At 41.4% G+C, this 72,089-nt stretch overlaps 1 protein-coding gene and 1 pseudogene across 3 annotated transcripts in view; one reads left to right on the top strand and one right to left on the bottom strand.

Moving 5' to 3' along the window:
• Positions 1-20,996: 20,996 nt before the first annotated feature.
• LOC130432720 (uncharacterized) lies at positions 20,997-46,746 on the bottom strand (annotated as a pseudogene).
• Positions 46,747-61,277: 14,531 nt separating this feature from the next.
• Positions 61,278-72,089, top strand: part of vegfaa (vascular endothelial growth factor Aa) — a 13,826-nt gene continuing 3,014 nt past the window's right edge. For 2 of the 3 annotated variants that reach the window (XM_056762845.1, XM_056762844.1), the window contains exons 1-5: positions 61,278-61,962; positions 63,863-63,905; positions 65,084-65,280; positions 65,624-65,700; positions 66,107-66,139. In XM_056762845.1, the coding sequence (XP_056618823.1) occupies positions 61,897-61,962; positions 63,863-63,905; positions 65,084-65,280; positions 65,624-65,700; positions 66,107-66,139 (416 nt within the window). In that variant the 5' untranslated portion in view covers positions 61,278-61,896. Of the gene's footprint in view, positions 61,963-63,862; positions 63,906-65,083; positions 65,281-65,623; positions 65,701-66,106; positions 66,140-70,943; positions 71,036-72,089 lie in introns of all 3 variants that reach the window. The other variant, XM_056762846.1, reaches the window with a different exon arrangement.

The raw sequence follows: 72,089 nt of genomic DNA, 5'->3' as shown, positions 1-72,089 counted from the left end.
TATTCATTCACAAGAGCACAAAGGCCCACATTAAATTCATTTACTCCATTAGTCGGGAAAAATACAGCCTAACCGTCCACAAATGCATCAAGTCAGGCCCCTTATATCCACCCATTTTTAATGAATGTCTACAATGGAACCATCAATGTGTTCCGAAGCTCCGCCAACAAAAACCTTAGCTTCAAAACCAACATGCACACTGAGAGTCATTACCATCATTACCAGCAACATCATTACCAATAGCGTTCCAGTCTGATATTGTAATAATGACGAAGTGTATTTCACGAGTTCACCCTCGCAGATAAGCAGCTAAGATGTAGGATGAATTGGTAAGGCATGAATATGAAGGTTATGCGTATATGGCGTGCTGTGCTAGGAGTGGGCTCCGAGCTCACCGGGTCTATCCGAACCCAAAGCACTCTACCCTGCTTAGGGCAAGTGCGCCGTATAATTATAGTCTTCCGTATAATCTGACCTTGAGCTGGTGTGCTGGGGTGCGCATGATGGCGCCGAAGGATCTGGGATATCAGGAACCGTAAAAACAATGGGAGTCTGAAACATTGTGGCGAAACTGGAACGATGTTGAACGTGCAAGAAGCATCAGGTAAGACAGCTTGTTTATTCTATTTATGATGGAGCTTGCTTAAGCTCATAGTATAAATGCTGTGATTGCTGATGTTGTACCAGTCAAGATGATTGAAATGAGGTCACATGCTCGAGCTATATATGATTGCTGCTGATAGACCAGAGGGCTGATTATATGCTTAGGTTCCTCCCGAACTTTGTTAATAAAACATCATGTCTGTGAAATTTCTAAATCTCTTTAACTCCACGATGTAGTACAGGATGTGGACCATCATCTAGATGGTATTGCCTTCGCAATATGGCAGCATGATACCATAAAACATTTTTGTAGTTTATTTCTGTGCTGTTGTTTTAGGGTAAAAATAAATCTCCTTGATATAAAAGCAACATATATACTGTATCCAAATCTTGTCCAAAAAGATATTCTACATTGGGCTCAGATGACAAGGTTCTTTTATAACCATCTACGTTTCGTCATTGTTATACTAAATTACTTTCCAGAGTCTTTGGGGGAATTTCATTGAGAGCACTGTAAACAAAGACTCCCAATCTTTTAATATGTAAAGAGATGTTACTGACAGTTCGCTAAACAATCTGGCAAGATTAGCATGTTTAAACATTTCATAAACAAAAATTACTTTCTTCATTTTTGATAAGAATGTTGATAAATGGACATTAAACTTCAAGATATGAAATAAAAAAATATATTTGTATATAAATGTATACATTTAGATTCTAATTTTCTGCTATTTTTTAAATTACTTGTTTTTTGTGTCTCCAATAATTTTCATGAAAATACTGCTATTGCACAATGCACAATAATAATTGTTATAAAATTGTTGCTCAAGGTAGTTGTAAAGAATTGACAATGAAATGCATAATGTGTAACAAAGTACGCTATATAAAGAACAGAAAATGTAAAAATGTTCTGCTAGTACTGTCACTGCCAATCTTGGTTGATTAATTCTTGGTCTTGAGGCAGAACCAAAACAGAATCCTCTGTTTAATGTGGGGAGAGTTGTTTTTTGACCTTGTGGCCTTCCATACTCTCCCCGAGTCTCGTCTGTGTTCCCGCCCTTTCCGTCTCATTAGCTTTCCCTTAGTGTTTGATCTGTGTCACCTGGTCCCTATTTAATTATCATGTGTTCGCCTCCCTATTTATACCTCTCATGTTTCATTGTCCTGTGCTGGTTCGTTGTTTTGTACTTGTACTTGTGCTTGTATGTTTGTAGCTGCCTGTATATCATACCTTGTCTAATGTTGAGATGTTCCTTGTTCCTGGTTCCTGTTCCCTGTCTTAGTAAGTGTTAGTTTAGTGTTTGTTTCCAGTGTTTGTTTTATAGTCTAGTTAGTCAGTGTTCTTGTTTTGTTAATATTTATTCCAGTCCTGTTTTCCCCCTCGTGGGTTTTGTTTTGCCTCTTTTGTCTTGTTGTAAAATAAATAACTTTGTTACCCCTACCATCTCGTCTCGTGCTTGCCTGCACTTGGGTTCGTCCTCGAGTTTCATGACAGAACGAACCAGCCAGAAAATGAACCCAGCAGGCATGGACGCGAGACGCGCAAATCAGGCACGTTGTCTGTGCGGTGTTCGCCAAGGACACGGCGACGTGCTTGATTATGCGGACCGTTTCTTCGAGACTGCAGGGGAGATGGTCCATGATGAACAGGAACAGATGGTCCTGTTCAATGGCGGCCTCAACCAACCTCTGACGCGGGGGGAGCTGCAGACGCTGAGACCGCTGGGCTTCACCGAACTGATCAGGTATGCCATGAATCTGCCGGAGCCCAGGGTCTCAGTGAAGTCCTTTTCTCCCTCTCCGCTGGCCGCCATCCCCGAGGGTCGTTCCCTGCTAATCTGGGTCATGGCCCTCTCCCCACCATCTGTATCTGCTCACCCATCCACCAGTCTCCAAAGACGGCATCAACGGAGGGAGTCGTGGGACTCCCTGTCCGATTCCTCCGGCACGGAGCTAGCCGTGCCTCCCACCGCCTCTCTTCCGTCGGCCGCACTTCCTGTGGGTCGCCCCAGGAGGAAAAGACCCAAGAGGGGGGTGCAGTTCAGGCATGTTCTGCAGCCCACGGGCCGAGTCCGGTGGCCCCGAGTCCGGTGGCCCCGAGTCCGGTGGCCCCGAGTCCGGTGGTCCCTAGCCCCAAATATTTTTTGGGGGGCGCCGTGAGGATGTGACGGTCCGAGCGGCCAGTCAACCGACTCTCCCCAGCAACCGGCACCAAGCCCGGTCCAGCAACCGGCACCAAGCCCGGTCCAGCAACCGGCACCAAGCCCGGTCCAGCAACCGGCACCAAGCCCGGTCCAGCAACCGGCACCAAGCCCGGTCCAGCAACCGGCACCAAGCCCGGTCCAGCAACCGGCACCAAGCCCGGTCCAGCAACCGGCACCAAGCCCGGTCCAGCAACCGGCACCAAGCCCGGTCCAGCAACCGGCACCAAGCCCGATCCAGCAACCGGCACCAAGCCCGGTCCAGCAACCTGCACCAAGCCCGGTCCAGCATCCAGCACATAACGCTGCCCAGACGCCAGAGAGAGCTGCCTAGCCACTTTTCCAGCCGGAATCCAGTCCGGCGTCATGCCCTGTCCAGCCGGAATCCAGTCCGGCGTCAGGCCCTGTCCAGCCGGAATCCAGTCCGGCGTCAGGCCCTGTCCAGCCTGAAGCCAGTCCGGCGTCAAGCCCTGTCTAGCCATGGTCCAGTCCGGCATTCCAGCCGGCCCTCCAGCCCTTGTCCTGAAAGTACTTGCACACTTGCAAACTTTTTAAATGCGAACAGATAAAACTGAGGATCACACACACAACTGTCAAGTCTTGCTGAACACACCAATCTTTGTAGGTTGTGAAATAAAAAGGGTTTACTCCTCAGTAAAACACTGATTTGTGGGGAAAAGGGCTTTTATTAGACAGCAACTCCCAAGAGCAGCATCAGTCTCTCTTTACCTGGTGTGCTCCATGCAGTCCAGCTCAGATGACATCCTCACACATTATACGTAATCAAACCAGCAGTCCACCACATGTTTAAGAGTGGGGTAAACTGTGCCACATTTACACAATTTACAAAAAAATGAACACATGTTTAAGAGTGGGGTAAACTGTGCCACATTTACACATTTTGGCTTTTAGACTAGGTAAAAAGTGATTGAGCTGCTTAATTATATTTAAGGATGTCTGCATTCAACTGAAATTAGAAAACATAATGTAGGGCTCTAGAAAAATACGGATTTATAGAGACATCTAGTTCCCTCTGTAGCCACATTCATAACACTGTACTGTATATGTAAACGGAGAAATAAATTGTTGGTCAACTTTTCATTCCAGTATTTTTGAAATTGGGATATCATTATATTTATATATAGGCCTATAATTATAAGTATATTATTAACCTACACATAAACCAATGTTCCCAGACATTCAACTATTAACATCTGGTCAGTGATGTGCCTTTTGTATGTTTGTACTTTGACACACAAACACAAAATAAAACCACTATCCAATCCTGATTCACAATACGTACATGATCAACCCTTTCTGAATATGTTGTCAGTTGAGCAGTTTCCTTGACTGAATGGATGACACAGAAAACTCACTGACACATCTTTCCCCACTTTCCCCTTTAAGACAAATTCTGATGCAATAGACATATTAGTCACTTTGGTCAACTATGTAAAACCATTCAGAAAGTTTCGCAAAACCTCAAAAAATTGTCAGGAGTCTTTATTCGTGACAAATGCAGAGTCATGCTCATGAATAACAAAATAATTAAAAATATATATTCTATAATAAAATCAGACATAGTGACTTCATGCATGTTTACATTTTTACTAGCAATATTTGAACATGACCTTTCAGCTTATTTGCCATAGGCGGTTTATGAACCGAGGTCACCATCAAAAAAGTGACACAACTTGAGCGGGGTCCAATTCAAGACAAAATAATGTATTATAAATATCAAACAAATGTCTCTTGGTGTGCATTACGTCAAGTCAAGTGTACACCTGCTCATGTAAAGTTGATGCACATTATTATTCAGATTAATCATTTCAAAGATATGTCTCAAGTGTCTCTTAATAAAAAAAAAGAATAAAAATCATGGAATAATAAGTGGCATAACACCTATTCTGTGCAGTCTTCAAGGATAGTGAACCTTGTCTGTTCTTCATGGTTGATTTCTTATGTGGAAATTCTGCATTGGCAAATCTTTAGTTGAACGGTAAAAAGTCACTTTTACTGTAAAACAGCAGGATCACGATTGATTTCATTGAGGTATAAACTGTTGGAATTGAATGCATTTATTTTGGACGACAATGAGAACCTTTTTGATTTATTGTAGTTGGCCTCTTTATTTAACAGCTATACAGTAAACAGAATAAAACACAGTTTTTCTTCCAAATCTTCTCTTTCAGAGAAGAAAATACTCCCTGTATGTTTTGCTGTTGACATCAAAGGCTGGTTTTGGCTTGGTAGTGATCCAAATTAGCCAGATACTAACATGTTTAAAAAACATAAACAAAACTAAATAAGCTACAACTATAACAGAATAAAACAAAGAAGTTGTTTTGTACATTGTTTAGGTTAATAGTATTAATCAACTGCAATGTTTAATAACCTGTTAAATAACATTTCTATTTACTTTTGTACAAGGTGTAAATTTAAATTTTGGTTCCCCAAGCTGACCAGCTTAGAACGATGATGTAGAGGAGATAGAGGAGATAAATAAAAGAACTAGTGGTGGGCATAGATTAATTTTTTTAATCTAGATTAATCTAGATTAATTCCAAGATTAATCTAGATTAATCTAGATTAAAATGGCTCATTTGAATTCTGCCGAAGGCATTCAGAATATGTGTGCTACCCAAATAATGACTAAAAGTAAGTCTTTGAGAACGGGTTTCTCAAGCCAGGTGGCGCATTAGACCAGGGGCTCATCTCCTGTTTCCAAAATGCATCACAAACTGCTTGAGAAAGCTGTTCTACTATGATAATTGGTGATGAAAATTAAATTATGTTCAATAAGATGAACTTGTGTTTACTTCCGCATTAGCTAAGGGATGATTTCCGTTTAGGTGGTACTTGAGACTGGAAGAGCTCCTACAGTACATTTACATTTAGTCATTTAGCAGACGCTTTTATCCAAAGCGATTTACAAAGAGTGAGGGAGCAACAAGCGATATGTCATACAGGAGCCATAATACATTAGATCTCAATACAAAGTTACTAGTTTCAACTAAAGCTAGACCACTTCCCCTTTGAGAGAAAGTGTTTTTTTTAAACCAATTCCGCATTGCACAATGTGCAAACAACCTTAGTCTTGTCGATGTTTCTATTGGGAAGCTTCTTAAAAATGAATATTCCCTGAAGCAAACCCGGCGGCTTCATAGCATGTTAGCACGTCACGTTTGATGTGGTAATTTCACAGTAACGTTATGTTGTGTTCAGACCAAACGCGAATGGCGCCTCAAGCGCGAGTGATTTATATGTTAATGAAAAGAGCCAATAGACCTACTTGCTGCGCGAATCGCGCGAATGAAGCCTTGGTTATGAGATGATGAGGCGGCGCTAAGGACGCGAATGAAGCCCTGGTCATGAGATGATGAGGCTGCTTCTGCTTCCGCGAATGACGCGAATCACGCGAGTTGAAAAATCTCGTTCTCGCCCGGTACAGTGCAGTTAAGCTGGTATACATCCGCGCTAAAATATCAAGGTGAAAGTCATCATAGCTTGCGTAGTATAGACCCAGCTCCCAACACAACTTTGAGAATAGATTAACGGCGACATTTTTTTTAACGCGCGATAATAGTCTCACTGCGTTAACGGCGTTAACGCCGTTAACGGCCCACCACTAAAAAGAACATATTTTTTGTCAGTGGGATTTGAAAACAAAATATTCAAGGGTTTTCTGTGGAGCCTTATAACATGTAGCAGTCTAAAAATACCTCTGGCTGAAGGAAATGAATATGTTTACGGGTGTTGGAAATTCAGTGGAACATGTGCACAGTCATGCTCCATGTCAGGGACCCATGCCATAAGGCTATAACTAAATGCAGTAATAACATAATTTTCATTCTTTTTTTAGTGTGTTTATGTGTACCAAAATGAATATGTACTTCTTTGTAAGATGAATTGCAGGAGATATGAGATGAATGACAAAGATCTGAAAAGAATGTTAGTAGTTCCAGCTTCTTTCACTTGATAATAATGCAGCAAGGTGTGCTCCTGGGAACCTTAAAGTTTACATCTTAGATCATTCCAGTTGCAATAAATCGAACCTATCTCAGAGGTCCACAGATTTCCTTTAGACAACCCTTCTACAAAAACTAATTTACCACAGGTGCAATACAATCATGTTGTTGCCATTTTTTTAAGGAATACATGAAGAGATTGAGGTTGTGGTTAAACCTAAGTGCTGAAAAACAGGAAGCTTACCGAGCCTTTTTCAAACCTTAAAATGAACAAACAATCATCATGATCTGTGGTCTTTTCCTGACTAATGATACACCAATTTAAAGGGATCCCAATGGACAATTACTGGTTAGCCACTAGTTCAGTCATTAAACTCTGAAGGCTGATAGTCCCTAGCCTTGCAAGTCACTCAGTTGGGGGGCATGTCAGAAAGAAAAATGGTTGAAGCAAGTAAAGCCATGCCGTAGCTGACAGATTTTTGTTTAAATTGAACATTCACTCCTTTTTACTTACAACAAAATAAACTTTGTGCACAAATTACGATAGCATTAAAATATTACAAATAATATTTTACAATACAGTTTGCAGTGGCTTCATGACTTAACTATAAACATACCCCACATGCATTCTTTCTACTTCATTTTCTTTAAGTAGATTTAACAAACATTGCTGTAGTTCTGTGTAAATCATTAAAAGAGGGTAAACCATCCTCACAGATATAAAAAAATGACTTGAACGTACCCCATGTTTTCAGTATGACTTACCAGATTGTGAATAAATACAACCCAGGAGGACCTGAATGCACCCACTACCATTGGGAGGCTTTTGTTATGAGGTTCTTTGGTTTAATAATCATTGTAGGGGCTGGTCAAATTTGAGATTAAAGGTTCACTACCCCCTCTGAGTCTGCCCACTTTTCACCACCTTGTAGTTTTGTACCAGCATTCATCAGAAAGACTATTCCTCGAATTTGAATATGAATGAAACACAGTTGTAGATGAACTCAAGTACATGGGGGAGGGTTTTGAACCTAATCAAACTTCAAAAGACCATTGATTTGTCCTGAAACAAAAAAATGTGTGCCACTCAACCTAACACAGTTCAGCTCTTCATGCATTCACTCTAGACACTCACATACAAAAATACACGCACGCACACATACACACACATGCATACACGTCTTTATTCACACATCATTTTGAATGCCCTCCCTTGGCCTTGATTACTGCTTGCATTCCTGATGGCACTGTTTTTACAGATACAATTATTTTGGTAATTCTCACCAGTACTGTAGGTTGATGAATCAAGACCATGTTCAGATCTTTAATCCACAATAGCTAATGAATATTTATGTATATGCAATCAGTGTCGTTGATTCTCTCTGCCAACCCTTTAAATTCTGTGCAGAGCTCTGTGATGTGCAGTCCCACTGGTGGTCTGCGGTGGATCACCCTTGGCTGGGGAGGATCAGACCCGAGAGAGGTCACCAGGTTGGGGAGGAGTGCCATTATTCATCCAACAGGTGTAGGTCTCAGGGTAGGCCCGGCTAATGTGAACCTCTAATTACTTCATGAGGAGCGATATTGTGTTGGGAGTGCTTACACAACAGGAGGGAACATACCAAATGGAGCAGCTCTGGAGCTGGTTTATGGAGTAAACAGGTTTTTTTGGACTGATCTTTTGACACCCGTGACTTTTATCAGACTTTGATCAGCAGATTGGCTTTTTCTCCCACCATAAATAGCAGGCCTGATCTGAAGTGGAAAGAGTAGCTGGGCCGAAGCTTTCAGTAGTGCTGGGTGCTGTGACAGTGCTTAAACCTTAACCTGACTGTTGTCTAAAAATAGAAACTTATACAAACTGGGTCCAATATAGCATAGTGTGATTGTATGATACATAGACTAGGGTTTCACAGTGAGCATATTTGAAAATATATTTTATTTATGTCTGTGCTGAAATAATCAGTGAATAAATTCAGATGAATCTTGTATTGTATTTAGTAGCCTCTATGTCCAGCCTCTAAAATCTAGGTTGGTGTTTTTTTATCTTAAAGTTATAATAAGAAATTTATAGAAAAACATTCCTTTTACATACTGCCACATTGACATGACTAATGCTTCTCTGATTGAGATGTGTCTCAATCTTACTTCAGAGACTTTTTTTCCAGTCCATGTTTAAAGGAAATAAAGCAGTTTTGGAGTTTCTATTAGTTTCTATTGGTGGTTGTTGTGGCGAGGCGCCCAGATCCTAATCAGCGTCGCCAGGGTAACACGTAATTATACACCCACAGCTGCCGGTCGTCAGCACCTGTAGCTCGTTCCTGGGCCCTATAAAGGCGGGAGGGAAGAATGAGACTACAGACTTCCATTCCACTGGCTAATACCCATGAATGAACACTGTCTCTATTTAGTCTCTAAACAGGCAACAGCGCAAGGCGACCGGCAGAAGGATCAACACACCAGCACTTCCCTTCCACACACAGGACTGCACCTGGAACTCCCAGAGGGATTATTTTGCACTTTGTTTTCCCCATTGCACTATAATAAACTGCCCTCCGGGGGTTTTTTGCACTACCCTGTGTTGTTTCGTTATTAATTTTTTTTTGTTTGGTGTGTTTCACTTACCTCTGAGTTAAAGACTCGCCAACAAAGACTCAGTACCCGGTTACTGATAGGACAGGACAAGATGGCTGCGGACGCTGATCGCATGGCGGACATCACTGCAACGCAAATCTCGTTTTCGGATGACCAGACAGTCACGAACAGCCATCTCGACACACTCGGGTCGTTTTGGTAGCTCTCGGAAGCAAAAGCTCCTGGCGGCAGCCAGAGGACACCTCCGGAAATGTGAACAGACCCGCGGTCCTCTCTCCCTCACACAAGAAGACCTCTAGAGGAGCAATTACTCCCGAACCCCGGACATGGCTAGCCGGTTACGTTAGCCAACCAGCATGACCCACGGACCTACCGAGGAGGATGGTGAAGGTTAACGGACAGCCGGTTGAAGCAATGATGGACTCCGGCAGTACGACGACCCTCGTCAGTCCCACAGTGGTTCGGGCCAGGCCGCGAGGGAAAATGTCGATTCCCCTCGGGTGTGTGTATGGAGATGTCCGCAGGGTTCCAGCCCGAAGAGTCACCATCGCGGCATGGCCCGGCTCCTGGTCGTTAGACATCAGCATTGTATCCGAACTACCAGCGCCGGTACTCCTAGGAAGAGACTGGCCAGCATTCAATCGGCTGTTGACCATGACTACACAGCCAAGTGGGGGGGGGGAGCCGCCAACGGAAACGACGTCTGACGAAGCCCAAGAAAGCCGGCTTCGTAGCAAGTACCACAGGGAGTGCGCGAGAGGGTGAGTATGGTCTCCAAACCTCCGACTCCTCTGATCTGTGTCCCCAGGTAACCAGAGGACTACCCGAGGTGAGAAAACATCTGGAGGACGGTCGGTCAGGAGACCGGTGACGGAGACGCAGAACCAATCAGCGCGGAACGGTGCCAGCGTCCTCCCCATGCGTCCTCTCCCACATCCCGTGGTACCCATCGGCCTGTTTCACGGTGCTGCGCAGAGAAAGGGGAAGTAAAACGGATCGTGGACAGGAAGGACTACGTGGTCGACCGACGCCTAGCCCCGGAGCCGTTATGCAGGAGCCGTCGGCGCAATATAGTGAATCCACGATCGATTTCAGAGGACCTGGCTAGAAGACGTTGTCAGTTTGCTGTCTCACAGTCGTCCAGTTGGCCAACAGACCTTACCCCGCCGACCTCCTCCCTTTTCTTCCATCCCTCAGTACCCCACCGAGGTGTTCTCTGTGCACAAGGGATGGGACCTGGAAGGTTCATGGCTGGAGTCTTCCCGTGGCCACGATCGCGGCGACGCTTAGGGTGGGGAATATGGCGAGGCGCCCAGATCCTAATCAGCGCGCCAGGGTAACACGTAATTATCCACCCCCAGCTGTCTGTCGTCAGCACCTGTAGCTCGTTCCTGGGCCCTATAAAGGCAGGAGAGAGGAACGAGACTACAGACTTCCATTCCACAGGCTAATACCCATGAATGAACACTGTCTCTATTTTGTCTCTAAACAGGCGACAGCGCAAGGCGACCGGCAGAAGGATCAACATACCAGCACTTCCCTTCCACACACAGGCCTGCACCCGGAACTCCCAGAGGGATTATTTTGCACTTTGTTTTCCCCATTGCACTATAATAAACTGCCCTCCGGGGGTTTTTTGCACTACCCTGTGTTGTTTCGTGCTTTGCTCGCCACAGTTGTTTAATCAATCTTACACTAAATTCCAAGAGGGATTGTGTAGGAGCTCTCATACAGCTAACCACGTTGCTTAGTTAATTGCCTTACATCTGTGAAGAGGTTTCATTTTTTATTTAAAAATAGATTTACCATGCAATGTAGAGCTGATATAAATGCAATATTTACACTGTTAGTTTTTTCTAATCTAATATTTTTTTTCTAATCAAATCAAAGTTTTGTCTTTTGCCTTTGTCTCACGTCTGGTACCCCATTTAGGCTCTTAGTGTTGTTGATTTCCCTCACCTGCTCCTCATTTGTGTACCCTCTATTTCAGCTCGTTTTGCCATTCTCTCCGTGTGGCGATGTAAATTGTTTGTACCGTGTTTTGCTGTTTGTACCTGGAGTTTACCTGTTCTTCTATTCCTACATAGGATCGAGGCAGCCTGTGAGCCGGTTTGGACTTGTTTTCCCTTAAGGCTCTCTTTTGGTTCTCGTGTTCCTTATTTGGATTTCAGTTGGATTATTCACTCATGGAGTCTTATATTACGGAGTACCTGTGTTTCGGTTTGGATTTCCCTGCCTGTCTTCTCTCTCACGGAGGTTATTGCCGGCCGTGTCTACTTTGTTCCCGTCAGGAGTGCCCTGCCGATATATTGTTTGAACTTGTTAACGTTGTGCAAATAAACTGGTTTTGACTCGCCTGCATCTGAGTCCTTTTGCGAATCTTGACAGCAGATTGTTCAAGGCGCTGGTAGATTCAGGTACCAGCCAGACGTTAGTCAGACAAGAATGTTTGAATGATGCACAGGGTAGCCTGAAGGTACGATGTTTTCATGGTGATGAAAAAGAGTATCCAACCGTTGATTTAGATGTCAGATTGAGGGCCAATCTTACCTTTTTACACGGTTGGTGTTGTGGATAAAGCTCCTTACTCTCTTATGTAAGGCAGAAATGTACCGGTGATATTTCATTTACTAAAAGATGATAAGGAGGTGGCTATTGCTAGAGTGGTCACAAGGTCACAGTCAAGGCAGCGGCTAGATGCTTTAGTCTCTAAAGAAAGAAGACAAAAAGGGAGAAGTGGCTCCAGAAAGTCAAGGGCACAATGGTCACTGAGTATTTACCTAAACCTAGTGATGACAGTTTTAGACATAATATCACACAATATTGCATAATTGCAAATGCAAGATGTCTCTCTGCAACCTTTATTTGATAAAGTGGGCAGGAGAGATAGGAGTTTTGTGATAGACAGGGAGCAGTTTGTAGTAAAGGACGGAAAGTCGTATCGGTAGTGTAATGCGGCGGAAAAGCGAGGTTGAGGTTGATGATCTTGAAGCTAGGTCATTCCACACTGTGGGCAGGCCATTTAGGTCAGCACAAGACACTTGCTAGAGTGGCTAATCGATTTTATTGGCCAAGGCAATATATGGATATTGTGGAGTTTTGCAACTCATGTCCTGAGTGTCAGTTGTCTGCCCCAATCAAGAAGGGAGACAGCCCCCCCTTGGTAAGCCTTCCTATTATTGATGAGCCATTTGCACGAATAGTTATGAATGTTGTAGCCCCCCTAGCGAGGAGCTGGACAGGGAACCGTTACATACTAGTTGTTTGCGACTATGCTGCACAATACCCTGAGGCCTTTCCCATCAAGAAGGTTAAGACGAGACAAATTTTCAATGCACTGACACAGTTATTCTCACAGGTAGGCATTCCAAGAGAAATATTAACAGATCAAGGCACAAACTTCATGTCTAAGCAGATGAAAGAAGTCTACACCCTGTTAGGCTTACACCCCATCAATACAACCCCATATCACCCTCAGACAGATGGTATGGTGGAAATTTTCAATCACATTTTGAAGTCTATGCTACGCAAGTTTGTGTCACAGACAGGCTCGGATTGGGACCAGTGGCTGCCAAACTTACTTTTTCCTTATATAGATGTTCCCCAGGCCTCCACAGGTTTTGCACCGTTCAAGCTACTCTATGGCCGCCAAGTTCATGGGGCTTTTGATGTGGTCAAAGAGGCTTTTGAAGGAGACAATCCACAAGAACAAACCAGCATACTGAGAGAAAATGAGAGAGAAAATGGACTCATTGGCGGAATTAGTCCATGACAACATAACTAGAGCTCAGCCGAAGCAGAAGGTGTGGTACGACCCGTCTTTACGGAAAAGGGTATTGGAAGCCGGCTAGAAAGTTTTGCTCCTCCTGCCAACTTCGGATAATGGACTGCTTGCAAAGTGGCAAGGACCTTATGAGGTCTTTAGAAAAGGGGGGGAAACCAATTATAAAATCAGCTAACCAGACTGTCGCAAAAAAACTCAGATATTCCATGTGAATCTACTTAGACCATGGAGGGACAGGCAATACGTTGTGGTGCAGCATCTATGGGCACGTTCAGCAGAGGAGGAGACTGATAAGCAAAACAGTTTTCCCAATCGGAGTCATCTTTCATCTGAACACAGGCAGCAGCTTGAGGCCCAGATTCCAGAATGTCTCTTTAGTGACACACTAGGAAGAACAAGCGAGACACAGCATGACATTTGTCTGGACCCATCAGTCAGACAAACTGTAGGGTTCCAGCACACCTTGTTCCTGACTTGAAAAAAAGAGATTCAGGTTATGCTGGTGTAATGAAGTTCAATATAGAGGACGGAAGGAGGCGGGAACAGGAAACATTTAAACATTTAATCAAAATAACAACAAAGTAAAAAGACTGCCGGCAGCCCCTCACGGACGACTGCCAGCGAATAAAACAAACCACAAATAAAATCCAGGCCTGGTCCTCTCTCATCGACGGTCCGGTTGCTCGTTCTCTTATACTCCCGATCTCCTCTGTGATACGAGACCGGTGCGCGCACAGCTGACGCTCATTAACATTCACTCACCGGCCTCGACTCACGGTCTCGCCCCGCCTACTCCACTACAGTTGGACCTTGGGGTAGTTGATCCATCAATGAGCGAATGGTGCTGCCCAGTGGTCCTTGTACCCAAAAAGGATGGGACCCTAAGGTTTTGTGGACTTTTCAAAGCTAAATGCCATTCCTGCTTTTGACCCATACCCCATGCCTAGAGTTGATGAGTTGGTGGAGCGGTTGGGGAATGCCATGTTCCTGACCCCATTAGACATGTGAAAAAGCTATTGGCAGATCCCATTAATGGATGATGCCAAATAGCTGACTGCTTTTCGGGCCCTGTCAGAATTGTATCATCTCAATGTCATGCCTTTTGGGTTGCATGGAGCTGCAGCAACTTTTTAACGCTTAATGGACCATGTGTGTGAACTTTCTTGGACAGACGGTTTTCCTGCATCCTATATTGAAGACGTGGTCATTTACAGAGCCTTTTGGGAGGAACATCTGAGCCGCTTAGCAGAGGTGTTTCACAGGATAAAAGTAACGGGAAAAAAAATGCCAAAAAATGTAGCTTGGCCAAATCAGAAGTTTCTTACCTGGGATATGTGCTGGTGGAGGTGTCATAAAGCCACAGGTCAACAAAATTGATGCAATGCATTCTAATCCGGCCCCAATGACAAAAGGAGGGTGATGTTGTTTCTCGGTTTATTGGGTTGGTTCAGCCGGTTTATACCTAATTTCTCCAGCCGGGCTGCAGTCCTCACGGACCTTACCCGGAAAGACAAGCCATAGAAAGTAGTTAGGACTCCTGAGTGTCTTGAAGCCTTCATGGGCATAAATGACTGTTTTTGCCAGACACCCGTATTGCAAAGCCCAAAGTTTGACCTCCCATTCAGAGTGCAGACCGATGCTTCAGAAGTGGGGGCGGGGGCAGTGTTACTGCAGGGTGAGAAAGTGGTAAACCTGTTCAGTATATAAGTCGCAAGTTGTTTCCTTGGAAGACCAAATAATCTTCTGTGGAGAAAGAAGTGCTGGCCATTAAGTGGGCCTTGGACACATTAAGGTATTACCTGAATAAAAAGGAGTTTGCTTTAGGGACTGTCCACAGAGCTTTGCAATGGCTCTAGCGAATGAAAGACAGTATTGCAAGTATTACACGCTGCACTTTATCTCTCCAGCCATTCAAGCTTGAAGTCAAGTATAGAGCTTAGGCCCAGAACGTTATTGCAGACTTTTTGTCCTGTCGCTCTGAAGAGTGACAGTCTTTGGGCATCATCGCCACCGTGTTTAGGTTTGTAAGCATGTTACAGTAAACAGTAAGGGAAATCATTTTGAACATAATTATCATTAAAACTGAATTATGAGTATCCCTTTGTGTTTGTTAGCGGTTAGGTGCACACAGCCGCTATTGTCACACTGCACTTCAAGGTATTCTCATATATTATTGTTTATAAAATAATGACAATACACATTGAATTCTTTTTACTTGACCATTTATTGAATTTGTTTGAGCAGTCAGGCAGATGTATAGGGAGCTGGTAAACACTTGTGTTCTTCAGTTGTAAGCACCACTGGCGCCTGCTTCGGTGCTCTGGGACACGCATGTTTAAAGTTCCGAGAGGAACCATTATTCCACTGCGGGGGATGCTTTTCTCCTTTTTGTTTAAATGTGTTGAAGGAAAGTTGTCTTAGTAATTAATGGTTCAAGTATATTGATTGATATTTATGGTAGAATTGTATGTTCTAGTGCTTCTGGGACAGTAACGAAGTAAATTTACCAGAGTACTTTACTTAAGTACACTTTTTCAATATCTCTACTTTCCTTGAGTATTACTTTTCTGATTACTTGTGACTTTAACTACATTGGAAAGACAAATATCATACGTTTTATTCAGGCTAGCTTTGAATGGCCATTTGGCTGATTGTTTTTACACAAATCCTTACCCTGGGATCTTCCCCGCTAAACTAATGTTAATGTCAGGGCTACTACACAGCTGAAAGCGCTCTAAAAAGGCAAATAGAACAATAAATGACGAAAAACGCACATTTAAAGTGTGGTGTTGTAATCATATGTGGGTTCAACTATTTGTGATGCATTGCTTAGAACGAGAGCTACGATCAGTCAAAGATTATAGAAAACATTGTCATGAAAATGATCGGCAAAACGGCTAAAGGGTAAATAAACATCACATACACATTTAGCTACGTGAGCGAGAAAATGGAAAAAGTAACGTTTTCATCCGCATAGCCAGAGTTAAAGTGGCCCTGCAACGATGTGTCATGCATTCTGACTTCTTTACAATGACATACATCCTGTGTTCTCACGCTTAACATGGTCACCTTGTCAAAAAACGAGTTGGACGTATTACGTAGTTTTTCTGTGCTCGATACACTCCCCCAGCGATCGTACAGATTTCAGAAAGTTTTTTTCGAACATGTAAAACTGTTTCGCAACACCTTTTCTTAGTCCCTTATTGGACAATTCTCCCGGAAAAGCACGCGGCACGGCCACAGGAGAGCAGGAGATGGAGCATGTGAAGACGTCACTTTCACTTGTAAGTAGGAGAGAGAGAGAGCATATGTTCACGAAGTTCAGGTGTTTGTTTGTTCACTGCATTTGGTTGATGAATGTTATATAAATTGCGCATATAACGCTGGATTTTGGAGATCGTTTGAAACTGATATGGAGATGTCCCAGGGCTAAACGATGGAGGACATGAACCACATGCGGTGAGTGAAACTGAAGTCTGTGTTTTGTTGAAAATGGGTGCGCACTAGCTTTGGTTCAGCCTACCCCTTGCCCAACACGCTTCGTATGTTTTTGGAAACAATCGTAAAGCTGTATCTGTCTCTTATACATGTGATCAAACTAAATACTCTTCAAAGATACGAAGAATGTAATAGTACTATATAGGTACTCAAGATTAATATGAGATTGGCAAAAACCCTGTGTGTAACGTCCGCTTTCAGGAAGTGTGCGTGAAGTTAACATCAGATCTGCTGCTATGTCATTTAAAGCCGTTTGGAAAATGAATTATTGTTTTACTGTAGTAACTGTATTTGAAGTATCACTGCGGAAACTAAAGCAACAGAACCCTTCCCAAAACGCAACAGAAAATGTAATGGATTTAATGGTTATAATGGAAATTCTGTCGTATGGATACTCTACTTGTGTGTGATGGATACTATTGATGGGATGGTAAATTATTTTGGAATATAACCCAAAACACACTACAAAGAGGAATGATCAATATGTCAGTGCACAGTCCACTGGACCACTGGACCACTTGCCGCCATTGAGTACTTTTAAAAGCATTTTCTTCTGTACTTTTCCTCAAGGAAGAATCTGTTTTTAGAACTTTACTTGTAGTGGAGTAATATTTGACCAGTAGTATCTGCACTTTCACTTAACTAAGGAAGTTGTGTACTTCGTCCACCTCTGTGAATACTGTTGTAAACTAGTTCGTTTCGAACTTGAAGAAAGGAGTCGGGGTCGGCGTGGCTGGGAAAGTAGTAAGACTTTATTTCTCTTTACTTCCGGGTTTCATACACTTCCGGTTCTTAAATAAACTGTTTCTATAATTCACAACAAACAGAGATTCTTTCTTGCTTCTCTGGCCACGTCTTGGCTCCTGTGCTGCAACTTTCCCAGCCGCTCTCTCTCGCCTCTCTGCCGATCCGTCGGTTCCTTTTGAAGCGTCTCCTCGCCAATTACTATAACAAGAAGCAGGTGATTTCACTAAGTGGTTGATCTGCCTACTTACCGTCTTTCTCCCAACTCTCTCTCTCCCCGCAGACCGTGCTGAACCACGCCCACCTCTCCACATACCCCCACCGCCCGACTCAGGCCGGGGCTCCATCCGGCCTGCAGCCTCCCCCCCCTCCTGGAGAGGAAGTCGGCCACAACCATCTGGGTCCCCGGTCTGTGGACCACCTGGAATTTGAAGGGTTGTAAAGCGAGATACCAACGGGCGATCCGTGCGTTGGTATCCTTCATCCGGTGGAGCCATTGGAGAGGCGCGTGGTCCGAACAGAGCGTAAACTCCCGTCCCAGGAGGTAATAGCGAAGGGTGAGGACCGCCCACCTGATCGCCAGGCATTCTTTTTCAATGGTGCTGTACTTTGTCTCTCTCTGTGAGAGCTTACGACTAATGTACAGCACCGGACGGTCCTCTCCACCCACCTCCTGGGACAGCACCGCCCCCACGCCTCTGTCCGATGCATCAGTCTGTAAAAGAAAGGGAAGAGAAAAGTCAGGAGAGTGCAATAACGGCCCGCCGCACAGAGCAGCCTTCATCTGGGTAAACCCCTGCTGGCACTGCTCCGACCATTGGACGGTATCTGGTGCCCCTTTTTTAGTGAGGTCAGTCAGCGGGCTGGTGAGGTCCGAATAATTGGGTACAAACCGCCTGTAATATCCCGCCAGCCCCAGGAACTGCCTCACCTCCTTTTTGGTCTTAGGCCTTGGTGCGGTTGCAATTGCTGCTGTCTTATTAATTTGGGGACGCACCACCCCATGACCCAAGTGGAAGCCCAGATACCTTACTTCCACCCGCCCAACCGCACACTTCTTCGGGTTAGCCGTTAGCCCCGCACCTCTCAGCGAAGCCAGGACCGCCCTCAGGTGCTGCATATGTCGCTCCCAGTCATGACTATATATGATTATGTCATCTAGGTATGCGGCGGCATATGCAGCATGCGGTCTGAGTATGCGGTCCATGAGGCGCTGAAAGGTTGCTGGGGCCCCGAATAACCCGAACGGAAGTGTAACGAATTGATGTAACCCGAACGGCGTGGTGAAAGCTGTTTTCTCTTTGGATAAGGGAGATAGAGGGATCTGCCAGTATCCTTTAGTCAAATCCAATGTCGAATAAAAACGAGCAGTACCTAGTCGGTCAAGTAATTAGTCAATTCGTGGCATTGGATAAGCATCGAATTTCGATACTGCGTTCACTTTTCGATAGTCCACACAGAACCGGACGGAGCCGTCGGTTTTCGGCACTAAGACTATCGGGCTCGCCCAATCACTGTTGGACTCTTCTATTACTCCCATCTCGAGCATTGCCTCTAATTCCTTCTGAACCACCATTTTTTTGTGTTCAGGCAATCTATATGGGCCGTGCATAAAAACATAAACGCCGTGCCTTGATCGGTGAGAATTTCCTTTGGGATTCCCACCCGGGAGATTAGGCGAAACAGGGCGTCCGCAACACTGGTTGCTGAGATATTACGTAACGCCACTGCCTCAGGGTATCGTGTTGCATAATCTACGATGACTAATGCAAAGCGATGCCCTCGTGCGGATCGTTCTAACGGCCCGATCAGGTCCATACCAATTCGTTCGAAGGGGACCTGCATAAGTGGGAGTGGGCATAATGGTGCCCGTGGAGTGGCCGGTGGGTTTACCAGCTGGCATTCAGGACAAGACGCGCACCACCTGTGCACGTTCTCATGAATGCCCGGCCAAAAAAAACGGGTCGTTAGACGATTGACAGTTGCAGCTTGACCTAGGTGCCCTGCCATTGGATTACAATGAGCCGCCTGGAAAAGCATTTCCCGACGGCTCTTAGGTACGACCAATTGGGTTATATCTTGTTTTGACTGAGTGTCTTGGGTCACTCGATACAACCGGTCCTTTAAAATAGCAAAATATGGGTAGGATAACGGTTGATCAGGATGGAGAGGTTGTCCGTCGATGGAACGGACCTGATCAAACGCATTTTTGAGCGAATCATCCTGACTTTGTTCCCGAGGAAAATCATCGCCCCGGAAAAGATTTATCTTCTCCCCAGCACTCCTTTCCTCTGAGCCAGACATCAGTGATCCCGGCTCAACCTCCCCAAACTGAGCAACCGCACCCCCCCATTGCTTTTGGTTGCGCCCAGAAACATCCGCGCATAGTTGTCCCAATAATACAGAAAATAATGGCCAATTAGTTTCCAAAATTAGCGGATGTTTGAGGTGCTCATTAACAGCCACCTCTACTCTATGTTTGAACCCCTTAAATTTGATGGTTAACGGCACCAACGGATAGTTCACCACATCCCCATGCACACACCTTACCTTAACCATACGGCCCGTATCCCTTGCCACAAATTGAGTCAGGCTTTGGTGTATTGAGGTTTGGTTACATCCTGAATCCACCAGAGCCTGATATGTACCCCCTCTAATACTCACAGGTATTTAGTACAGCCCGTCTTGACCGAGGGCAGCCGATGGGTTGTCGGGCACCCGGATCATCATACCGACCTCCATCATTGGACATCGGTCGATAAAATGTCCGGGGTCCCCACAACGCCAACAGGCCGGCCCAGAAGTCCCTGCCGCCCTAGCGGCAGGAGGCAGACCCCCGAATTGGCGAGGAGAGGCAGACGGGGGGAAGGAGGTGTTGTGCCCCTGGCCCTGTAGATTCCCGGCTCCCTCAACAGTCCGGGTCAATCCCATCTCTGGCGACATCCGGGTCCGTTGAGCTGGACGGGGAAGGAAACTCCCCCGGGTCCTGGGAAAGGGTACAGGGCGAGGAGAAGAATAATGGGAAGTGGAGAGAGAGAGAGGTGTAGAGTTTTGGGGTACGCCGACCCCGGGGCACGCCATCAACTGGTCCTCCGCCAGCTGGATGGCCTGGGCCAGCGATGATGGTCGGTGACACTGGACCCACTGGGCGGTTTTCCTGGGGAGTCGACCCACGAACTGCTCCAGTGTCACCTTGTCCACTACCTGGTCGATAGTGCTGGCGTCGGCCATCAGCCATTTGCGGCAGGCGTCCCGGAGCTGGTGAGCAAAAGCGAACGGGTGACCACGATCTCCCATCTCCAACGACCGGAACCGCTGGCGATGTTGTTCCGGATTGAGCCCCACCCGCTCAAGGATCGCCTTCTTGAGGTCCGCGTACTGTAGAAGACTCGCCACGGGCAGCTGTTGGGCAGCCATCTGGGCCTCGCCCGTCAACAGGGGGATTAGACGGGCTGACCAGGCGTCTGGCTGCCATCCCGATAGTTCCGCGGACCTCTCGAATAGTTCCAAGAAGGCTTCCGGCTCATCTTGGGGGCCCATCTTGTGGAGTGGGATGTTGGGGGACGCGATCGTTGACCCGGACGCGGCTCCTTCCTGACTCACTCAGCTCCGAAACGACTCGCGGGATTCCTGCTGGGCCTGGATAAGAGCCTGGAAACGGCGCTCTTGGTCCTCTCTCAGACTCAGCAGAGCCTGATGTTGTTGCTGATGAAGTCCCGCGAGCGATGCGATGACGTCCGCAAATGGCGATCCTGGCGGAGTCTGCATGTTGACGGCGGCTGCTCCTTTCTTCCCGGGTTTCGGCACCAATGTAAACTAGTTCGTTTCGAACTTGAAGAAAGGAGTCGGGGTCGGTGTGGCTGGGAAAGTAGTAAGACTTTATTTCTCTTTACTTCCGGGTTTCATACACTTCCGGTTCCTAAATAAACTGTTTCTATAATTCACAACAAACAGAGATTCTTTCTTGCTTCTCTGGCCACGTCTTGGGTCCTGTGCTGCAACTTTCCCAGCCGCTCTCTCTCGCCTCTCTGCCGATCCGTCGGTTCCTTTTGAAGCGTCTCCTCGCCAATTACTATAACAAGAAGCAGGTGATTTCACTAAGTGGTTGATCTGCCTACTTACCGTCTTTCTCCCAACTCTCTCTCTCCCCGCAGACCGTGCTGAACCACGCCCACCTCTCCACAACTGTAATGCATTATGTTCTGGATATAAATAATGAGACTTTTAGCTCTTGAAAGCTTGTTGAAAGCTTTCCAGTGTAAGTTATACTATTACTTTTTAAGGTTATATCTTTAATTTTTCTATGTTTGGCAAAAATGTATTTGTCTTTTGTTTTTGTTTTTTGGGTACAGCTGATTTGATACAATACAAATAAAACATAATAAAAATATAAATCTGACTTGATTTAGTTGAAACATTAAGTGTTACACATTTTATTGGTGAAAACTACATAGTCATGTTATTGTACATGCTTTTTATCACATAATTAATGTAACAGTTCAACGTCTGCACATCCTCATCACCGGACTACACTTCCTCTAATCCCTAGCATCCATCTCAACTGATCCACATCACTGAACATTAGTTGTTAATCCATATCACCTGTATATCACTCATTATCTGTTGTATAAAAGTTCTCCCCTTCCTCGTGTTGTTTGTCCAGTATTGTAAATGTATGTGCTTTCCTGTAGCTCAGTGGTAAGAGCATTGGGACAACAACGTAAGGTTGTGGGTTCGATCCCAGGGGATTGCAAATACCTATGTATAATGTATAGAATAAAGCAATGTAAGTCGCTTTGGATAAAAGCGTCTGCCAAATGCGTAAATGTAATGTATGGTTATGGTTTGGTGCTTACCCCTATTTCTATGTGGATTAAGAAAAATACGTTTTGATTACCTTCTTGTTGTGAGTATTCCCTGCACATCCCGTGACAATTAGAAACACCACATTAATTTTATGTTTGTGTAACCGGATCTACTCGCCCCCTAAAAACAGGTCGGTCTGGTATGGGAGTCGGATGCTCTAACGAGTAAACTAAAGACCGCAGCCTTTAGCGTCTGTTGGTAGAGTGCCTCATGAGGTCGGGGAGTGAGGTTTACACACTGCACAGATCTTCACTAGCTGGCCTCTTTTACATTTGCACTTGTTAAGTGTGCTATGGATTAATGAGAGGTATATAATGAGAGTATATTAATAGCACCATAAAGTTGTAATTACCATTACAAAACTTTTCACAAAGCAAAGCAGTATAAATCATATTTATGTTTTCTTTGTGAATGTTGATTGTAGTGTTTAGTTTGTATAGATTTAGAACACTGATCATCAAAATAGTGATACTGCTTGCCAGAAATACTGCATATAGCCAGTTTATGAGATGACAGGTTTACACTGTAATATCGCATTTCCAAGATGTGATAGTGATAAAACAATAACACATAAATGTAACAACTAATACATATTTTGTCTTTGGTTACATTGCTTGGTCTTCATACTAATTAGGTAATATTTTATTATATATTAAATATCTGTGGTATCTCTTACATCAAACACAGCTTACAAAACTTTCACTATACGATTAAAGGCATACTAAATATTTGTAAGACAATGATGCATGTGCATGCATGCATAGACATATACACATGTCTAAAGTAATATCATGTAACAAGATAAGATGTCAAGAGAAATAAAAGGGGATTATATGTGAGTTCTGACTAAATACAATGTAGTAAAGGAAGAAGGAAAAGATTTACCACAGAAATTCAGCAAAATGAAATATGTCAACATGTAATGACTAATTGCTGTATTATGAAATGTTGGGGTTTCTTTTCATAATGCTACTTTTTCCTTGTCGATAAAAATATACAGATATATATCAATAAAGCGTAAAAAAATCCAGATCTTGTGCAACACATACAAACACTTTCATACTCACCTGGTAATAATTGGCAAAATTCTTTAGAAAAAATCTCTCATGATGTTGCGCAAACTTGTCGGTATCAATTTGATAGCTTTTTATTAAAACCTATTTTCTTCCTGATTTATATTAATCAAATGTTAATTCCTCTTTTTGATTGGTTTTAATGGTAGAATGGTATGTTGTAGTGCTTAACCTGGTGAGCCTGGTCTATTGAAGTCAGTCTCTCTTAGACACTGGGGAGAGAGGAGGGTGCCAGGGTGTTAAACCTAGTGTCTGTTTTGCTGCATCAGAAGATGTTTTGTTTATAGTCAGTGTAAATAAGTGGGTACCTTGAAGCCTGATGTTCATAATTAAATAGTTTTTTTTATTTAATAATTCAGCTTTAAAAATACCAATTGATCAAGGTCTTAGTGCGTTCCCTTTAAACCTTAGGCTGCACCCATGTAACCCCACTTGTGGTCTTTGCCACTTAAGACAAGTGCACGTGACAGGAAGTAAGAGCGCAAGTCTGTCCAATATCTTAAAAACACCAAAGTGCAGTGCCCTTAGCGCACTCTAAAACCACACTGTTTTGAATACCTCTTCCGAGTGGTATTAGTGGACAGTAAAGAAGTAAATTTACCGGAGTAATGTACTTAAGTACACTTTTGATTATCTCTACTTAACTTGAGTATTACTTTTCTGATTACTTGTGACTTTAACTACATTTGACAGACAAATATCATATGTTTTACACCACAACATTGATAAGAAGGTCCAAAACTAGAAAGTTCTTTCTATGTTAGCGGGTTTTCCGGTGTGCGTAATTTTTCTGGCTTGCGTAAATTTTCCAGGCTACCTTTGATTGAACATTTGGCTGATTTTTTTTTACACAAATCTGGCAACCCTGTGATCTTGCCCGCTAAACTAATGTAAACGTCAGTGCAACTACACAGCTGAAAGCGCTCTAAAAAAGCAAATAGAACAATAAAATACGAAAAACACACATGTTAAAGTGTGGTGTTGTAATCATATGTGGGTTCAACTATTTGTGATGCATTGCTTAGAACGAACGCTACGATCAGTCAAAGATTATAGAAAACACTGTCATGAAAATTATCGGCATAACGGCTAAAGGGTAAATAGACATACAATACACATTGAGCTATGTGACTAGGGATGGGTACCGAAACTCGGTACTTTATCGGTCTCGGGGCTAAATTGTGAAAGACCGAAGTATCGATAAGCCCTGACGTTAACGGTCCTGCTATCGGTACTTGCGAAATTAAGAAAAACATTTCCTATTTATTATTGCTAAATAAACGTTACATAGCATTTTAACTGACCAGCCATTTCTAATTTGAGATAATATTTAAGACATTTACCTGCATTTTCGTTATTCGCAATCTCGCACCGCACGTAAAATGTACGTCTGTTCCACACTACACGGAGCTCGCGCGCACACAACACGAAAGCTCGCGCATATAATAGTGACGATGGCGGAGAGAAACAAACGTTCTAAAGTCTGGCTATATTTCAAGCGAGTAGACACAGATAATGCTCGTTGCAATAAGTGCAACAAGACTTTTGCTTGTAAGAGTGGTAACACAAGTATTCTGTCTAAACATATCTCTAAAGTGCATTATGTGCAGACAGAGAGATGCAAAGTTTTCGACTGCCTGCAAACTAATAGTTCGTCATCCACGTCCTCAGGTGCGTATGCTAGCCCAGCAGTCTTTCTAAATAACACAGACAGAATTTAAACATTGCATAAGGTTTCTTTAAATTATTATGTAATAATTGTATAAACACACATCACATAAAAAATAGCCTACATATAAATCTTTAGAGTTTTTTTTTCTGCAGTAGCCTAAATAAATCTTAAACTTAAAAACCGCTTTCACAGTACTGAATTTAAAATGGATGAATAATAATAAATTATGCTTAAGAAATTATAAAGCAGAGCTTACCTAAAAAATTAATTTGTAGCGATGAAATACATAAACTTTTTTGTGTTCATGTAAATTGCAAGAGGTTCCAAACCTGTATAACGTTTAAGCCCAAACAGAGTTAACTACATTGTAATTTATGTGAATGTAAAGCTGCAGTTACAGTGAACCAAGCCACTCCAGCATCTGGTCCAAACAAAAGAGAATTCCAAAGCCCCTTCACACTGAGCAGCATGTGTGTGTGTTTGTGTGTTTATACATATTATGTCCCTATTTATCATAAGTATTAAATGCACAAACACACAAATGAAGGAAATATGTGCTGCACTACACACATCATCACAAAAGAGAAGATCTCCAGCCACAACACATAATTGGAAAACCATTTCTTTATTATTATTCTTAAACAAAAACAACAAAAAACATAAACAAATTTAGGACCACATGCATTTTATCTAAATTCTCTATGAATAATAGGCGGGTATCATTCATCTTTTACCTGCATTAAGATATGTTAGGTCAACGAATGTAAAGAATACGAATGTTTTAAATAGTGAAAAAAAACTCCAGCTTTAGTTTCGTCTTTCATAAAAAAAAAACGCAACAAAAAGTACCGATAAGAGTACCGTTAAAGTACCGGACCGATAAGTGGTACCGATAAAAGTAGTAGTACCGTTAAAACCTTAACCATACCCATCCCTATATGTGACAGAGAAAATGGAAATGCAAAGTTCCGTTTCTGGCGGTCTCTCAACGTTGTGTCGAGCCGACAGATGGGGTTCGCCCTTGAGAACCAATCAACTCTGATTACTATAGAAAAGCCCAATGAAACTTGGCGAATGAAATTTGCATGCCGGTCTCTGCCCCCAGATATCAGGTATAAAATGGCCCTCCCCCCAAGGGGGGTCGAGCTCCGGAGGAAGCAGAGGTTGAGATGTCAGCCATGCTTACCCGGGCAGCCACGAGTATTGGGTTGCAGTGTACGCCACTGCCTCCTCCCCAACGCTCGCGGCTGGATACGTGGTTCCTGGGGTCGGAGGGCTGTGCCAAACCGCGCCCACCCCCGGTGCCATTTTTCCCGGAGGTGCATGAGGAGCTGTGTAAGACTTGGAGCGCTCCACTCACGGCTCGCTCCAGTCAAACCAGCTCCAGCTCCCTCACTTCCCTCGATGGTGGGGCAGCTAAAGGCTACGTCGATATCTCCCAGGTGGAACGTGCGGTTGCGGTGCACCTGTGCCTGCAGACTGCTGCCACCTGGAGAAATCGGCCACGCCTACCATCCAAAGGGTGTAAGACTTTGGCATCACTGGTGTCGAAGGCTTACGCTGCCACGGGCCAAGCTGTCTCCTCTCTTCACACCATGGCCATCCTGCAGATCCAAGCTCCACGAGGTTAATGCCTACCCGGGTATAATGCAGGATCTCCTTGCCGCCACTGACCTGGCTCTACGGCGACCAAGGTGACGGCAAGGGCCCGGGGTCGGACGAAGTATACGCTAGTGGTCCAGCAGAGACACCTCTGGCTGAACCTTGCGCAGATGAGTGACACCAAGAAAGTCCGCTTTCTCGATCCACCCATCTCGCAGGGTGGGCTGCTTGTTGACACCATCATGGACTTTGTTTAGCAGTTCTCGATGGTGAAGAAGCAGACAGTGGCGATTAGCCACATTCTACCGCGCTGCGACTCGGCCGCCCAGAGGCCTGCGAGATCTCGCACGACGTCTGCTTCCCAGCAGCCCAGGACCCCTTCGACATCGGCTCCGGTTCCTGTGCCCCTAGCACAGGTGGCAACCCGGAAGCAGAAGTCGAGGGGGAAACCTCCACCGACCCCAGGGAGAACTTTGCAGCCAATCCCACACTCTACTGGACTGTGCTCGGCAATCCGACCTCACGTCTTGGCGAGGTGTGAGGTCGAACAAACACGACATTAGCCACCACTCTCAAACCGACAGTGCGTGCAGCTGTTCCGCCAGGCAGGTTAGTCGGTGGAGCCAACCTTCCCTCCGGGGTCACCCCGCGAGACGTGGTTAGCTCCGCCAGCCGACGAACCCCCCGTGGGAATGGTAAAGCATACCGTCCCCGCTGCCCACACTGACTCGGTGGCTACTGAGGACGGTCCGTCTTGGCTACTCAATCCAGTTCGCCAAAAACCCTGCCAAGTTTGGGGCATCCTCTCCACCTCTGTCAGAGGCAGGGAAGCCTCCTTACTCCGGGCAGAGGTCGCCACCCTTCGGGCGAATCAGACATCGAGTTCGTCCCTCAAGCCAAGATGTTAAGTGGGTTTAACAGCCTGTACTTCATCATTCCTAAGAGAGACTGCGGTCGCGCCCCATTCTAGATCTGCGTAGCCTGAACAAGCATCTTCAAAAGCTGCCGTTCAGGTCGATCACTCAGAGGAGCATCCTGACATCCAACCTGATGGACGCTTACTTTCATGTCTCGATCCTCCCTCAACACAAGCCGTTCCTACGGTTCGCGTTTGAGGGGCGGGCATATCTCAACTCAACTCAACTCAACTTTATTTATATAGCGCTTTTTACAATTTTCATTGTTACAAAGCAGCTGTACATGAGACACATTGAATACAAGTATGAATTCTAAAGCAGCCCCCCCGGCCAGGCAGATAGTGCAAAACAATATGCAAACGGTGGTGAGGAACCCAAAACTCCCATTGAGAAAAAAAACCTCAGGGGAACCCAGGCCCAACCAGGGGATTCCAGTTCCCCTCTGGCAAAAGCTGCTGCCTCTGCACAAGCTCAACAGTGCTTGCACAACAAGGCTTAATAAAAATATAAAAATTAAGGATTTAAGGTTATCATTAACAATCTAATAGCATTTGAAATGTTGTAGGAAAAACAAAGTTGTCGAGTCCTTTATCTAGCTCTATCCTCTTAGCTCTTGTCAGGTCACCGCTTCCCATTCTCAGCTCTGCCATCAGGTCTGGGCATGAACTGCATCCTGCGGTAACCTTGGAACAAAAAGACAAGACTGGCTGAGAGTAGAGTACTGTTCTGCACTCTTTGATGCAACAAGTACATCATTTTGTTGTTGGATGTGTTCCTGGTTCCGGTTGATCTAAATAATGCAGCCTAAATCCTTTGAGGATTAATATTATGGAAGTGTAGTGTATGCAAGATTAAAAAGATGAGTCTTTAGTCTAGATTTAAACTGACAGAGTGTGTCTGCTTCCCGGACCGTGCACGGAAGAATATTCCAAAGTTTAGGCGCTAGATAAGAAAAGGATCTACCACCTGCACTTGATTTTGAAATTCTAGGTATTACTAACTGACAGGACGCCTGAGAGCGTAATGTATGTGGAGGTCTGTATTACAATAGAAGTTCATTCAAATACTGCGGCGCTAGACCATGTAGGGCTTTATAGGTAATAAGCAAGATCTTAAAGTTAATGCGATGCTTTATAGGTAACCAGTGCAAGGTTGACAGAACCGGGGTTATATGCTCATACTTTTTTGTACGTGTAAGAACTCGAGCTGCCGCGTTTTGAACCAGTTGAAGTTTTTGTAATAGGCCCGCAGGGCAACCACCTAGAAGTGCATTACAGTAATCTAGTCTTGATGTCATGAATGCATGAATTAATTTCTCTGCATCTGACAGTGACAGCATATGACGTAATTTGGATATATTCTTAAAATGGAAAAATGCAATTTTACAGGTGTTGGCGACATGGCTTTCAAATTACAGAGTACTATCGAATACAACGCCAAGATTCTTAGCTGATGATGAGGATTTTATGGGGCATCCGTCAATCGTTAAGCAGTATTCTTGTTTGTTACGCATAGCAGTTTTCAGTCCAGTAAGTAACACTTCTGTTTTGTCTGAGTTTAGTATTAAAAAATTGTTACTCATCCACATTTTTAAGTCAACTATGCAATCCTTTATTCGATGGAACTGCTGGGTTTCATGAGGCTTCGAGGAAATATAAAGTTGAGTATCATCAGCATAACAGTGAAAGCTAAATCCGTGTCGCTTTATTATATCTCCTAGAGGTAGCATGTATAATGCGAAGAGCAGAAGCCCCAAGACTGAGCCCTGTGGTACACCGTACTGGACTTGTGATTTGCGGGACACCTCATTGTTTATTGCTACAAATTGAAAACGGTCGGATAAATAAGACTCAAACCATTTCAATGCTATTCCGTTAATGCCGACGTAATTTTCGAGTCTATGTAGAAGTATGCTGTGTTCAATGGTGTCAAATGCAGCACTGAGGTCTAGCAGCACCAATAATGAAATACAGCCACGGTCAGACGTTAAAAGCAGATCATTTGTAACTCTGATCAAAGCAGTCTCTGTACTGTGACATGCTCGAAATCCAGACTGGAATTCATCATTAATGTCATTCCTTTGGAGGAAGGAGCATAATTAAGTTGAAACTACTTTTTCCAGAACTTTAGATATAAAAGGTAAATTCGATATAGGCCTGTAATTCCCTAGTTCTTTAGGGTTGAGTTTGGTTTTTTTGAAAAGAGGCCTTATAACAGCCAACTTAAATGCTTTAGGCACATGCCCTAATGTCAGAGATGAGTTAATAATACTGAGAAGAGGATCTATAATTTCTGGGAGCATTTCTTTCAGTAGTTTTGTAGGTATAGGGTCTAGCATGCATGTTGTTGATTAAGATGATCTAATGATTTTAGACAGTTCATCGTGATCTACTGTAGAAAATAATTGCAATTTCTCGTTAGGGGTGCTGTAGTTTGTTCAGCGGATTTCACTACAGGTTGCATTGTTATAATTTTTTCTCTTATATCTTGGATTTTACTCGAGAAGTAGTTCATAAATTCATCACTGTTATGCTGATAATCAGAATCTGACGTCGATGACGACTTATTATTTGTTAATTTAGCCACGGTGTTAAATAAAAACCTAGGGTTGTGATGGTTTTCCTCTATTAGTGTTGAAAAGTAGGCGGATCTAGACGTTTTTATGGCATTCCTGTAATTTCGAGTACTATCCTTCCATGCTATACGAAATACCTCTAAATTAGTTTTCTTAAAGTTGCGCTCCATTTTCCGGGACGCTTTTTTTAGAGTCTGAGTGTGGTCATTATACCACGGTGTTGGGCTGCTATTTTTAATTTTCTTTAAACGCAGAGGAGCAACTGTGTCTAATATTTCCGAGAAAGTAGAGTTAAAATTTTCAATAGTAGTGTCAAAATCGTCAACGTTTTTAATCATGCTAGATATTTTAGACAATTCAGGCAGATTATCGAGAAACGCATCTTTGGTAGTTGAAGTAATCGTTCTACCATATTTGTAACAAGGAGTTTGATTTGCAGCCTTAGGCCAGTGAAGCAAACATAATATCAGATAATGATCCGAAATATCTTCACTCTGCTGAACAATTTTAACATCGTCCACATTTATACCATAAGAAAGTATTAAATCTAAAGTATGATTACGAAGGTGAGTGGGTCCTGACACATGTTGACTAACGCCCATGGAGTTAAGAGTGTCTTTGAAAGCTAGTCCCAAGGCATCTGTATCATTGTCTACATGGATATTAAAGTCACCGACGACAAGGACTCTATCTGCGGCCAGTACTAGTTCTGATAAGAACCCACCAAAATCTTTAATAAAATCTGTGTGGTGCCCTGGAGGCCTATATACAATAGCTAGAATAAATTTTAAAAATGTTTTGTCCTTAGTATTAGGTGTCGATACGTGAAGTACCATGACTTCAAAAGAATTGTATTTAAAATTAGACTTCTGAGAGGTGATAATAATTATTGTAAAGTGCAGCGACACCTCCCCCTCTACCTTTTAGACGAGGCTCGTGTTTATAGTAATAATCCTGGGGAACGGATTCATTTAGAGTAATATAATCATCTGGCTTTAGCCATGTTTCTGTCAAACAAAGCATGTCTATTATATGATCGGTTATCAAATCGTTAACAAAAAGTGCTTTATTTGAGAGAGATCTCATATTAAGCAAACCGAGTCGTAACAGTTGATTATCTGTATTTTGTTCATGTTTGATTTGTTTAACGTTTATTAAATTACTTTCAAGAGGTTTACGCAATATCTTATGTTTGCTAATCCGGGGGACAGACACAGTCTCTATTTTATGTTGTTTGTAAAAAGGGATTATTACATGTTGTAAATTTTGTGTGTTCTGTAACGTGAGACGGCAAGCAGACAGTTGGTTAAGCCATTCTGGGCCCTAGGTAGTCAGACTTTAGCATTATTAAGACTGTGTGCCAAATTTCTAGAGAGGAGGGAAACCCCATCCCAGGAGGGATGGAGACCATCTTGTTTCAAAAGGTCAGGTCTGCCCTCAAAACTCTTCCAGTTATTTATAAAATCTATATTATTCTGCAGGCACCACTAAAACAACCAACCATTTAGTGGTGATAATCTGCTATAAATCTCATCACCACGGTAAGCAGTAAGGGGGCCAGAGAATATTACAGTGTCTGACATCGTCTTTGCGAGCTCAAACACCTCTTTAATATTATCTTTAGTGATCTCCGATTGACGGAGTCTAACATCATTTGTGCCGACATGAATAACAATCTTACTGTATTTACGATTAGACTTGGCCAGCACATTTAAATTTGACTTGATGTCAGGCTCTCTGGCTCCCGGTAAACATTTGACTATGGTGGCTGGTGTCTCTATGTTAACGTTCCGGACAATAGAATCACCGATCACTAGGGCACTTTCAGCAGGTTTCTCAGTCGGTGCGTCACTGAGCGGGGCAAACCTGTTCGAGACTTTAATCGGAACGGTTGAGTGATGTTTTGTCCTGCGACTATGCCGTCTCACCGTCACAAAGTTTCCCTGCTGCAGGGGATTTTCAACAGGAACCGAGCTGTGTGCGCTAACATTGCTCGCATGTGTTTTCTGCAGTCCTAACACTCTTACTATCCTCAAATAAAGATTGGATGCGAGACTCTAATTCTAAGATCTTCTCCGTCAGCCTAACTACTTCCCTGCATTTATCACATGTAAAACCCTCGCCGCTGACAGAGAAGGCTAAGCTAAACATATGACATGAGGTGCAAGTAACAACAATAGGAATAGAAGCCATAACTCACCGGGTATGAAGTGCAATCCTAATTTACCAAGGTTGCTTGATGAGTCTTAGTATATACACTTAGAAAGAGAAACAGTTAGCACACAAGACAAATAGGGGGAGATGATATTCCACAATGTAAACAGAAGGCAAGCTAACACGCTAATATGCTAGCGGCGTTACGCTTCAATTAATATAGATTTAGAAAATAAAGTTATAAATAATTTGGCAACGACAATGATAGGCAACTATAGTAAAATACACTAATATTAAGACCAGGAACAAATGTGAGGTGAAGCAAGTGTCAGAGGATACAAACTAGCCGCCGGCAGCGATGCAATCAGAAACCGGACCGGATTAAATGATTAATTGTACATATCAGTACAGAGTCCTCCCTTTAGGTCTGTCCCTGTCCCCACGGGTCTTCACGAAGATCGGGTCTTCCATCTCCCGCTTGGTACTCCCTGTACGAGATCCTCCTCGGCACAGATGCCCTTGCGCATAGCTGGCCAAGGGACAAGCAGAAGTACTTCACAAGGTTTTACGACCTTCGCGTAAACCCGGTGTCAGCTCATGTCTTGCCTGCGAAAGCACCTTCCCACCCTCCAGCAAGTTGGGTCAGTGGGGAAACACACGGGGAAACACTGTTTGGTTGAATTTAGTCTCCGTCAGGCCTTGTTGTTACGTTACAACGTTGAGATGGTCAGTGTTATAAATTCGGTGGTTTTCCTTTGAAATCATGGTCGCGGAGCGAATGAGTTTCAATCATAAAACAAACCAAAACTACAATCACCTAAAGGATTATTAGGAACATCTGCTCAATTTCTCATTAATGCAATTATGGTGGTGGTGTGATGGTGTGGGGGATGTTTTCTTGGCACACTTTAGGCCCCTTAGTGCCAATTGGACATCGTTTAAATGCCACGGCCTACCTGAGCATTGTTTCTAACCATGTCCATCCCTTTATGACCACCATGTACACATCCTGTGATGGCTACTTCCAGCAGGATAATGCACCATGTCACTAAGCTCGAATCATTTCAAATTGGTTTCTTGAACATGACAATGAGTTCCCTGTACTAAAATGCCCCTCACAGTCACCAGATCTCAACCCAATAGAGCATCTTTGGGATGTGGTGGAACGGGAGCTTCTTGCATCCCACAAATCTCCATCAACTGCAAGATGCTATCCTATCAATATGGGCCAACATTTCTGAAGAATGCTTTCAGCACCTTGTTGAATCAATGCCACGTAGAATTAAGGCAGTTCTGAAGGCGAAAGGGGGTCAAACACAGTATTAGTATGGTGTCCCTAATAATCCTTTAGGTGAGTGTAAGTGAATGGGCGGTGTGCCGTCAATTGGCGCCATGCATAAACAAGCAGAAGGACAAGCACACTTCAGACAAACAAGCTGCTCTGTCTAGTGCTCTTGCAAACTGTATCGCACCCGTAGGACCTCGCAGCACGTTGAGAGTAATTTGAAAGCCTACAGAGCATTCTGCCCTCGCGGTGCTTCAATGTCATACTCATGGGTCTGTGCGGCACCGAACGGTGTGAAAACACACCTCTTGTTTAGACGACATATAGGATCACGATCCTGGTAAAAGTGGATTGAGGACTCCTTCAAGATCGTTTCAGATTTAAGATGGTCAAATCGCACACCCCTTTGTCCTTATCAAAATGCAACATTTTATCGAGTTAGGAACGAAAACTTCAGTCTATTTGTTTTACACACATCTCGTTCTCTTTCCTGATGGCAGCAGCTGGTACTCCCTAAAATGGGGATGTTCGTGATCTGCACTGATATTTGGTTTTCTCATCACTGCCGTTTTTATAAAGTCTACATGGTCTTATATTTTTTTATTCTAACAATTTTCATTATTGTTTTGCAGACATGATTCAATCGTCTTCTTTTGAACAAACAAGTTCGAAACCAGGCTGTGATGTTTCTATACATTAAAGGCTGGTGGTTACAATTTCATACAAGTATTATTTTAGGCTGCAGGTACTTCATGACGGGACTCCAGCTGTGGATTTTAATGAGAATATTTCTTGCCGTAATTCCTCATGGAATCATTTCATACATATGTTCAAATGCCCTCCGAGTTTTGGTAGAATGAAAGCGTTAAGTTAAACTCTGAAGTCTCAGCAAACTCAAGTCACTATCAAGGTATTTTTCATGCATATACTGGTGGTGTGGTCTTTTCTCATTTATTACTCTCGATCACGTTCTATCACTCAGCCACTGTAGTTTTCGTATGTGGTTTCATCTCAATGCCATGGCCTATCAAGGCCTTCGTTTATTGTTGCGGCCTATCAAGCCTTTTTGTATATTTGCTCTGGCCTATCAAAGCCTTCGTTTCCATATCGTGGTCTATAGAAGCTTTCGTTACTACGTCATGGTTATCGAGGCCTTCACAACCTTGTTGCGGACTATTGAGGCCTTTGTCTTAAGTAGTGGCCTATTGTGGTTTAATTTCCATGGGACATTCAAACACTCCTTTATTAGCAACCGTACCCCCTTTACGGTTTCACTCCTGCAATTTTAAACACAATGAAGCGCTCTTTCACTAAGTATCATGGTATTATGTAGCTTCACTCATGATTCGGCAGGTTTTATGATTATCAAGTATTTTCATGCATCTACTGGTATTGGTGGTGTCTCGTTTTCTCATTTATTATTTTCCAATCACGTTCTATTACTAGTCACTGCAGTCTTCCACATGCAGGTACCGAGGCTCCATCTTAATGTCATGGCCTATCAAAGTCTTAGTCTATTGTTGCGGCCCTTTCGAGGCCTTCATCTCCATGTTGTGGCCTATCAAGGCCTTCACCACCACAATGCGGCCTATCAAGGCTTTTGTCTCTCTACTGCCTATCGAGGCCTTCATCACTGCTAAAGCCTATCGAGGCTGCTGTCGTACGTAGTGGACTATTGTGGCTATGATCTCCATGGGATATTTCGAGCAGTCCTCTATTGGCAACTGTATCCATATGCAGGGTTTCAACTGCAGCTATCACGTTGATGGGCAGATGGTCTTCCTCAGCATTTGAATCCTACATAAGACTGATTTCAAAATCATCCTCGATGCTCAGCAAGCTCTATCAAGTCTCAATCAAGGTATTTTCATTTTTCATACATATATATATATATATATATATATATATATATTTATATATATATTAGTGGTGGGCCGTTAACGGCGTTAACGTGCTGCGTTAACGTGAGACTCTTATCGCGCAAAAAAAAAATGTTGCCGTTAATCTATTCTCAAAGTTGGGTTGGGAGCTGGGTCTATACTACGCAAGCTATGATGACTTTCACCTTGATATTTTAGCGCGGATGTATACCTAGCTGAATTGCACCGTACAGGGCGAGAACGAGATTTTTCAACTCGCGTGATTCGCGCCATTCGCGTCATTTGCGCCTCATCATCTCATGACCAGGGCTTCATTCGCGTGATTCGCGCCACAAGTAGGTCTATCGCGTCTTTGCATTGATTTAACATGTAAATCACTCCCGCTTGACGCGCCATTCGTGTTTGGTCTGAACACAACATAAAGTTACTATGAAATTACCACATCAAACGTGACGTGCTAACATGGATGCAGCTTTGAAGCCGCCGGGTTGCTTCAGGGATTTTTTTTTTTTAGAAGCTTCACAATGGAAACATCAACAAGACTAAGGTTGTTTGCACCTTGTGCAATGCGGAATTGGTTTAAAAAAAAAAACTTTCACTCAACAGGTAGTGGTCTAGCTTTAGTTGAAACCAGTAAATTTGTAATGGCTCCTGTATGACATATCGCTTGTTGCTCCCTCACTCTTTGTAAATTGCTTTGGATAAAAGCGTCTGCTAAATGACTAAATGTAAATGTACTGTAGGAGCTTTTCTCAAGTACCACCTAAACGCAAAGCATCCCTTAGCTAATGCGGAAGTAAACACAAGTACATCTTATTGAACATAATTTATTTTCATCACTAATTTTCATAGTAGAACAGCTTTCTCAAGCAGTTTGTGATGCATTTTGGAAACAGGAGATGAGCCCCTGGTCTAATGCGCCACCTGGCTTGAGACACCCGTTCTCAAAGACTTAGTTTTAGTCATTATTTAGGTAGCACACATATTCTGAATGCCTTCGGCAGAATTCAAATGAGCCATTTTATTTTAGATGAATCTAGATTAATTCCAAGATTAATCTAGATTAATTCCAAGATTAATCTAGATTAATTCCAAGATTAATCTAGATTAAAAAAATTGAATCTATGCCCACCACTAATATATATATATATATATATATATATATATATATATATATATTCACAATATATATATATATATATATATATATATTCACAATATATATATATATTCACAATATATATATTCACAATATATATATATATATATATATATATATATATATATATATATTATACAGCTGGTGGCGTTTTGCTTCTCATCAATACCATTTGATCAAATTGTCAAATAGGGCCTATCGATGCCTCAGTCTCCATATCATGCCCTATCGTGGCCTCTGTCTTCATGTTGTGGCCTATCGAGGCCGTCGTCTCAATGTCGCGGCCTATCAAGGCCTTAGTCTCAATGTTGTGGCCTATCAAGGCCGTCGTCTCCATGTTGTAGCCTATCTAGGCTTGTCTGAATGTTTTGGCCTATCGAGGCCTTTATCACCACATCGTGGCCTATCAAGGCTCAGTTTATGTTACGGCCTTTCAAGGCATTTGTTACTGTCATGGCCTATCGAACACTCCTTTATTAGCAACCGTACCCCCTTTACGGTTTCACTCCTGCAATTTTAAACACAATGAAGCGCTCTTTCACTAAGTATCATGGTATTATGTAGCTTCACTCATGATTCGGCAGGTTTTATGATTATCAAGTATTTTCATGCATCTACTGGTATTGGTGGTGTCTCGTTTTCTCATTTATTATTTTCCAATCACGTTCTATTACTAGTCACTGCAGTCTTCCACATGCAGGTACCGAGGCTCCATCTTAATGTCATGGCCTATCAAAGTCTTAGTCTATTGTTGCGGCCCTTTCGAGGCCTTCATCTCCATGTTGTGGCCTATCAAGGCCTTCACCACCACAATGCGGCCTATCAAGGCTTTTGTCTCTCTACTGCCTATCGAGGCCTTCATCACTGCTAAAGCCTATCGAGGCTGCTGTCGTACGTAGTGGACTATTGTGGCTATGATCTCCATGGGATATTTCGAGCAGTCCTCTATTGGCAACTGTATCCATATGCAGGGTTTCAACTGCAGCTATCACGTTGATGGGCAGATGGTCTTCCTCAGCATTTGAATCCTACATAAGACTGATTTCAAAATCATCCTCGATGCTCAGCAAGCTCTATCAAGTCTCAATCAAGGTATTTTCATTTTTCATACATATATATATATATATATATATATATATTTATATATATATTAGTGGTGGGCCGTTAACGGCGTTAACGTGCTGCGTTAACGTGAGACTCTTATCGCGCAAAAAAAAAATGTTGCCGTTAATCTATTCTCAAAGTTGGGTTGGGAGCTGGGTCTATACTACGCAAGCTATGATGACTTTCACCTTGATATTTTAGCGCGGATGTATACCTAGCTGAATTGCACTGTACAGGGCGAGAACGAGATTTTTCAACTCGCGTGATTCGCGCCATTCGCGTCATTTGCGCCTCATCATCTCATGACCAGGGCTTCATTCGCGTGATTCGCGCCACAAGTAGGTCTATCGCGTCTTTGCATTGATTTAACATGTAAATCACTCCCGCTTGACGCGCCATTCGTGTTTGGTCTGAACACAACATAAAGTTACTATGAAATTACCACATCAAACGTGACGTGCTAACATGGATGCAGCTTTGAAGCCGCCGGGTTGCTTCAGGGATTTTTTTTTTTTAGAAGCTTCACAATGGAAACATCAACAAGACTAAGGTTGTTTGCACCTTGTGCAATGCGGAATTGGTTTAAAAAAAAAAACTTTCACTCAACAGGTAGTGGTCTAGCTTTAGTTGAAACCAGTAAATTTGTAATGGCTCCTGTATGACATATCGCTTGTTGCTCCCTCACTCTTTGTAAATTGCTTTGGATAAAAGCGTCTGCTAAATGACTAAATGTAAATGTACTGTAGGAGCTTTTCTCAAGTACCACCTAAACGCAAAGCATCCCTTAGCTAATGCGGAAGTAAACACAAGTACATCTTATTGAACATAATTTATTTTCATCACTAATTTTCATAGTAGAACAGCTTTCTCAAGCAGTTTGTGATGCATTTTGGAAACAGGAGATGAGCCCCTGGTCTAATGCGCCACCTGGCTTGAGACACCCGTTCTCAAAGACTTAGTTTTAGTCATTATTTAGGTAGCACACATATTCTGAATGCCTTCGGCAGAATTCAAATGAGCCATTTTATTTTAGATGAATCTAGATTAATTCCAAGATTAATCTAGATTAATTCCAAGATTAATCTAGATTAATTCCAAGATTAATCTAGATTAAAAAAATTGAATCTATGCCCACCACTAATATATATATATATATATATATATATATATATATTCACAATATATATATATATATATATATATATATATATATATATATTCACAATATATATATATATTCACAATATATATATATATATATATATATATATATATATATATTATACAGCTGGTGGCGTTTTGCTTCTCATCAATACCATTTGATCAAATTGTCAAATAGGGCCTATCGATGCCTCAGTCTCCATATCATGCCCTATCGTGGCCTCTGTCTTCATGTTGTGGCCTATCGAGGCCGTCGTCTCAATGTCGCGGCCTATCAAGGCCTTAGTCTCAATGTTGTGGCCTATCAAGGCCGTCGTCTCCATGTTGTAGCCTATCTAGGCTTGTCTGAATGTTTTGGCCTATCGAGGCCTTTATCACCACATCGTGGCCTATCAAGGCTCAGTTTATGTTACGGCCTTTCAAGGCATTTGTTACTGTCATGGCCTATCGAACACTCCTTTATTAGCAACCGTACCCCCTTTACGGTTTCACTCCTGCAATTTTAAACACAATGAAGCGCTCTTTCACTAAGTATCATGGTATTATGTAGCTTCACTCATGATTCGGCAGGTTTTATGATTATCAAGTATTTTCATGCATCTACTGGTATTGGTGGTGTCTCGTTTTCTCATTTATTATTTTCCAATCACGTTCTATTACTAGTCACTGCAGTCTTCCACATGCAGGTACCGAGGCTCCATCTTAATGTCATGGCCTATCAAAGTCTTAGTCTATTGTTGCGGCCCTTTCGAGGCCTTCATCTCCATGTTGTGGCCTATCAAGGCCTTCACCACCACAATGCGGCCTATCAAGGCTTTTGTCTCTCTACTGCCTATCGAGGCCTTCATCACTGCTAAAGCCTATCGAGGCTGCTGTCGTACGTAGTGGACTATTGTGGCTATGATCTCCATGGGATATTTCGAGCAGTCCTCTATTGGCAACTGTATCCATATGCAGGGTTTCAACTGCAGCTATCACGTTGATGGGCAGATGGTCTTCCTCAGCATTTGAATCCTACATAAGACTGATTTCAAAATCATCCTCGATGCTCAGCAAGCTCTATCAAGTCTCAATCAAGGTATTTTCATTTTTCATACATATATATATATATATATATATATATATTTATATATATATTAGTGGTGGGCCGTTAACGGCGTTAACGTGCTGCGTTAACGTGAGACTCTTATCGCGCAAAAAAAAAATGTTGCCGTTAATCTATTCTCAAAGTTGGGTTGGGAGCTGGGTCTATACTACGCAAGCTATGATGACTTTCACCTTGATATTTTAGCGCGGATGTATACCTAGCTGAATTGCACTGTACAGGGCGAGAACGAGATTTTTCAACTCGCGTGATTCGCGCCATTCGCGTCATTTGCGCCTCATCATCTCATGACCAGGGCTTCATTCGCGTGATTCGCGCCACAAGTAGGTCTATCGCGTCTTTGCATTGATTTAACATGTAAATCACTCCCGCTTGACGCGCCATTCGTGTTTGGTCTGAACACAACATAAAGTTACTATGAAATTACCACATCAAACGTGACGTGCTAACATGGATGCAGCTTTGAAGCCGCCGGGTTGCTTCAGGGATTTTTTTTTTTTAGAAGCTTCACAATGGAAACATCAACAAGACTAAGGTTGTTTGCACCTTGTGCAATGCGGAATTGGTTTAAAAAAAAAAACTTTCACTCAACAGGTAGTGGTCTAGCTTTAGTTGAAACCAGTAAATTTGTAATGGCTCCTGTATGACATATCGCTTGTTGCTCCCTCACTCTTTGTAAATTGCTTTGGATAAAAGCGTCTGCTAAATGACTAAATGTAAATGTACTGTAGGAGCTTTTCTCAAGTACCACCTAAACGCAAAGCATCCCTTAGCTAATGCGGAAGTAAACACAAGTACATCTTATTGAACATAATTTATTTTCATCACTAATTTTCATAGTAGAACAGCTTTCTCAAGCAGTTTGTGATGCATTTTGGAAACAGGAGATGAGCCCCTGGTCTAATGCGCCACCTGGCTTGAGACACCCGTTCTCAAAGACTTAGTTTTAGTCATTATTTAGGTAGCACACATATTCTGAATGCCTTCGGCAGAATTCAAATGAGCCATTTTATTTTAGATGAATCTAGATTAATTCCAAGATTAATCTAGATTAATTCCAAGATTAATCTAGATTAATTCCAAGATTAATCTAGATTAAAAAAATTGAATCTATGCCCACCACTAATATATATATATATATATATATATATATATATATATATATATATATATATATATATATTCACAATATATATATATATATATATATATATATATATATATTCACAATATATATATATATTCACAATATATATATTCACAATATATATATATATATATATATATATATATATATATATATATATATATTATACAGCTGGTGGCGTTTTGCTTCTCATCAATACCATTTGATCAAATTGTCAAATAGGGCCTATCGATGCCTCAGTCTCCATATCATGCCCTATCGTGGCCTCTGTCTTCATGTTGTGGCCTATCGAGGCCGTCGTCTCAATGTCGCGGCCTATCAAGGCCTTAGTCTCAATGTTGTGGCCTATCAAGGCCGTCGTCTCCATGTTGTAGCCTATCTAGGCTTGTCTGAATGTTTTGGCCTATCGAGGCCTTTATCACCACATCGTGGCCTATCAAGGCTCAGTTTATGTTACGGCCTTTCAAGGCATTTGTTACTGTCATGGCCTATCGAGGCCTTCCCCATAACGTTGTAGCCTATCAAGGCCACATTACTGCTACAGTCTATAGAAACCTCCATAACTATGTAGTGGCACATTGAGGCTTTGTCCCAATGTAAAGATCTATCGAGCCTAGTCTCAATTTGTGGCCTGTCGAGGCTTGTCGCAATGATTGTCTCCACACAATGAAGGTTCACTACATTATGACGAATTTTACAAGCTTCACTTGTCACTTCACTCGAACTACAAGGTTCGGTGGATTTTAAATTGATGTCTTACTAACATTTTTCTTAATCTCGTTATTCAGGAACCTCAAGAAACTTCAACCGATGGGTAGAAATTTCATCCTTAAAATCTTTGGGGGTAGGCCCTGCTTAAAGGCAAAGTACCTTTACAAGTACATACAGCTTATTTTCAACAATGTTTTATTTACAGTGTCTTGAATTGAATTGAATTGAATTGATTTAATTGAACACTTACCCTTTTCTTGATCCTTTCTTTTCTCATCTTCTTTCCTCTTCTTCCTCTTCTCTGCACCAGACTGATAGTGCCGCCTTTTCATTTTTAATCTTTGCACAGTTTAAAGCTCACGCACATGATGATTGACACTAACACAACGAGCAAGTAAATTAAATTTTCACGCACAGCAGGGGCCCCCTAGTGGCCACGGAGGCCCCATGCAACTGCCTATATCGCTTATTAGGTAGGGCCAGCACTGATATCACAACTCCAGTATTGAGCACCACAGGGTTCAGTTTTAGGGCCTCTGGTCTTTCCACTACACATGCTACCTCTAGGAGATATAATTAAGAGAAACAGAGTTAGCTTTCATTGCTATGCTTTTGATTCTCAAATCCTCACGAAACACAGCAGTTCAATAGATTAATGAAATGCATAGTCGATATAAAAACTGGATGACTAGTAACTTTTTATTGTTGAACTTGGACAAAACAGAAGTGTTACCGTTGGACCGAAATCGCCATAAAAAGTGTGCAAGACTGAAGGGAATTAGATTTTATAGGATTTATTATTTGTAATGTCTCAGGACTTTAATTTTGAAAAACAGCCACAGATAATCTGTTGGTTCATGTAATGTTCTTAATGCCTATAGAGGGTATGCATTAACGTTACTTTCCTACGTGAATATATCGGGACATGCCCTGGGACATGCTCCCCTGGGTGGCAAAACACCCAGCAAAATGGCTGAGGATAATAGGAGAAACCAAGCAACCGGGACTAAAACACGCAATTATTTGCTGAATTTACAAGCAGCTGAACTCCATGGTAATCCTTATGACTTCACTACAACTTACAAAGAAATAGTCTCGGTTACATATGTAACCTCCATTCCTTGATGGAGGGAACGAGACATTGTGTTTACAGAATGGGGTTTGAACTTGAGGACTTATCATCTCTGAATGATGTCCCCGTGGACAGTTTTTCCAGCAAAATCTCCAACACTGAAACAATCTGGCATTGAATTGGGTCTGCATGGTGTGCCATGCACCATCTGTCAAAAACGCTCCATCTAATGGCGTAGCGCCTTCTAGTGGATGGAGCCCTAGCACTTAGAATAGTCTCTACTACATCAGGCGGAAGCCCAGCACCTCTCAACTGGCGCCCTTCACAGGCCAGGCATGGAGGTTCCAGAGCTCGTTTCTGAAACACTGTCCCATGCGCCTGAGACAAAAGATCTCTCCTGATAGGGATTGATGTGCCAATCGAGAAGATGACCTCTCTAGATCGCTTGGGCTGGACGGCCATCTAAGACCGCACCCTAACCTGTGAAGGATTTACATTTACATTTTTAGGCATTTGGCAGACGCTTTATCCAAAGCGACTTACATTGCTTTATCCTATACATTTTACATAGGTATTTGCAATCCCCTGGGATCGAACCCACAACCTTGCGTTGTTAACGCAATGCTCTTACCACTGAGCTACAGGAAAGCTGTCGTAAGCATCTTGCGACGACAACACAGACCGAGAGTGGGACCTAAAGTCAGAAACCGAGTCAGAAACCTAAAGTCAGAAAGGTTGCAAAGCCCCTGGCGCGTCAGAGATCGAGAGTCAGAGATTGATCGTCATGAACCAGTCTTGACACTGAATTTGAGACACAAACATCTTGATTGTCAACATTTTGAACTTGAGCGTCTTCAGTTAGGGGTTCAATCCGCGAAGATCTAGAATTGGACGCAAACCCCCATCCTTCTTGGGAACTAGAAAATACCGGCTGTAATAGCCTGACTCTCTGTCTGATAGGGGAAAACTTTCTATGGCCCCTTTGTCAAACAGAGCTTGTTATTCTAGTGTCAACAGATGCGCTCGCTCCGGTTTGACCAAGTGGAGACCACACCGTTGAAATAAGGAGGGCGTTATGCAAATTGAAACCTGTAGCCCTTGGCTACAGTCCTTTCTACCCATGGAGAGATACTTAAATCACCAGTTGGACTCCATGGTAATCCTTATGGGTTCACTATGATTTACAAAGGAATAGTCGCGTTGTGTCGACAGAATAGGGTTTGAACTTGAGAACCTATCATCTCTGATTGTACTTTAAAAAGGCCAATGAACTTGGCGAATAGCATGTCAGTCTCTGCCTTGTGCATACGGGCATAAACAGAAGATGCCTTGCCCATTCATTCACCTTTTGGGCTGAAGAACCTGAGATGCATTCTCGATTGCTGCAGCGGACGGCGAAGTGTTGCAGCATGAAGGACACAAAATCTCTTTCGCTCCATCAAGGAAGAGAGGTTACATCCGTAACCGAGACGTTCCTTTTATGTTGGTCTCTCGATATTGTGACGACAGAATGGGTCCCTTTATGAAACGACACGGTGCTGAGCCGCGTCACGACTTCCATTGGAGAGACATTGACTGGCTTGGGCCAGTCACTATTAAGCGCTACCGTGAATCGTAACCTTCCAGTGGTTTAGTAACACTACATAGACGAACGCTTCTTCAGCTTGCTGGTGGCCCAGGCATCTGGTGCAGGTATAGTGCCCGTCAGGTTCGAGGACGAGGCGGTCAAATCCAAGATTACAGCGGCAAGACATGTCTGGCAACATAAGCACTCTGTAGGAAATTTTAGCTCTTTTAGAAAAAAATGCTCTTTTAGACACCTAGGTCCACAACCAAAATGGGGCGGAGACTGAGATGCCATGCCATTCGCCAAGTTCATTGGCCTTTTAAAAGTACAATCAGAGATAATAGGTTCTCAAACCCCATTCTGTCGACACAACATCGAGAGACAGATAGAAAGGGAACAGGTGTTCCTGGACACTGAAATGTTGCAGGGACTTGGGTTTCCTGATAATGTAACCAGTGTTTTGCCAATTACGGGGATGCTCTCTGGCATGCTCACTTTGGACGCATCTGTTAGAGGCAATGTCTGTAAGTACACAGAGTTAAACATAGTTTGTAATACATTTGAGAAGATTATTTTGACATTATATCATAATGTTTATTTTCTTAATGTTTGTCTTCATTGTCAACCAGCAGTTGTCACATTTGCAGTGCTGTAATGTCACATTTAGTGATTATCTTTTGTATTTTCAGTTTCACAGTAGAGTCACAAACTTTAGAAATGACTTGATGTCTGAGGCTGAGTTTTTGAGTCACTGTTTAAACTTGCTGGATAGTTAGATGCAAGAGAAGGCCACTACACGTGACAACCTAGAATGCATCACTAATAGCTTTAGAACGTCCCGGTATATAGAATATATTCAAGAAATGTTCTTCAATGATTGTGTTTGTTAACTGCAGGTGTTCATCATTAATGACTCAATAATCACTTCATTCTCTCATTAGCTTGTGTTTAACAGGGATAGATCTAAAATATTCTGTCAGGTGGGCGTGTTGAGAACCACTGCTATAAGGTTTCTTCCCCTGCGTTTTCTGTTGCATAGGTTAAAGCCGGTCTCATCAACATAAATGAAATCATGATGCTCTGCAGCAGCTTCTAATCCCATAACTCTCTGAAACAAGACAAAACATTGTAAGGAAGAATGAACAAATATAGGCAGTCCATAAGGACATATAGCTTACTTGTACATATTCACAGCGAAGTTGTTTCATTCTGTCAGAATTTTGTTCAAATGGTATTGTATGCTCTTGTTTGCTATGACCATATTCACTATGTGTTATTCCTGATCTGCTGTGAAGATGTACCTACCTCCTTAAAAGAAGAGTCATCTTTAAATCCTGCAATGAAAAGTTTATGTATAGTGTTAAAAGTAGAGTAGCATGTTACTGTTAAGGAGTAGGTTTTCTTACCTGTTCTCATTTTGAAATGTCTGTATGACAGTGGTGTATCAAGGTTCCTATAAACAGAAACAAGGAGGCGGGAACCGGCGAACATTAAACCAACTTTTAATAAAATAAATAAATAACAAAACGAAAGTAAAGTGCCTACAGCTCCCTCACGGTCGACTGCCAGCCACACAAACATAATAAAACATAACATTAAATCCAGGCCTGGTTCTTGTCCTTCCTACACTGCTGTTGCTCCTCCTTTTGTGCTTCCGGAGCTCCTCCGTGGGAGATGCGAGACTGGTGCAACGCGCAGCTGACGCTCATTGTCACTTGCATCAATCGCTCTGTTCGCTTACGGCCCTCGTTCCGCTCTGCTTGTCACAAGTGGCAACAATTTAGCGACTTAAGTCAGGCTGGACCCTCTACCCAGTCTCCCTGAAACTCACATGGTCAACCAAAGTGGCCTGGATCTCATTTGTAATTGTTCTCCTCTGTCCTAATCATTGTCTTACCCCTCGGCCTCATCATGGTTTTCTTCATAATCCGCCTGGTGCTGGTGTGGCGCCGTACAAGGAACCTGACTCTGAGGCCAGTGCTGAAGTGGCTGCATGTGCATCAACCCAAGCGGGATTACCCCTGTCAAGGACGCCACGTGTCCCAGGAGCCTCTGAAAGTCTGATCAGTTTCATCAAGTTCAGCACTGACTGCAGAAGCTCGTTGGTGAGACATGCTGCATAAGGGCAGAGTCTAGTTCCACACCGAGATAAGAGGAGCTCTCGCTGGGGAGAGCTTGCTCTTTTCCCGGTTAACCCGTAGGCCCAGACGGCCAATGTGCAGAAGCACAAGGTCCCTGTGACCGTTCGTGGAGACAGGGCCCGACCTAGTACTGATACACTCTTCCCGGGAACTCGACCGCATGTCGTGGAAGGAAGGAGACGTAAGAGTAAGTGTCCTACGGGTCGATTGTCACAACCAATCTTGTTGCCAAGATGAGCTTCTGCATCAGCATCCTGAACGGCAGTTCAGCTGTAGGTGCTTGTTCAGGAGGCGTCAATACAGAGTGGGGCGAAGCCCCCCCCCTTTAAGGCACAATTAAGTCCAGGCCCGGAAGACATCTCGGTTAGAGGGACAGATTCGATTGCACCTTTCGCCAGAAAGTGTGCAGCCAGGTCGACCTTCCTATCAACCGGATCCAAACGCTCTGGCATATGACCCAATGGGTCGCCATAACATTTTGGACCTTATTGACCGCAATAGCGTGGAGGGCAAAAGCAGCTTAACCCACAGCATCATAACTCCTCGACACGAGTGTCAAAAAGCTTACATGTCCTAGAAGGGCAGCATCCCTCCAAGTGGCAGCATCCGTGGTGCACCACGGCTGCTAGTCCACCTGGGTGGTCGACATAGCCCTTAGCTGCTTCACTGTCCAGGAAAGTAACAGCTCCCTGAGCCGCTCAGACAGGAGCATGCCGCGAATGACATGGCCATCATCTCTGAGTTGCCTCCTCTTGGGCTCGACCGCCTGGAGCTCCAAGGGGCTTTGCATCAGACAGGAGCATGCTGCGAAGGGCATTTTCCACGTCTATTGAGCTCCACGGTCATCCCCGGGGAAGCACGCTTCGCATCATATGACCGGAGGTAGCTGGCAAATTTTATGATTGAGCACAATGTCGAGTCCTGCCCGCTATGGGACGGTACTGAGCCAGGTGAGCGTGCCAGGGCATGGATGACCCGTGAGCCGAAGCTGGTGGAGTGACATCCACGGGAACCCCTGATCACCCCCGCTGCTCGCTGCAGCGTTCGACCTCGCTGAGGCAGCAGTCGTGCCCATGAAAGAAAAAGGGGTTGCGGCAACATTCCGGAGAACGTACCCGCTGTGACCGTTACACCTAACGACAAACCGTGCCACTGCATGCTGGACCCCAACGTGCAGTACAGGTGTCTTGCCCGTCAGACTCGAGGATGGGTCTGTCATATCCTAGAACACAGACGCAACATCTCATCATCATCACGCACCGTTTCCGATGCGTGGTGTAGGAACAAGACGGTGGGACCGTCTCTTGGGAAATGGTCAGACGAGGCGAGGTGCGAACGGTCCGCAAGCCAGTGACTGACGGTTAAACATTTACATTAATCCTCACACCACCCTCGCAGCTCACCGCAGTGGACGACAGGGCCGTAGCCACTGCCGTCGCGGAACGGGAAGCTGGCGATTTGAGGGCTGAGCCCCGTTGGAACACAGCCACCCGTGAAGCAACGTCTGAATCATATGCTGCCCGCAGTGCGGGCAGAACTGATCCACAACGGCTGCCCCAGCGTGCTGGAAGCCCAAAACCTGGGGCAGCCATTGTGTCCGTCCCCCCTCCTCGATGAGAGTGGAAACTGTGAGAAATTATTGACCCTGAAAAGGGCCTGCTCATTTAGATCTGTAGCTCGCTGCCGAGACGCCCAGGGGAAGTCCGCACTCCGGAGGGGAAGTCCGCCGCCGGTTGGGAAGAGTCTGCTCGCCGAAGGGAGAAGTCCGCGGCTCTGCGTTGTAAGTCCAGCAGGAGAGAATCTCGAAAAGATAAACTCGACACCATACGCCGAGAAGGTTCCGAAGAACAAAGGATGAGTGAATGACCGCCACCATCTTCCTTTCATACCCGTATGTACGGGGCGGAGACTGGCGTGGGTGGGCCATTCGCCAAAGCCCATTGCCGTTTTAAATTTGTCTCGGAGATCATAGGTTCTCAAGATCAAACCCCAGTCTCCAGTCTGTCTCTCAACACAACGTTGAGAGACCGACTGAAGGGGAACAAAGAGTTTGCTCAAACTAAACTTGATGAGTAAAACTAAAACTCTAAAATGACGGCAAGATTTTTTACCTTATTTTGTGTCTTTAGACCTCTTAAGTCAAGGTATGTCTTTAACCTTGTTAGTTGCATTGTTACCAAAACCAATGACTTCAGTTTAGTTTTTATTTAACTGAAGGAAGTTTTTACACATCCAGCTGTTAATGTCCTCAATGCACTGGCAAAGAGACTTAGTTAAGCTTCAAATGTATCCTTTTTTGGTTTGTTTATTTAATTTTGTGAATGGTATGTATTATTTTTGTGATTTTTGGTTATTTAAGGAGCCTCTAAACGTTGATTTAGACATGCATATATGAGTATTGCATTTGTAAAACAATAATTAGGCATCTTGTCCTAAAATTTAAATTTATTGCAAATGATTCATATTTTGTAAAACACGTTGATACACCAGCCTGGACAAGGACTCTGTGAGTCAGAAACAATGCATTTGGAGTTTATTAAGAGCATGTGTCTTTTTCCTGGAGTCCAATTCTCTGTTTTTTTTAAAGAATGAGAGTGGTAGGACAGTGGTGACAGGCAGCAGAGGAATGGGAAAAGAGAGTTCAGAGGTCCTAGATGCAGGGGTGTAGCAATGAACCATGTCACCGTGTGCTGAACAATTGGGAAGCTGCTCTTAATCTCACTGTTTGTTTGTAGATGCTATCAGAGCTTGTCTGTCGATACGTACCGAAGAATAATTTGTCCAGTGATTGATTTGTGGAAGATTCTAGAAAGGAATGGCCAGCATTTCATTTGATAAACAGCATTTACAAAAGGATTTCCATTACAGTGGAGCAGCTTTAAATTCTATGTGTTGCATACTTCACAGTGTATACTGTAAACTGCTCACTACATGGTACTGTATGTGTGTAACATTAACATATTTTATTTTTCAAATACAAACTAATAAACTAACAAGGACTTTGCCCACATCAAATACAGTAGTTTTAACACTTAAATTTCTGTCAAATACTCTTCATATGAATAGTGATAGCCACCTTAGGCTATGTGGATTATAGTTTAACTTCTAATAAATAGCAAGATACAGTTAAGATTAGATTGTAGTGAAGCTACAAACACTTCTAAATATGTTGGTAAATGTAGTAGGACATACACAAGACTGAGACTGAAGGGGCAACAAACAGCAATTGTTTTAAAAACAGCCTGGTGGCACAATATCAGCTGGCTTTTGTCAAAGAGAGAGTAAATGGATTTAGAGACTTACTGACTTGAAGTGTGAACTGACAGAAAGTCCATAATGACTTTAAGAATCCCTTGTTAGTTCATCTAGTCTGTAGAAGAAAATGATGATAAACTTTCTTGGTGTGTTAGAGATTGTGTATAACCCTCAAGACCATACATATTGTTGAGGTCAAGGGTTTTCCAAGGGTTACATGACAAGACAACTTTTTATTATGGCTGTCACTGTGCAAATTGACAAATAAGTGTGTTTACCCATAGCCTACTGATTTTGTCCGCAAATGTAAATGTAATTCTACGCTGTTTTGTTGAGTAACCTGTGTTAAAAGGTGTTTTACGTAACTTTACCATGTTACTCTCCGGTTGCCGTGGTGTAGTGGGTGCATGCTAGGTACATATCTTCGATGTAAATATATCACATATTTTGTTGTTATTTTACTATCTGCCAGTGATCTGCAGGTAGTTTAATTATTATATTTTCCCCCCGTAGGTTTTGCAAATATTAAGGAGGACTTGCTAGAATAAGAGTTAAATCTATAAGGACATGGAAGACTTGAATGAAGTCTAATGGAGTGGTTGGGAAGAACTTCCTTATCTTCTTTTCTCATCATTCCTTAAATCCTATCCTAACTTTCCACTTCCTGCTGTTAAGTTGAATGCAAGCTGAGTACTGATCTGCTAACATTGCACAATAAGCTGCAAAGACACTTATTTATTCAAGAAAATCTAGGCTTATCTTCCTCAAAGAAAATAGAAAATCCAGGTGACAAGTGACTAGATTCCTGTTTGCATGATCTACTCTGAATGAATAGGACAATGCTACATTAAGGCTTTGTTGTCCCACCTGTGTTTTCCTAAAAGCTGTCACGTGCTAAGCTAAAGTCATCATGCTAAGCGTGGCGTGCAAACATTAACCTTCCTTTTTTAAGTAGCAATTATGGGTCAGAGAGTTAGGAATGTTTTGAGTCTGTAAGACGGTTTGTCATTTGCTGCATTATGGTTTGCAACAGTCCTTGACTTTGTTGCTATCTCTACCAACCATTGTGAGATGTTTGGATGGGTTTGTCCATATTCATGATGTATGAAGGACGGCACATGAGAAGAAGAGATTGTGGACTGTGGACAAAGATATGATGACTGTGCTAAACTCAAGGCTAATGATATAAAACTCATTTTTGGACTGTAGTGCAAGAACAGTTCATTTCATCAAATGCTTTACCCCAATTTTTCACGTGCAAGATGCAAAAAAAAACATTAAATGAATAGTTAATTTCTCAGCATTAAGTCATGTCATTCCAAACTTGAAGAACACAAATTAAGATATTTTGAAGAAATACCAGTGTCCAACAGTGACTTTCTATTGTAAAGACACAAATTTCTCAGACATTTCTTCAAATATCTTCTTTGGTGTTCCACAGAGGATAGAGTCATGTTCTGGTTTTTAATGCCATCAGGGTGAACACATATGTTAACCGGCTTTTCTGATGTGAACAAATTTTATTTGCCTCGTTATCACCATCTCTGTTTGAAACTTAATGCAGAGTTATTTTTTTATGTGGGTTCTGCTTTGGCATTTCTGCTTTGCAGAGATGACTCTATTGTCGATGATCACCTCATCAGTGCAGATCTGTCATTGTACATAAATGTGACAGTCAGTAACACAGTGTCTACACCAGTCACAATGTGTTGAAAGGTCACTAATATCGTCAATTGTAACTTGTTGTTTCTGCTTATAGGGGAGTTTTTTTTGCTTAACACAAATTTCACTAGGGAAAAGACTTGACTTAGCAGATGTGTGAATATATATAATCACATCATTTGGATATCAAAGTTAAAATGCTTGTGTCTAAATCTGTGCATCCAATGGCATAAATGTATCCATTTCTTTTCAGATTAGGTAGTGAGTTTGACAGCCTTTTTGAACAGTCTTTTGTGGGGTGGATTATTGGCTTCTTACAGTTTAAAACCATGAAAATTCAAGAGACTTTAACAAACCAAACCAAAACTAATACAAATACAATAATACATAGATAAAGTAGGAAAGACTGTGTGGTGCAGAAATAGTCTGAAGCTGTTATCCAGTTGGGTCTAAACTGCTCTGTCTGATGTGCTGTTGTTTTGTCTTCTGTTTGTTGTATTGCAGTTAAATATATGATATTTCCAGATAGCAATTGTCTGAATTGAATGATCAACTCATGCTGTTACAATATGTGCTGTGTGTTCTACAGTTGTGGTCTATTGTTATCAGGTAGTGACGGAATATACAGACCTTGCTAAACTCCGAGTATTGAGATATTTAAAGAATGCACAACCTAAAATGAACCCTAAATATTACAAATACATTTAAAAACGAAACTTTTTCAAGTTATATTTTGCATTGCTGGTGTCAGCAGTCACATTAACAGTGACATGAAATGTGTAACCAAATGTTTGATAAATATAAAGTAAAGGACTATTATTGTTTAACAAATAGTTAACACAGGCTTGTATAAATCATGCATACAGGACACATAAACATTTAAGAATTCAAAATTGTGGCATAGAATCCGATTATTTAATGTGTCACCGACTGAGTCTTATTTTAAACTTGCAGTTTTTTTGGTTTAAACTATGCATTTTCTCTATTTACAAAAATGTCTTGATTTCTACATGTGATTAAAATGAAAAATAAATTGTTCCAAAGCAGGCATGTGTTATGCACTGGGTATATGATGAGACCATCTGTCCTCTAGGCTCCTAGTGCTGGGAACTTGGCTTAATTGAGTATACAATGGTGAATTTATGGCGGCTGTTAGACCTTAAACAGGGGGTCAACAGAACCTTTTTATTTTCATAAAATTCCTGTGGATAGTGAGCTATACATTTGAGATAAACTTAAAGCACTTTAAGTTTATTGGATTGTTGTCTGTTCCTGAGCTTAATTAAAAAGCCACTGAATAAAGCTGCAATGTGTAACTGTTTCCTCTCTATCACTGCTTTTGTTTGAAATGTTTTAATTGTTATTATTCAGGGCCAGCGTTTGCTTATAGCAGAGTATGGCAGTTGCCATTCAGACAAAACAGTGTAAACAACGTGTGCATAATGATGCTCATTAAAGATAATCAAAATAATTTAAACTGCTGTTTATGTTTTGCACAAGGGTTGGAAGCATATGTATTTTAGAGTGTAAAAACAACAATCATTCATTTACATTTTCGTATTTGGCAGACGCTTTTTTCCTAAGTGACTTACATTGCTTACATTGACTATACATTTGTTTCTGATTATGTGCAATCCCCTGGGATCAAACCCATGACCTTATGCTCTAACCACTGAACTACAGTCTTCTATGGTGTAACAAGTGTTGGGTTAGTAACTCTAAAATAGTAATTAATTACTAGTTAATAATTACTTATTCAATTGTGTTTCAATTACAGATTACTGTATAAATTACTCCCCGCAAAAACTATTTAATTATTAATTTCTATATCAACCTTGATTAGTTAAGTGATTCAATAAATAATATAACACTACATAAAGTACTCTTCTTAACAGACTTAATCAAGATAATTCTGTCATCACTTACTCATCTTCGATTTGTTCCAAATCTGTATAAATGTATTTGTTCTGATGAACACAGAAAAATATATTTGGAAGAATGATGTTTATAAGACAGATTTTTCCCCTCATTGAGTACCATAGTAGGAAAAATACAATGGTAGTCAAAAGTGGGCTCCGAGGGCTCGGGAGACTCTGTTGGGTTCGCTTTAAAATATAGCGGGTCAAACACTTGCAATAACTTTTCCAGCTCCAGGGGAAACTCGCCGGCTGGGATGAGCCATGGTGTACCAGTCCGGGAGAGTCACGGCGTCCACGCTGTTTAGTATGGTGGTAAGGCTTTGTGGAGGACCTCGCTGGGATGTTAGGGTGAGCTGGGGTGCTCAACGGGCAAGTGAATGGGACCGGATGATAAATTTAATATGGTACGGCCACTTCTACATAAAAATGAGAGTCAAAAAAATAACGTAACAAAAATGAGAGCCTCAAGTGGTGACTCTCGGAAGTCAGGGGACAAGCCACTGAGAGAGACATCATCCTATCCAAGCAAATAGCACACATTGGGCGAGCGATTTTCCAAACTCACCTGATGGCTTTACTCAATTATGTCCTCCACATACCTCTCTTTGCCCTCATATTACTATAATTTGTTTCCACTGGTGTCTTGTTTGCACTGTGTATTTATATAGCCTTCTGTCCCTAGTTTTGTTGCTTGGTGTTTATAGTTGGATCGTCAGTCTCTCGAGTTATCGCCTCTTCTAGAGCCTAGTATAGCCCTAGATCCCGTCTTGGGATAGTTTATTTTGTTTATCCTTTTTGTTGTTTCTGGATTACCTTTTGTCCTTCCTTGGTTGCAGACTCTGCTGGATTATAATTGTTTTGTCTCACAAGAGTTTTTTTGTACTATTTTTGGATTTTATATTAAAGAACATCAGATACTCTAGTGCTTGTGTCACGTCTCTCTCTTGGGTTCATCACCCCAGGTAGCATCTGGGTTAAGGATTCGTCTCCCACACCGGTGAGCCGTGTCCGAGTCCTGGTTCGGACACAGAGATTTCCAAAATAATAATAATTATTAGAACGTTGAATAAACAAGAGAACACGTCAGGCATAGCTAGAGGAAACGTCAGGCACATGTAGAGAACACGTCAAGCACAGGTAGTAAACATGTCAGGCACAGATAGAGAACACGTCAAGCACAGGTAGAGAACACTTCAGGCAAAGGTAGAGAACACGTCAGGCACAGGTAGAGAACACGTCAGGCACAGGTAGAGAACACGTCAGGCACAGGTAGCGAACACTTCAGGCACAGGTAGAGAACACGTCAGGCAAAGGTAGAGAACACGTCAGGCACAGGTAGAGAACACGTCAGGCACAGGTCAACAACAGCGTTTTACAACAGAGACTAGACAATGAAAGCGAGAACAGAGGGATTATATATACAGTCCTGATGACAAAGGTGATGGCTGGCAGTTGAGGGTGATGACTGATGAGCGACAGCTGAGGGAGTGCAGAGGATGATGGGAATTGGAGTCCTTGAGGAAAAACACAGGCGAAACAGGCATGGGAACATAACGTGACTGTGACAATTTGTAATGTTATCTGTAGATAATTCAGAGGCCAGAGGAATTTTGACCATACCCTAGGTTTTGATGAAACCCTGCCACTGTTATTATTATAAGCCTTAGCATACCATGGAAAATTGGTCTAAGATAATGAGACAGTTTGAGTACTTGCTTTATAAAACAAGTTACAGATTGCAGCTTTAAGTCTGTGACGGTTAAGACTTTGAAGTATTATGCTCTGTCCTAATTTTAAATGCAAAGTAAATCTCTTATAGACTGATTCGTTAAAACCGTGACACTTTTTCAGAAAATGGCTTATATTTGTTTGAGTGTTCTGACCAGCCCACGGCAGCAATATATGCGGGGGACTTTTTGGCTGGGGAAGTTGGGGAAAGACATTTAAAGCCCATAATATTTTTTTTGTGATGATGGTGTTTATATTACACAATTTTACTTTTCATTTTTGTAATTGAGATTCCTCAAGTTTTTTTATGATTATATTTTAGAGCCAAATTCATTGCTAAAGGTTTCTAGGCCAAATAGAGAGTCAACATTTACTCTGATGCTTTCTGTGGTATTTTATGTGGCCATTACGGAAAAATATTGCAGCAGGGAACATGTGATATGGGAATATAGTACTCGTAGGTAACACATACTTAATGGTGCAGCTGTTAAATGTCTTCATCGGATTTGCTATGTTTATATCCATAATAAATAGTATATACAGACAAAGTGTTTGTTTACATATAACTTGGTGTTAGCTTAAAGTCTTAAAGGGCACATCACGAAAAGGCAAACATAATGATATTAAATTTAACGTTTTTAATGGAATGCAAAACTAAAGTTTGGGAGGAACATGATGATTTAATTCCCTTAATTACAACATAAAGTTATATAACAGCTTTCAAAGAACTTCTCTGGCATTGGCCCCACCCAGTTTTATGCTCAAGTGATGACTTACCACAATCCTAAAGGAGCAGGACCAACTTTACCAACAGGCAGTATAGCATCTATAGGCTTAAAGGCATATACCCTCTCCCTTTTGTACCCTGAATAAATTGTTCTTCTTTATTCAGTAGATCCACTATGGCAACTGTATTGTTGCCAGAGTTTGCCAACAGCTAGAAGGTTTGGTTTAAGGAACTGTATGTAGAATTTTACTGTATTAAATCGAAACAATACCTTAATATCTTCGTAGACATTTAGGAAACATGCTCAAGTTCATACTGTATATTGGTTTGTCCACAAAACAATGCCATAGGCAGTTATTCCAATCTGAAATGTGCGTTCCGTGCCGGAATGTCTATTTTTGTTTTGGTAAATGTGCCCCGCCCACTGACAATCTACCACTAGTGTATTCCGGTACTGTTATGTTGCAAACTTAGAAAGAATAACTATATTATTTTACGACTTACGAGGAGTCCACAATATGCCCGGTAATTGGGACTTCTGGAGGACATAACCTCTGAAACAAACTGCTGATTGAGTTACATTGGCAAACAACAAAACCACTGCAATCATATCAATTATTGGATTAATGCTTTTACCTTTCCATTACTCATGTAGGGGTGAGGAAAACCCTCGGCAATATGTTGAATTTGGACTACGATACCAAGCTCAACCACTAGGTGTCAATGTTACATACAGCTCCTTTAATGCTCCATTGCACCCAGGCAAAGACATGAAACATGCAGTTTTATTTCAATAGTGGTTGCGTAGTACCACTGAACCTCAAGAAATGTATTTACTGAAAGACACAGAACCTTCTACAGGGTTCATTTTTAAATTTACATCTCAATGGCAGGGGAAAACTAAGATCAATCAATTTAATACTTTTATCTGAATGTTTCTAATTTAATTTAATTTTAATTTAGTCATTTGGCAGACGCTTTTACAGTGCTCTTATTACAGGGACAATCCCCCTGGAACAACATGGAGTAAAGTGTCTTGCTCAAGGACACACTGGTGGTGGCTGCTGGGATTGAACCAGCAACCTTTGATTTACCAGTTCAGTGGTTTAACCCACTAGACCACCATCTCTCTGTTTGCATACTTGAAATTATCTGCACTCTCCATGATTCGTTGTAAGTTTAACTATGAAATTTGATTCTGAACAACCCAAATGTTCCACATGTTATTAATAATGTATGTTTCTGTATAATTTGCTAATCTAATCCTCCTTTTATTAGTGTATATTACTTGCCTCACTTCTAACTAGGCCATATTCAAAAGCTACTCAACGTGACTTATGAGTTCTTCACAGCATGCATTTGTGTCAAATCCTAACCACTCTACAAATCTCTCAAGTGGCCACAGCAGGTGAAGCAGGAAAAACAGTAAAGAAATAAAGAAAAAAATCAGCATGATAAAATGCTATAAAATCTTTCATAATTTTCCTTAGATGTGTATTAGAGCTATAGAATATCTTTTTACAATTATAACTCATTTTACATTCTGGATTACCTATATTGATCATCATTTATATTACTATTATTAGTTTAAACTAGGTGAGCTGGGAGATGACCCTGCAGAATGTTTTGTTATCATGATCAGCTGTTTTCCATTAAAACTGTAACAGAACTCCTTTATGTTGTGTGTTTTGGGCCTTATTCCAGTAGAATTTCATAGTGTTCTATTGGTTCCTATCCTCTAGATAAAATCCAACCAACTGGACCCAACACGTAGCCAATACAGACCAAGAGAAAACATTATAGTTAAAATCTATAGAGCCATTAAATCAATTAGTTTCAACTGTTCTTTTTCAACTGAAAAATCATCTCCACAATCAGTTTCAAGACAGAGAAAGAGCTCAAGATGACCTCTGACGGACATTAAATGCTGATCACCAATCAATAACCTGAATAGAAATAAGTTATCAAGAGACTTTTGTGTTACAGCGGTATAATTCAAACAATATACACAAACAGGCCTGTGTGTGTTTAGTGTGGGGGTTGATGCTGACAAGGCTCATTAAATTTCTCTGGTCCTATGTTAACAAGCTCCTGACATCAGCAGATGCTTGGGAGGCTTTCTCGCTGCACAGGAACCTGCATGTTGTTCTTCAATTAAGTCCCACGCTATAGAAGGCCATAGCAGTGAAACGCAGTCTCCCTGCTCACGTCATTTTATCGCCCAAGGAGCTTCCCAATCTATGTCCTACCCCTTGTGTCCTCATGTCTTCCTTAGACTTTCTTCGGATCCTCTCTTATGCAATGCATCTGCAAGCTCTGTCTTGATCTGCTGCTGCTCATGTTATCATAGTGACTCCCTTGGACACGGGGCCCAGACTAAATATTTTCAAAGAAAGCATGTGAGACGTCTTAAAGTAGACCAGCAGTTCTTTGGGATTATGCAGTGGAGTTGGTCGGTAAGTAGTTAAAGAGTTAAGAAGAGTCGGAGGGGCGTAGGTGGGTTGAGACCCAAGTGAACAAGGAAAATTGTGCAAAATAATCCCCTGTTGATATCTGTACCAATTTTCAATTTTTTTATTTGGAGGGCGTTTATATGCTTGTGAACATTCATGGTGTGAATCTATGTGTGTCCTCCATTCTGTGCTGGAAACTATCAGAGCCATTACAAAGACATAATACACTCAAACTTAGACTATTGGACAAGGTGACAGATAAACCTGGGGGACAGACCTTGGCCCGGATGAGGCACTCAATGCAAAGATCACTGATGTAATAAAGCAGAAGACTAAAGCATAAGCCTGCAGTTCAAGGCCTTAGACAATGTAACCATGATAGAGATACAGATCCACTCCCTAACTTTAAAGTCTAATGCATGCAGTAAAACGCAAGTGGTGTACACTAGGCATGAACAACTAAATCAGTTCTTGGACTGCGTCTTCTATTTTCCCCCATAATTCTTAATAGTGAATTTTTTTGTAATCCAACAAGTTCAAATGAAAGTGGTTATAATATATATAAATTATAATATATTGGTATACAGCATCTTAAAAATAACTTAAATATGAGAATATGCTGTTAGTTTACAGAAATCACTAAACTTTAACCAAATCAGACCACCCAGACACCCAAAATGAATGACCAAGCAAAGAAGCCACTGATCAGACAGGCTGCCATTGTTTGACATTAATTACACACGCCTGCAAAACACACGCATGTGTGTTGTGGTACCAGAATCAAAAGTTTGCTTTCCGAATTATTGCTTTTCTATATAACACTGTCCAAAAGAACACTGCCAAAGGTGTGTTTTAAGAACAGAAGGATTAATGTCCTTGACTTGAACCTGACTCCAAACATGGTTGTGTGCAGTTTAACTAAGTTCAAATGATTGTGTGGTAAACTGAGAAATATGTTCCCCCTAAATGTGCAAAGATACAGTAGTAAAGACCCTAATGAATTCAGACTATCATGCATAACTTTACAGACAAATCTTATAACAAAAAAATGTAATGCATTACTGTTGTAGGTAATAGAGCATTCACTTGCTTGATTTTCTGTTAAATACACAATGACAATGTAAAAATTGAACATGGTGTTATATTTGTCAGTTTAGTTATGTAATTTATTTCTAACAAAGTTGTACATGATTAGTTGAATTGCCTATTGTCTAGTTATATTGAGAAAAACAGATACATAATCTATATACAGTAATTTATATAAAACACTTCACAGTTTTACTTACTTTGTCCGACACTTGTGTTTAATACAAATGTGATTTCTTTAGGTCATTAGTGTGATTTGATGCTAATGTTTGAGGTAGTGTCTGTACAGTGCCCTCTATGGTTAAAATAAATAAAAGACTATGCCTGATGAAACAAGGAATGATCAATTTGAACAAACAGATTAATACAATTATTATCTTTTAAACTCTGTAAACTAATCTTGTTACTTTTTAGAAAGAGTTTAGAGTGATTCATTCATAGACAGTTGGCTTTCAGGGCTCTTTTTATTTTTATCTGGTGTCTTCCCTTAATGAAGTTTTAATAAGAGGCAATTCATTATATAAAACTGTTCCATTTTTATTTATTTATTAATAAACAACAAAGCATGAGTTCATGATTTACTAGTTAAACAGATTTTGCTCTGTTCTACAGCCGAAAAGTATAGCAAAGAGAAAAACCAAGTGGTTACCCACCCTTTTAATCGTATCACTTGAGAATCAAGTCAGTTAGGATAAAGACAGAACATAATGAGGACAAGGAGAGTTTAAGTGGTTGGCAACCATAGTAACAGAATAAAGTGCTTGACTTGGAGAACTGTGGGAGAGAAGGCCGTGACCCATCTCTGTGTCAGAGAACATGGGCAATGAGTATGTGTGTGTGCGTGTGTGCGTGTGTGTGTGTGTGTGTGAGAGAGAGAGAGAGAGAGAGAGGTCATGCTGATTTTGAAGGGAAATGAAGCTACCTCTAAATCTTCCATTTACTGGGGCGCCGTTCTTGATTCTTCACGTACCAGCAGACTGAATTAGATTTTCTCAGCAGCTTGTACTCATGGGAACCTGGAAGCCTCAATATTGCCCCTTTTACTTATTTCCACCCCCAGGGGAGTAAAAATCAGCTCAAATGTACCCAAGTATGAATTTTTTTGTGGGCTTCAAAAAGCAATATGCCTGACAAGGTCAGGTATCTGTGACCTCGGAGTGTTTGAGTGACAGGCACATTTGAACAAATAAAAACATTTTTATTTCTTTACTATTTTTTATCGTTACAAACAGAGTACACATCACTCGTAATGCATGTGAAACTGTAACATTAGAAGCCTGAAAAAATGATTGTGGAAGTCAAATTTACGTGTTTATTAAAGGGATTTTAATATTGAGTCTTAATAAAAATCATGAACATTACCGGGTTATTCTTTTTTAACACTAACATTATTAGTCCTGTAAAACACAGGCAACATTACAGCCAAAGTGGGGACTTTGTCTTCTTTAAAGTACAATCTTTGAGTTAAAAACAAATAAAGATTCCTTAAAGGTTCTTTTTTTCAGGCTCTTTGATTCCATTAGAGACCTTTAACATCCACAGAGCTTCAACAGTTCTTTGTAGCGAAGAATGTTTTTACAGATTGTAAGAGGATGAGAAATAAATAAGTGAAAATGATTGAAGAGTGAAAGCTGCTTTGAACATATTTAATGTAAAGGATCCTTTTTGACAAATCTATGAAGTTCCAACCACACTTAATGTGCAACATACATGTCATTTCCCACCTTCATCTGCTGTCATTGAAGGAGACTTCCCGCATTGGACAGTGCAGTTGTATTTCGACATCTTGGCCAATCAGCGCGCTCGCCGTCTGTGTGCCGATTCTCTCAAGATCTCCAGCACTGAACAGGAGACGCGCTGAAAGATAGACCGAGCGCAAAGTGACAAGACCTCCTCATTCCGCGCTATCACATTCACTACGATATGGATCGACGAAAGACAAAACAATTGTGGAAATAAGACGAGGAATAAAGGCAAATTCTGATACAGTGAGACCAAGGATTGCCATTGGATCACGTTATACGTTGCGCTTGACAATAATCATATGCGCAAAAGCCGTTCGCCGGCCCTGGTTTCAAAGCGTACAAAGTGGAGGTTGCTCTGGGAAGTCTACTAAACTTTTGTTTAGCTTTTTTGCATCCCAACGTTTAAACATTTTCTCTTGGTTAAATTGTGGATTTTATATACAGATTACGCGGGGGACCAATAGCCTATAGTGTGGATTTCCCTATTTGTTTACCTTTTTTGTTGTTTTATTTTATTATATATCCTCGGGGAAGAAGAGACGTTCAAGAAGTTGATTTTAGTGGATTTATCGCAGATGCTTCGGTCTTGATGGACAGAATGGGATTGTTACTTTGACCCAAGATATACCAAGGATCATTCGTATTCAACTGGTTCACACTTTAATTTGTTTTTAGAGCCCAAAACATCCAGTTTGTTCAGTAACCCTCACCGCAACACACAACTGGAATTCACAATCATGAACTTTGTTGTTTATTTGGTACAATTATTTTTTGCGGCACAACTTCATCTGTTAGCTGTAAAGGTAAGCGCTCTGTTTCATTTGGGGGGTGGACTGGATATAAGATAAGAAAATTCATAGGAAAAGTTCGTTCGTTTTTCATTAATGAGCAAATTGTTCTCAAACGGAGGTCAGGTAGACCACACCAACATGAGAAGCACGGGGATGAAATGCATTTAAGACACCGGTCACGGTTTCTCCAATGCTCTTACGCCAGTCTTACACTAGTTAAGGGGCTAAAGTTTTACACAGCTTTACGAGTTGTTTAAGTTTTAAGACACGTTAACGGCGAACACTGAACTTTACCTTGTAACGTGTCTCCAGACTAATCTTTGCATGATGTTATACTACCAGGAAAAGCCAACAATAAAAGTGGTAGGCAACTAATGTAAAAAATTGACCTGTTGCTACCTTAAAATTAAACTGAGATGTATTCAACTGATCTTTATTGTGCAACGTTTGGTTAGGTTTATGACTACTAATTTCTTCGGCCCATAACATTGTTAAATGTATTACATGCTGTAATGGCAATATTGTCCTGTTCTGCTCTATCAATTTTAACGGAATTTACTTATTAAACCAGAAATGGCCACAACATTGACATGCTATTGCTTTTATCGCGATCCCTTAAATCGTAAAATACAACAACCGGCTTTGCTTACAATAATAAGACACGCTTTTACCTGAAGGCCGCAATTTCTTTGTCTGCAGATGAATTAATTCATCTACTTGAATAATTATGCGGCAGCATGCGTGCGTAGGCTTGATGACGCGGAACACCATTGTCTGAAAAATGACCGTTTATCACTTTTTATCGTTTGAGTGTTTGTCAATCCACCTTCGCTGTCTTAATGTTGGGTTATTAATATGAAGAATTGTGGGATATATACAAAGCAGATGGCCTCCTTCTGGAATTTTAAGCAAACTGGCGAGATTCTCACGCAACACCGAAAGCTATTGCGCCAGTCTAGCACCTGCAGTACACGCGCTCTCCTCCACCAGCGAGACTAGACGATCTGGAGGCGGGAAAAAAGCAAGCCGAACAATCATTGGCTCCCTGCGGCCTGTAGCTCTTTGAATGACACCTCCCTTTATGACGCCCTTACTAAGATTTAAAATATGAAATTTATGCCCGGTTTCACAGATGAGGTTTGGGGCTAATCCCCGACTAAAATAAATGTTTGAGCAGTCTTAACTGAAAATAACTCACCTCAAAACATTTAAAGTTTGTCAGTGCCATTGTTTTGTCTCAAGATGCGAACCAGTAATGTTTTTTACTAGGGTATTTTTATAAAAGAAGTTAAATTATCCTAATTTCACCAAGGGTTAGTCCTGGTTTAAAATAAACCATGTCTGTGAAACTGGGGCTTTGCGCTTAAAATATTCTAAACTGCCATGTTGACAGTTAAACCCATTTGCTTACACTCAATAATTACTTTAAACTGCTTTTTTGAAATGGGATTTTTTTTTAAAAAGCTTTAAAATAGGAACATTTACGCATTTGGCAGATGCTTTAATCCAAAGCGATTTACATTGCATTATACTATACATTTTGTTTCTGAGTATGTGCAATTCCTGGGGTCGAATCCATATCTTTGGCATTGTTAACCACTGAGCGAACAGGAAAGCATATCAACAAATGTGCTATCAAGATAATAGCCTGTAATGGAATTACTTTACCAGGTCCGTTCAGCAGTTTTCAAATTTTAAAGCTTGTTTGTCTTCATAAAAGTTGACCATACAAGAATTTATTACATTTTGTATGTATTATTATATTATATTTTATAGCCTATAGCTACTAATTATAATAAATGCCCAATTTGATATGATGGTTAATCTATACTAAAACTACAAATACGGCCTATCATTGGTAAAATATATGCATGGTCTTTCATTTAAAACTGTTACTTCTTTGTTCTGACAGGCTGCTTACATACCCAAAGAGGGAGGGAAGAGCAAAAATGATGGTAAGTCTCTTTACCTGGGCACTTTACCTAAATGTTGATTTGATGTAATTATGAGACTGTGAGACGTAATGTGATTTCCTATGGTAAGCTAATTGACATGGGGTTGAGATTGTAGTGCCACCTGGAGGATGTATATTCAATGTCATTCTCAAGTCAAAATTAAACCATAATGGGTGCCAAATTCCGAGGCATGAGAGATTGGCAGTAGGCCAATTGTACTTCACATATTAAAGTATAAAAAACTTATAGATATTTAATTAGATTTTATTTTAGATTTTTCTTATCTTTCAATCAGGTTAGGTTTAAATTGACACAAATATTTGACATCTTGAGTTATAAGAAAGATTATGTTTTCCACTTCAACTAAGGATAGTCAATGTGAATCATTTATTATACCCTCAAGCAACCTTGAGTGGAGTCTTTGACCATGGCCATGTTTGTTTATTAACAAAGACACTGGCTGATTTGTTCCCAATTTGTCCTCAAGGTCACAATTATTTGTCAGCAGTGGACCTGGTCAACTTTGGTTGTTTATACAGAGTCTCGTCACGTTTATGGGAGAATGTGTATTGTTATTTTTACATACCATCTGCTTTAATTCCCAAAGCCTTCCAGAACTTAGAGGTCTTATGTGCTTATATATTGAATAGCGCTAAGTCATTATTGATACTATGAGATACTCAATGAAAGCAATTAGTTTAAATCTAATTGCTTAAGAGGTATATGTAATCAAAACAGACTCTGTGACTATGCTTCTTGCTAAAGATTCATGGGTGGCTCTACATGAGGGCCGGGACCGCTCATGCCGGGTGGGCTTCTTATAGAGGTCAGGTGTCTACAGTGAAGCCCGGCGCCATGCTGCCTGAGGTCACAGTTTTCCCTAGCAGCCTGCAGGTCATGAGACACTAGGGTCATATAGAGGGATGGGAAACCAGCTAGGAAGTTGCACAGATTAGGGTGAAGTGAGGAGGACACATGCGCCTCAACATGTGTCACATGCCTTTTTCTGATGGGAACTTTAAGTCTCTGATGAGCAGAATAAGCCACAGATCAGAGATTAAGGGATGCTCGGATGGTTGAGGAATAAGGTCAATAGAGAGAAAATGTATTACCATGTATTACAAGAAAGTTATTTGATATAATAATGACTGAGCATTCTCTCTTTTCATCTTCTTCAGTAATTCCCTTCATGGACGTGTACAAAAAAAGCATGTGTAAAACACGAGAGGTGCTGGTGGACATCATTCAAGAGTATCCTGACGAGATCGAGCACACATACATCCCATCCTGCGTGGTTCTAACGCGCTGCGCAGGCTGCTGCAACGACGAGGCGCTCGAGTGCGTCCCTACAGAGACACATAACGTCACCATGGAGGTGAGACCAGTTCAATCCAGCGCACACAATCCTTTATCCTGCTTGCTATGACTTCATACTTGCCCAGCATGGGGACAGTGAGGCGGTATTAACTGGCATGCTAGCTATGTTGTTTACTGCTCCACACTGTGTTTACTGCCTTCATATGGTTGATGTTACTCTTGGCCACAGTCAAGGTCTGATCTTAACCAGGGTGGGGAAAACGGAAAACAAATTTAACAAATCTGATCTATGCTGTTAAATGGAATATTTAACACTGTGTTTAAGGTCATGGAGTTTTTGGTAATACATGACGCACTTACAAACAGCATACTCAATGTGCTTCTTTTGTATATATTTGTAGGTATTACGGGTTAAACAGAGAGTATCACAACACAATTTTCAACTGAGTTTCACAGAACACACCAGGTGTGAATGCAGGTAAGTCTAATAAAATGTTCATAAAGATTATTTTTAAGGAGTAGTTCACCTAAAATTATCCCCATGTTTTAAACTAGCAGTAGTTCAATTGAATTGAATTGAATTTAATAAGTCTCAAACATAACAGGATAATTGTTAAAGCATCTCCACACAGATTCTTTTTTATTTAACAAGTTCACTGTAAACACATCGCTTAAGCTTTAGAAAAGGCCACAGTAGTAATAGTAGTAGTTTTGACTCATTAAGTATTCTAGTACAGCATTGACTGCACTATACATCTCTAAACCTACAAAAGAGCTGTGTATTTGTTGGAAAAATATTTTTTTATGTGTTGTGTTGAATTTATGTGTTGTGTTTGAATATTTTCATATAAAATAAAACATTTGTGTGTCTTTCTTCTAACCAGGCCAAAGGAAGCAGTCAAAGTAAAGAAAGAAAAGTAAGTTTTTTATTTAATATGTCTAGCTTTTGGGTGATTTGTGGTGACAGGATGACTTGTATAATGGGCCATTTTTCTAAAACAATCACACTTCCATTCTTCCTTTTCATCTGGGACACTGTGTAATTGGCACTAAACCATGTGCTGCCAGTGTGGACGGTTATAGGCAATGAATGGCTTTTTCATCTGAGCTCAAATTTGCAGTGACTAGGTGGAGTTACTGGCAATGAGAAGCAGTCAGTTGGACACTGTTCTAACAGCCAGACTACCAAAGTGTTCCTTTAGCTCAGTTAATAGAGCATTGCGCTAGTAACGTGAAGGTCATAAACTAAATTACCATGGATCTGATTTACAGGTACATTTCAGATTAAAGCATCTGCCAAATTCATAAATGTGACTCTGGATCACAAAACCAGTAAGTAGCAGGGGAACATTTTTAGTAAAAGAGAATAATACATTGTATTGGTCAAGATTATCCATTTTTTTATGCCAAAAGTCATTAGGATATTAAGTTAAGATCATGTTCCATGAAGATATTTTGTCAATTTCCTACCATAAATGTATAAAACTTTATTTTTGTGAGTGGATGGCCTGCCACAGTACCTCTGATTAACAGCTTGAAAGGCAATTTTATCAATATTGTGATTTTTTTAGTGTGATTGCACTCTCAGATTCCTGAATTCTAAACGGTTGTATCTCATCCAGATATTGTCATATTTTAACAACTCATACATCAATAGAAACCTTATTTGTTTAGCTTTCAGATTATATGAACATCTCAATGAAGACATTTTTTTGTCCAGGGTCACAAATGTAGTATCACTGATTGCTCTAGTAGATTTATTCAAATAAATGTCAGAATAAGTAGAGTGTTGCCTGATTGTTGTTTAGCTTTGGTACTCACGTTAGGCCTTTAGCTCCTGCTTTTTTACAAGTTGACTAGTTATCTAAAAAAATCCACTGATGTATTTTCTGAGAGTTCACACAGTTGAGATAATGCACGTGAGACCTCCATTGACTGGTTGCTTATAGTTTCTGTCAGCCTCGGGCAACACTTTATAAGTTTCTGGGCGGTCCACAAGAATTTTGGCTTCTCTGTGAACATTTGAAATGAACTCAGACCACCTCGGTTGTCCGCACTGTCTGCACAGTTTGTCTGTAAAGGGCTTTGTGAGTGCATTATTTTTACTCTGGTAAAATTACAAATGTATTTGGCCATTACCGGTTTAAACGCAAGTGCCACACTGGGACACAGTTTGTTAACAGGAAGTTTTATTCTGCCATCACATGTATAAAGTGGAGTCAAACCCACCTATAAACTTTTATCTGTGCTCCCTCTACTGGTTCCATACGTCCACTCAGTTCAAAACCCTTGTCTTGTCATACTAAAGAAAAGATTGAATTGAAAGATTGCAAAATCAGAAAAGCAGTGCTACCTTGCTTGTGGCTGAGACTCGTCTTGACTCGTCACACCCTCACCCCGTTGCTTCACAACAAAATTAAACACTTTGTTATTCTCACACCCAACTTCCTCTAAGTGTTATAACACTGTAGCCCTCCTAACTGACAATGAGAAGCAGTCTCAACAGTACTTCATTATGACAAGGCATTAAACCATTAAAACTTTTTAAAGCAGTATGTGTCTATCAGCCCTTTCACACTTACTGTCTTTACTGGTAAATTGCCAGAAAATTGCAGTTAACCGATTGTGTTTGAACAGAACCTTTCCGGTAAATTAGTACTCCCAATTTACCATTAATAGGAGTTGTAAGATTACCGGCAAATTACCAGTATTATGCGCGGTGTGAATAAAATATGAGGATTACTGCTATGAGCATGTACAACGCATGACGCACTAACTGCTTTGGACCAATCACAACTCTCTCACGCACACTCTGCGCTGTTGTATCTCTTCACAGTTCTGTACTGAATTTGTTCAAAACACAGTGCCAAACACTTTCTCATGTAGGCCTATTCGCCAAACTGCTGACGTCCCTCAAGCACCTTCTGTGTATCCGTATATATGAAAAATACTGTTTCTGCCTGCAGTTTTTTTCTTGCATCTCTGCATTTATCAACATATAGTTCAGGTCAGTATTTTGCGTTTTCTATCTCGCTGTTGTAACGCAAAGTTGGGATGTGTAGAGGAAAAAGGTATAACATTTCCAGAGAAAAGGACTGACACGAAGAAAAAAGCTGTTATACTTCCCTCAAGTTTAATAAGGATGCTTGTGCATCATCATGGTCTTCAGCATACATGCAGATTCGAGCGAAAAAACATAAAAGGTATCCAACTTCAGTCACAGAAACATAAAAATTAAATGAATAAAGAACAGAAGCAGTTCTTTCATATCCGATTGTTCTCTCCCTCAATCTTCTTGACATTCCGCCTCACGCATGTGAAGATCTATATTACATTTACGAATTTGGCAGACGCTTTTATCCAAAGCAACTAACATTGCAATATCCTATACATTTATACATAGGTATGTGCAATCCCCTAGGATCAAATCCACAACCTTGAGTTGTTAACGCAATGCTCTTACCACTGAGCTACAGGAAAGGTATTACTGTAAATACACAAAGTTACTGTAAGCTGTCTACATCTACACCGCACAAGAGCGGCACGGCGCAGTGTACTTGGGTTAAGAGCAAGTGTACGATCCAAACATACACAACACTGCATTCGTTCGGATAAAAAAATCACACCCCACCATATTTTCAAACATGAGTCCATCAGGTTGTATTGCAGCTATTTATAAGAAAGTCTCAGCTTGATGACATCACAATATTGGTATTTCGAGACAGCTGTGTGAAAATTATCTTTCCCGTAAATTTACAAATGCTGTTGCTCGTGTGAACAGCATTTTTGTGTGTTTACCATAAATTTACCAGAATGGCTTTACCCGTAATTTACCAGCATTGCTGTATAAAAAGGGCTAGTGTCTAGCAGATAACTATTCAGGACTACATAATTATCGTCTGTTAAACATGGCAGTCTTCAGAAAATCTGCACCTATGCCAATTAATGGGTCCTCAGAAGTGTACCTCCGAAAGCTTTGCAGTTTTTTAGTCATTCAGATTCAGAACATTGTCACATGCTTATTTGTTTATATTGAATATGAGTAATTTTATTATGCTTTCAGATAAATTGATAATGTTAAATACTATCTGTTTACCGAATTTCACTGTTAATTTTGAATTATTCCACAGATTTTGTCTTCTTAAAAATAACTAAGCATAATTTATTAATTTACTCAAAATATAAATACTTCTTTTCTGAAGCATGTATTGTATCTTAAATCAAGAAGTTAATTTTTATAGTCCAGTGGCAAATAGTTTTTCTTGTTTGAAGTGTAACAACATTTAGTAAGGTAAGATAAGAAGACATTCACCTAAAACATATTTTTATATAACATTTATATAGCTAAATTCTCAGTGTCAAATTTAATGTGAATACAGTTGTTTGTAGCTTGTGACTTATTCAATCAGGAATTTTTCCTTTTAATACGCACTTTTCATGTTTGCTTACTGTAGTAGTTCTGTAAAATAACTTACAAAATATATACAGTAGGCCTCTTTATATGCTTTTTTTCGGGAGCAATGTTTCATTGTTTTATGGCAGTAGTGAGATGGTTTCGGTGAAGACCACCCGGCTTCTACATTAGTTTCTCAAGACTGACCCTTGCCTACATCCCCATACTAATCATAGTAACACGTGTTTGTCGTTAACCCACTTTTATATTTAGCCAGTTAAATAGTAGATGTTCCCAAGACACAGGTTACTGTTGGTCAATGCATACTTTATTAAGTGCTTTTGTGTCTTCACATGTATGTATATACATATGTGTGAATGTGCAGCAGGTTAAGGTGAACCACAGTTAAATACCCTGTGTGAAAGGAATGTTCCAGGCTCAATGAAAGTTAAGGTCTATTGATAGCAACTGTGGCATAACGCCAATTGCCACAGACAAGAAGCAAAAAACTACAGCTACTGTTTACCTTGACAAAACCTCAAATTACATTGTTAACTAGAAAGGGTTTTACCTACAAATGTAAAAATACAAACTGTGCATTTCTGCCAAGAAATATATTTTTTCTGAGGTATTTAGCATTGTGCCACTAATGGTCAGGGAGAAACTCGAATAACCTTAACTTGCATTGAACTGAGAACATTCCTTTAATTGGATAAGTGGTTCCTGTGTGCAGTTCTCCACCTTGGTAGGTTAATGCGGGTTAGTGCAGAAATGGATCAGGTTAGCTGAGAGGGCTAAATCAAATCCGTTCGTCATGGGGCTAAGCGACGACTCTCGGCACTGCGTCCACACCGCCTGTCTCTCAGCACGTAGGCCTACCCTCACACGGGTGTGGGTGGGGGTGCATGAGAATCACTGGGGTTTGATTCACAAGCTCAAGTTCAGCTGCTTGTACTTCGATCTTTAGCTCTAAGCTCTTTTTACACACACACATAGAAATACACATGCTCAATCTCTTTAGCTGCTTATTTTGACAATGGAGCAAACCGTTGATTCTTCACAAGGCTGTCTGTGATGCTTTAGTTCCCACTTTTATTGGTGGTGGTTATGGGTTGTCATGATACCAACATTTCAATAGTCGATACCAATACCGGTGAAATTTTAACATAGCACACTTATGTTTATTGTCAAAGGAATTATTCCAGTGAACAGGCTGTAGTAGTATCCACTTGGTACTTTGACAACCCTGGTGGAAATTGATCTTGCTTGGCAAGTTTTCGTGACTTCATTTGGATGTCCTTCTCTTGCGTTATTTTCCTGTTTTGCAGAAAAGCCAGAGTGGGGAGGGTTAGAAGCCGAAAGAGAGCGAGAGAGGGAGATGCAGGCGATGTCAGCGCCTCGGCTCACCTTCGCTCAAGCATTTTTTCTGTCTTTCTCATTGGCCTTTTTTCAGGACAACTTGTTAGTTTTTTGTAATTTCACTTGTCCAGTTGTCTTCAAGTCCCAGTCTGCATTTGTTTGTACTAGTATTCAAACTCTTGGCCCAAAGCCCACAAAGTGGAAAGAAAGGTAAATAAACAGAGGTTGCATGGTTGTCTCTGTCATTATTGTACTAATGTGCCACCACAGCTGGAATGCCACTGTTTATGTGATTTCTCACTTGTATTGTGGCTTTCCTTGGCTTCAGGGAGTTGAAGCTTGTCTCCTATAGATGAGCTGTTTTTCTTTGTGTCTTTTTCAATTTGAGTAATTAGGGTACACATTTAGACGATGAAGGTAGCCAGGTTTTTAAATAGATGCTGTGTACAAAACCATCATTTGATTTAAATGTGCACTCAGTTTTTTTGATGATGTTGAACTGGCTGATATGGCAGTCATCTTGGAAATTACATCCATGGGGCATGAGTAGCATTAAACACAAAACAAAGGTTTGTTTTTTGATTGTACACGTGTGTGTTTTTGTTAGGATTGCTTATATAATTCCACAAGCAAATACACGTGATAATATAGAGGGAGTATTAAGAAAGAGAGCCGGTGATTACAGCATGGTGATCCCATGAGGTGACCTACTCTATGTAAAATTAAACAGCTGTGTTGAGCTACTGATATGATGTCGGCTACATTTACTGATATGTAGTTGTCATCTTATTTATTTCATAACTTGCAACATAGGAAAATATACTGAGTGCACTTTTAAATTGTGCTACTATTTTTTTTTACATTTGTTTTTCAAATTCACATATTGTGTTGGTTATTGCACCATTTAGCTCGAGAAGGTTTAGTTTTTTTTTTTCCAGAAAAGAAAATTATCTGTTTGGGGTTTTGCTCCGTACTGTTTTCAAGTTTGCTATAATTATTTGGATCATGATAGATTTCTGTTAAATTGCGTATATTATCAACATGATAATTCAGTAATACTGTAGATGTCTATGTGTGGCCAATGTTCCTGTCTAATTTCAATGTTGCCACTAATC

Source organism: Triplophysa dalaica, chromosome 12 (genome assembly GCF_015846415.1).
Source record: "Triplophysa dalaica isolate WHDGS20190420 chromosome 12, ASM1584641v1, whole genome shotgun sequence".
NCBI lineage: Eukaryota > Metazoa > Chordata > Actinopteri > Cypriniformes > Nemacheilidae > Triplophysa > Triplophysa dalaica.
This window is presented reverse-complemented; position numbering and strand designations above follow the sequence as displayed.